The sequence below is a fragment of the Cebidichthys violaceus genome, unplaced genomic scaffold, assembly GCF_023349555.1.
Source record: "Cebidichthys violaceus isolate CVI_PGR_0920_01 unplaced genomic scaffold, fCebVio1.0.p SCAF_38, whole genome shotgun sequence".
Lineage (NCBI taxonomy): Eukaryota > Metazoa > Chordata > Actinopteri > Perciformes > Stichaeidae > Cebidichthys > Cebidichthys violaceus.
Window position 1 is genome coordinate 1,785,889 of NW_027176572.1, and position 60,948 is coordinate 1,846,836.

The window sequence follows — 60,948 nt, forward strand, 5'->3', positions numbered from 1 at the left end:
TTATTCCTCCCACCATATGTCTGAAGCAGAGAATTACAGATTACTTGGCGCTGACTGGGCCTATCACGTATTCATTAAAGGTTTATTTCACGGGCCTGAAGGATTTCCTCAGAAGTTTAAAGAAAACAATCAGGTAATTTGGCACCAATTAGAGACAATTAGAGCAGCGGGGGACATGTGCAGAATGTGTCCGAGCTAAACATGCAAGTACACATGAACGTTCTCAACAGATAAAATATATGGAACTGACCAACTTTTCCTTCAAGGAAATTCCTGCTTTGCCTAAAAATTAAAATGAGGAATAAAAGAATAAAACAGATTCCAAAAGGAAACTGACTTCTCCTCAATCTCAGAGGTACATATTGTACTTTGTACTGTACTACATCTCAGAGGTACATATTGTACTTTATACTGTAGTACACCTCAGAGGTACATATTGTATTTTGTACTGTACTACATCTCAGAAGTAAATATTGTACTTTATACTGTACTACATCTCAGAGGTACATATTGTACTTTATACTGTGGTACATCTCAGAGGTACATATTGTACTTTGTACTGTACTACATCTCAGAGGTACATATTGTATTTTATACTGTTGTACATCTCAGAGGTACATATTGTACTTTGTACTGTACTACAAAGGTGAATATTGTACTAAAACAGTATATCTTTGTGTTGTGTCTTTTGTACAGTATTTGTGTTTTGTATTTGTATGTATTTGGGACTAAAGGTCATGTATGTTGGATTATTAATGGGTTTGGTTTTTTGCAGCTTTAATGGATTAAAAAAACTACAGCCGTAAAATGCAACACACACACATTAATGCAGCAGTAATATTAATCCAGAAACATTTTGGCTGGTCAATCAATACTTTTACATGACCTACTGTCAAGTACATTCTGCTGAAACAAACTTTTACTGAAGTAAAGTTTTAAATGCAGGACTTTCACTTGCAGTGGAGTGATTTCACATTGTGGTATAAGTATCTGAATACTTCTTCCAGCATATTAAAATATGGAAACTTTTTACTCTGCCTCGCAGTCTCTGTCTTACGTCATGATTATCTCTAAAACACAAGGTTGGCATTTTCACATTCATTCTCTCTGCGGACGTTTTGTCTGAGAGAGACACTGTGAATGTTCTGGCTTCAACAACTGACCCAAAACACCTCCAGACCTCCAGACCGCCTGGTTCCTCTCAGCCTGGGTCGGTGGGCTGCCTGCTGTAGTGGATGGGGGGGGGGGGGGGGTCACAGGGCCTCATTGCCTAAGAGAGGGATGGCAAATCGGCGATACTAATTAAATTAAGCTCCACGATAGTCATCTCTAATTGGCTTCCTGCGTTTGTTGTAGATTGGAGGACTCTGGTCTGTCGTCTGAGATGATGTAAGAGCTGAAACACAGACTCTCTGAAGTATGAAACCAGAGTTTGTTCCTGTGAGGTGAAGTAAAGTCAGTTTAAACATTCATTAGAGCAGAAACCTCCACCTGAGGGGGACACGGGCTGGATCTGGGTTATACTTCTGATCCAGATCGTAGCGTGCAGACTCTAATGTTCTCCACCATCTGTAGCAGGAGCTCCTCTACCGGGGAGCCCCCCCCCCTCTGCTGCTGATAACAGGAGGGGGGGGGGGTGTAATCCAATCCGGCAGGCCGGAGAGAGGAGCGGGGGAGGGGGTCCGGTTAACCCTTTACTAATCACAACCCATTTAATCTGCGTCCTCAGAGATCCCTCTGAAGTTCTCCTGAGAACACTTGATACAGGACACAGAGGTCATGTTCAGTGTCTCTGCCTCTGATGGGTCACAGCACCATGTCGTCTATTTAGGGACCAAGTGGTCCTTAGTGGTCCTCATGTGTCCATCATGGTCCTCATGTGTCCTCATGTGTCCTCATGGTCCATCATGGTCCTCATGTGTCCATCATGGTCAAAAAATGGCAAAAAATGGCAAAAAATACCACAAAGAGACACAAAACAACTACAAAGACGCAAAACTACAACGACACACAAACGACAAAGACACATGAAACAACAACAAACAGACAGGCTGAGCTTTAGAGGAGTCTTCATGCTAAGCTAGGCTAACCATATCCATTCCCATCAACAATTTAAAAAGGGAATAAAATCATTCAGCACATAAATATCAACCTGCTCCTGATTGGTTAACAGATTTATCTGCTTGTTGAAATCCGACATAATAATCGAGTTATTTTTTATTATTTTAATAAATTATTGTTGTTTTGAGTCAAATTTATTAACAGTTGTAATGTCTTCACTTGTAGAAAGAAGGGACATGATTGTAAAGTACTTTATGATCTTTTTGAGGGTTGTCTTTTCAATCAATGAAGCCAGTTATATTCATGTAGGGTAATATCATAAATCCATAATTAGGGTAATAGAGAGTCAAACTGATGTGTGTGTTGCTAAAGAATGTAAAAGATGACTTAGTTTAATTGATTCATTGACTTTATTGCTCCCAGTGGGAGTTTGCAGCCACGTTAAATAGATTTTCTTAAAACACATTGGCTGCTTTAATATTTCCTTTAATCCTTGAATGTGTTCTGGTGGTGAAGCGTAACACGGTCGGGGTTGAGGGTTTGAGTCCCCGTGTCGTCCTCTTCCATTGAGCTACGATAGACTCCAGAGTCCTCTCCTCTATAATTAATGACTGCAATAACGTTGTACTAGGCGGAGCCTTTAGACTCTGTTTAAAGAGCATGAACTGAAGAAAAGGACGGTGCAAGTTCATGAAACATAAATTACATAAATGGCACGTTATTAATCAGCTTTAGTGGCAGTTCAAAGAGTCATTTTAACTGAAGCGTCACATAGAAATCAATGTTCACTGTAACAAAGATGGAATGGGAAGTGATGGAGTCCAGTTTAATCTCAGCTGGAGTTACTGGTTTGTAGAGTATTATTTTGCATTTAACTTTTATTATTATTTCTTATTATTTAGTCTTTTGTACAATGTCTCATGTGTTTTTATGCACGTTTTTAGTATGTATATACTAATACTAGTACTATAATTCACTTAATAAAAATATATTAAGTGATTTTCATCATTAATTATCCTGCCAATATTTTTCTGAATGAATTGAAAAAATCCAGAAAATTGTGCTTCACAAATTTCTGAAACTCGAGACAACTTCAAGTTATTAATTTAATTTAATACAAAACTACTAATGAAACAGGCAGGAAAAAGACGTAAATCAAGACATGACACAAGAGGAGAGTGACTTTCAAAATAAAACTACAAACAAACCCAAGTTTCATTTTTTTAAATCGTTTTTTTCTCTATCTTCACTTTTGTTCTTTTCTCTATTTTCCTTTCTTTTAAAATGACGTAAAAGCATGAAAATAAAAATACGTCTCTGGTAGAGACCTGTCAATCAGCGTGTAGCCCCGCCCCTAAAGCATCCCCTGCTTTCTGGTCTGTTTGACTCTAAATGGAGCATAATGTACTAAATGAACATCATACTGTATTGAAGAAGACTGTAAACTAGGGATTGAGACCAAAGTCATGTTTACAATGTTTACTGAGGGAATAAATCAAGAGAGAAGTAGAGTCATTTTAGACTAGACTTCTATACAACCAGAGGAGTCGCCCCCTGGTGGACACTAGAGAGAATGCAGCTTCAACACGTGAAGCTCTGAAGAACTTTTAAAGAACCATACAACACAAAAACAGGGTGAGTAAACAGTTAAAATGTTACGGTGGATACCTCTTTTTTTTTTTTTTAATATCTGGTAGTTATTTAGTCTCAAGTTCAGTACCGACTAATTTAAAACGATGCCTAAAGGCGAAGAACAAACGAGCAGACATACTATATTCTCTTAGTCAAAGAACAGAGGAGAGCATTGAAGGAGGGATTCAGATATATTGATCACCGAACCAAGAGACGTTGCTCCATCGTGGTTAAAAAAAATACATTTCCTCAATTAAAAACAGTAAAACTAAGAGAGTTATAGGTCACCACACCATGGAGACAGATTTTAAATGAAAGTGATTTGCATCCCTCTTATCTCATCGATTTTAAACACAGATAATCTCAATCAAAAGGAGTCACGCCTCCTCCTCCAGACAAACAGTCCATCACAAAGGATCTCCTGTAACAATAATGAAATGTAATCAAGAAGAGGCACAGAGGGGGTTGATAAGCTCACCTTTGATTTCACCATGATCTACTGCATGATGGTGCGGGTTGAACTGCTCTTTTAATGCATTACAGTTGGCTTTAATGAGGAATCCATGTTGTCTCACAGCTGCAGTTAACAAACTCATTCATTTTCTTTGAAGTCACTACGAGGAACTCTCTCGTGTTGTTTTTGGCGGTCCCTGTGGACGAAAGTGGTAGTGCTTCACATTATCAAACGTCTTCATTTACAAAAACGTTTATACATCGTTTTTCTTCAATCTGGGATTAATATTAAGGAATCATTCTGTGAACAGGAAGGTCTCTTCTAACACACCACACCGTTTCCCATCATGCTTTGCTCTCCACCTCTCTGGGTGTTCACTACTCGCCGCTTCATTGATCACCGTTTATTGATCTCTCCATCGGGCAGTCGGTCGTATCATGAAGTGGACCGGAGAAGGTTTGATCCTTCAGGACAGAAGGATTTACTCCTCACACCACCCAAACCTCCCCTCCTCCTCACACCACCCAAACCTCCACCCCTCCTCCTCCTTCCAGCTCTCCCTGAATCTTCCTCCTGGTGACAATTGATCCACTGAGCTATTGATCAGAGGCGGAGCTTAGCGAAGCAGCTCGTATTGATCTGACCCACCAACATGTTGCCTGGAGTCAATTCAGCGTTGACCTATAAGGAACGTAATCATGGATCACAGAAATAGATGTTGTCTGGTAATAACGTGGTTGGAGAGCTTCATCAGAGGCCCAGAACACATGATGAACAGAACCGAGTCTCCTCTCATTGGCCTTCTGATGAATAAAGATTAAATGAGTTCAAATGTTAACACGTTTCCTGAAACATTTAGAAACAGAAGACAGAGACAGGCCTGATGATCACACTTGATGGAAGAACATTTCACCGCCTGCTTCTGAATCACTGAGTAGAATAATTGTTTGACTCGTTTACATATTGAGTGAGTTTCATAAGAGCAGGACAGAGCAAACAAATAACAGAAACAACATGCGTGGGCGAACAATTTCAGCTAAAAGCTGTGATGATAATGAGTGTGAACGACTGGAGGAAACTGAATATATCTGAATAATCAACATCAGGACAGGTTTAAGGTACAAAACCAACAGTCAGGTTTAAGGTACAAAACCAACAGTTAGGTTTAGACAACTAAACCAACAGTTAGGTTTAGACGACTAAACCAACAGTTAGGTTTAAACAACTAAACCAACAGTTAGGTTTAAACAACTAAACCAACAGTTAGGTTTAGACAACTAAACCAACAGTTAGGTTTAAACAACTAAACCAACAGTTAGGTTTAAACAACTAAACCAACAGTTAGGTTTAAACAACTAAACCAACAGTTAGGTTTAAACAACTAAACCAACAGTTAGGTTTAGACAACTAAACCAACAGTTAGGTTTAAACAACTAAACCAACAGTTAGGTTTAAACAACTAAACCAACAGTTAGGTTTAAACAACTAAACCAACAGTTAGGTTTAAACAACTAAACCAACAGTTAGGTTTAGACAACAACAAACTAAATGAGACGTTTAAAATCAGCAGAAATACAGTGTAAGAACTTGTAAAACAGTAAGAACTCGGGAGGTTAGATAGAAGTGCTGATTATCTCGAGAGCTGAGAGACTGACATCGTTGAAACAAATAACAGAAGGAGGATTTCTTCTGAATCTACTTAAGGCCATATAAGCTATTTATTTTCACTGCCCCCCCAAACAGGAGATCCAATCAGACTCAGAGTCTTATTCTGCTTTCATTATTGGATTTGTCTTTTTTTTTCCTTTTGTTTGTTTATGAACATGTGAAAAATGTGAAGCTTCGACTGTTTCCACGAGCTCTTAGTCATAAAGTTAGCGATCATTAATTCAACGGAAAATCCAAAGACGAGATGACTTCACCGTTTAATTGACAGGTGACACTTTTCAAGCTTTGGTTTCTAAATTTGGTGTTTTGGTGAAGTGTATTCCTGCAGAAAGACATAAAACGTAATTCTTAAATATTTAATTTGTGACTAAATAAATACAATTAGGACTTGTAAATCTTCAAATTCTTATATAGCCCACTCAAGTAAAGTACAAGTACCTCCAAATTATTTATATATATATATATATATATATATATATATATATATAGATCAAAGGGGAAGTTGATGAAACCCTCTGACAGACTAAAACATTTCTCTGTGAGGTGATAACCGCCAACGCAATCGTCTCTATTTTAACAGGAAGTGGGTCGTTTGACATTTTCCGCAGAAAATAAGTGTTGTTGAAGAAATGTCATTTTCTTTATTTATTATCTTTAGTCAAGACAGTGAAACATGAAAGCTGATTTCTGTATTATGTTTCTTATTTAGACTTAAAAAGCAGCGTGAGGCTCCTTGTTGTGCATTTAAATAACGGGTCATATTGTCCAATACTTTACAAAATATCAAGATTAAAGAAAAGTCCCATAAAAATAATACATTTATATATAAACATATATTTTTTGAGCAGTTGAGGGACATTGTTGCATGAGTATTAATAATGATGTAATAATATTATCAGCAGAAGAAGCAGCGTTTCTTTCTTTGTTCAGTTTGTTGTAAAAGGTCGCCCTCTTGTGGAGACTTAAAGTACTACTCCAGTTAATACCACAGTGTTAAATACTCTGTACTAGTACAGTACAGTACTAGTACTACCATAGATGGATGACTGAATGGGCCAACAGGGCTTAGGACCAGGAGCCCCCCTGACCCTAACCTACAACATGTCACTGAAAGAGACGCCAACCAGAAAAAGACACAAAGAGACACAAAGAGACACAAAGTGTTCTCAAAGAGACACAAAGTGTTCATTTACTATGACAACAAAGACATACAAAATGTACACAAAGACACACACAAAGACATCAAAGAGACAAAAAATGATTACAAAGACACACAAAGATCAGATAGAAACACAAAGTGTCCAAACAGAGACGCTGAATGTCCACACAGAGAAGGTGTAGAATACACCGTGTTTCTTTGTTCAGGGCCTCGGGCCGAGGTGTGTTTGTTTGTTTGCATCATGACACACGACTCACACGACACTTCTGATTGGTTGGAAGCATCACTGTTTACCCTGCTGCTGTCTGCAAAGAGATGCAGATCACCAGTGTCTTTCCTCTGGTTGTGAGACTCCTAAAATCCTCCTCCGGTGAAGCTGCGTGATGTTCAGAACAAAAAGAGAAACACACCCACCAGAACCAATGTTGTCCTTGAGGGCCGGGTCCCAGGAGCTCCCAGCTTCTTCTGATCACGTGAGGATCAGATGAAGACCTGCATGTTGACCCCAGTCAGTCCTGATCCAGGGAGGAGCTCCGGGAGGAAAAGACAAACAACGAGACAGGTTGAACTAAGTTGTTAAAAGTCCTTTAAGTTCACATCATCGATTCAAAGTTGTGTGTTTAAAGGATGAGATGTTGATCTTACTGTGAAAACGGACTCAAAGCAACAGTGAATGTTTCTACCAGTGTTCCTTCATCACCATCATCATCATCACACTGTACTTCATTCACATAATGCAGAAAACTCGGCTCGGTTTAACCTTGTTTGTGTTGGATCGTAAAGCGTCATCTTACATCTAAATAAGTCCCCAAACCCGGGTTTAACACCGACTAACCCTGGTAAATATTAACCTTAAGTCTGGTGGAAGAACCGGAGATAACGTATCACCGTATAAACACATTCGATCGGATGTGTTCAGCTTTGATCGGACGTGTTCAGCTTTGATCGGACGTGTTCAGGTTCGATCGGACGTGTTCAGGTTCGATCGGACGTGTTCAGGTTCGATCGGACGTGTTCAGCTTCGATCGGACGTGTTCAGGTTCGATCGGACGTGTTCAGCTTCGATCGGACGTGTTCAGGTGGTTGTTATGTGTGTTTTTTGTGTCCGTGGCTTCGACCAGCTGCTCCAGTAGTTACGGTATATTCACTGTCATCTCACAGAGTTTTAGTCATTTAGTTCACGGGAACATTTACTGTCCAGAATGTGTGCAGAAGCTCTTTAAGTGGATGTTTGAGGAGAGGAAGTGGTGGAAGAAAAGTACTCTTTACTGCGGTAAAAGTACCACACTGAAAATACCTCAGTAAAAGTATGTAAGTATATGTAATCAGGGAAATATGATCAAAAGATCTGGTGTCATATAAATGTAGTGCAGTCAAAAGTACCATATCTCCCTCTGAGATGTAGTAGAAGTACAACGCTGTAAGTACAAGTACTTCTATGAAACCAAACTAGCGGTGGGAGTTCCCACAGCTCTGCTCACTAATCCTCGTCTCCTTGTCTCCTCTTCTCCTCTTCTTCCTCAGGGACTGGACCCTGGCAGTGCTGTCACATGATCCCAAAGCTCAGTCACATGCTTCACGTGTCCTCCTCAGCATCTCCTCACATGGTGCCTTCAAGTGCTCCTCGGAGAAACGTGAGCTCTCAGCAGCGTGGTGTCATATAGAGGATCAGGACTACACTGAGACTGGTTCATGTAGAGGATCAGGACTAAACTGAGACCGGTTCATATAGAGGATCAGGACTACAGTGAGTCTGGTTCATATAGAGGACCAGGACTACACTGAGACCGGTTCATATAGAGGATCAGGACTACAGTGAGTCTAGTTCATATAGAGGATCAGGACTACAGTGAGTCTGGTTCATATAGAGGATCAGGACTACAGTGAGTCTGGTTCATATAGAGGATCAGGACTACACTGAGACCGATTCATATAGAGGACCAGGACTACACTGAGACCGGTTCATATAGAGGACCAGGACTACACTGAGACCGGTTCATATAGAGGATCAGGACTACAGTGAGTCTAGTTCATATAGAGGATCAGGACTACAGTGAGTCTGGTTCATATAGAGGATCAGGACTACAGTGAGTCTGGTTCATATAGAGGATCAGGACTACACTGAGACCGATTCATATAGAGGACCAGGACTACACTGAGACCGGTTCATATAGAGGACCAGGACTACACTGAGACCGGTTCATATAGAGGATCAGGACTACACTGAGACTGGTTTATATAGAGGACCAGGACTACACTGAGACCGGTTCATATAGAGGACCAGGACTACACTGAGACCGGTTCATATAGAGGATCAGGACTACAGTGAGTCTGGTTCAGGACCAGCTATATGTGGTGTGGTCTCCCTCTTTGTGCAGCTCACTGAGCCTGATGCTGTGATAAATATGTAGACCTCCTATGAAATCCTCCTAAATTAAGGACAGGAAGTAGTGAATCCTGCACACGTGTTCAGTGTTCATGCTGATGAGCTTCATACGACTGCAGAGACAACAGAAGACAAGCCTCTTAAAGGAACCTGTCTCCGTCTGTCTTTCACTTTCTTTACACTCAGCTTGTTGATGGGTCTTTCTTTCCGCTGCACACAACATGCCAGAAATGAAACCCTCAAAAGCTGAAGCGTCTACTTCAGCAACAACAGCAGCTCGACTGAAACGAATGACCCGATCATTCAAACATTGAGAAACATGCTGATTTACTGAAAGTTGTGTACAACAGCGTGAGATGAGATGTGGAGGACATGCTGAAGATCGTAGAGATCACAACAGGACGCTTCATGTATGTCTTCCGCATTTTATTTACACATTTGGAGCCAAAGGCAATGTATGATGTATTTATTTAATGCAGCTTTAATGAGTTAAAATCATCCACAGCAGAAAAACACAAGCTACACATTAATGCAGCAGTAATACTAACCCAGAAACACTGATCAATACTTTAAACACGTTAACTACATTGAGCTGATAATACTTACATACTTATATTTAAGCAATGGTTTAATTCAGTGGAGTATTTTCAGGATCTGAATACTGTTGAAACAGTACCTGAGGAGGTGGGATTATCTCTGCGTGTTCCCCTCCTTTTCTCCCTCTCATTGGTTCGCAACTCATCGTTCCGACAGCCCCTGAAGTAGGCACAAACACACACACACACACACACACACACACACACACACACACACACACACACACACACACTCTCATTCATTCATTAACCGGAGAGCAGCGCGAGACGTTCACACTTCAGCCGAAGAGGATATTGAAACATAAAAGCATCGCTTCACATTTACCGTAAGTAACTTCCGCTCATGTAAAGTCTTCTTCTTCTTCTTCTTCTTCTTCTTCTTGTTTGTCGGAGTGACGTGAGCATGTCCGCTCCTCAGCTTCCGGGTTTGTTTTTTTCCCCGTCTTTTGTGCACACGGCACCGAGCTTGGTGCAGAGCGCACAACACCAACGTGTTACTGTTTACCTCCAGCGAGTGTGATTCTCCCCCTCGGGTCGAACACAGACACGCGTGGCCCGGTTGTACCACCGGGAGAACGGATTGTAATATGGTTACGGCGTGATATTATTATTAAACTTTAGAAAAAATAAAATAAGGCGGCGCGAGGGCAGCAGCACGAGGGCCCCGAAGCCACCTGGCTCGTGCCATCTGTCAGCGTCGAAGCTATAAACCGAGCAGAGGAGGTGAGAACCGTCACGAGTTAATCCTAAACCGCTCGCGGTACCCGCGGTGTTTATTAATAACGATGAGCTGATTGGCGGTAATATTAACGAGCTGTCTGTTTCTAAAATAAACATCCGGGTACCCGTAGCTTGTTCTGTTCTAACCGTGCACCAGAGACCAGACCTCGTTCAGAAACATGTGAGTTTAACACGTAAGCGCGTGAAGAGGGAGCGGGGTCCACTAGAAACAGACCGATGTTTGTAGACCGGGTAGTGAGGAGCTGCTCTTCAGTTCGGCTTCACGTCAGACGATCCAGGCCACAGTGTTCCTGTTTCTATCATCTCAAGATGTAATACGTTACAATGCACTAAGTATTTTAATTACTTCATCAAAATAATGTAAGTCGTTACATTTGAAACAAATGTAACTAATTCTGCACATTTGATATATACTGTTTCATGTCGTTTTTTTAACAATACATCATATTTCATGTGCACATTATAGCTTTAATCTGCAGAAGTAACGACTACCCACAGCTGTCAAAAAGGTGTAAAAAGTACTAATTCATGGCGTGTGGTGGAGTATAGTTGTATAAAGTAGCATCAAATACAAATATAAATATAAAGTACAAGTACCTCAAAGTTGCACTTATAGTATTTTTGAAAATCGATACCGTAACACAAGACATAGTGATCGATACTCAACTGTTTCCATATATTCTTACACCCCAGGGTATCTTGTATCTTGTTTGCGCGAGTCGTTATCTTGTTTGCGCGAGTCGTTATCTTGTTTGCGCGAGTCGTTATCTTGTTTGCGCGAGTCGTTATCTTGTTTGCGCGAGTCGTTATCTTGTTTGCACGAGTCGTTATCTTGGAAGTACGAGTTATCTTCAATATCATCTTTTTTATTTTAAATTGACCAGAGCTGGAAGAAGTACTCCCATCTTTTACTAAAGTAGAAATACTCTGTTACAAGTCAAATATATACACACACACACACACACACACACACACACACACACACACACACATATATAGTTCGTACATTTGCTGGATAAACTTTTATATACAATTTTGAATGCCAGACATTTACTTTTAATGAAGTATGTTTACATTTTAGAACTTTTAATTGAACTTTGAAGTGTCTGAATACTTCACTGAACAGTTAAAATAACATGAAACACTAAAGTGAGTCAAAAGTGTTCCAGTTATACGAAGGCGGTGACGTTCTACGATCTGGTACAAAATATGATTTATTCTCTTTTTATTCTTTAGTGTTCGTTTCACTTCTCAGTTTTCTGTTTAAACCGGAGCTCAGAACGATGAGTTGGTTCATTAATTAGTGACAAAAAAAATCAATGGTAAAACATGACCTCGTTTTGGCTTCATGAATTTTGCTGCTTTTGGGTTTTTAACTGCAAGTCAGTTCTTGATGTATTGTGAATGTTGTGAGTCAGTTCTTGATGTATTGTGAATGTTGTGAGTCAGTTGTCCCTCAATGTGCTGTAGATGAAGTCCACTGTGTCATAAAGCAGTGAATGTTTGGTATTGTTGCTTGAGGAATGATTGGTTCACAGGACGTCTTGTTTTTGTTCTAAAAATGTGATTTTTACACTCGTTGTCATTGTGTTTCAAACACTCACAGACGTTCTGAGATGATGTTGACGTTGATGTTGCTCGTCGTCGTGAGTTTGTCCGGCGGCGGCGGGACGTCCGGCTCTGACCGCGGCCCGTCCGCCACGCAGACGGCCGGCGCGGCGCGTTTACTGTCGGCTGTGGTCGACTCGCAGAGAGCCGAGCAGAGCCAGAGGAGACACCTGGAGGCTCTGTTCAACAGGTGAGCTCGAGTCAACACACATTCAGCTCCGTTTGCTTTGCTTTACGTGATTAAAACCTGAAGGATAAAATCACAACAACTCCCCATTTAGAAGGACTCACTTGAAGCTTCTGGTAGGGTTTAGATATTTTAGTAAATTAAACAGTTTAGTGGTCACTTGTAGCTTTAAATCCAATAAAACGTCACAATATTGTTGAATTCTGCACTCAAACAGGTCTGAGTTATTTGCCTCATTATCATTATTTAATGATAAAATGCCGACTTCCCTCTTATTAGTCCCTTTTGAATAACGGTGCGCTGCATGTCCACTCCAGAACAATGAGTCATTCATCAGTAGATGTGTTTGTTGTTCATCAGTGAAATGTAAATGTTTTGACTTGTTCTTTCTGCAGTTATTTCATAAAGACTGATGATTGTTGTTTGCATGAAACTGAACAGATATGGAGAAAACGGCACCATCTCTCTGGCCGGTTTGAAGCGTCTCTTACAGAACGTGGGGTTGGATCGCATCAGGACTGTTATGGTGCAACATCACGAGCAACCGGGCCACCATCATAACCACCATCACCACCACCATCAACGCCAGGGAGGCCACCACCACCACCATCTCCACGAAGACGACGACGACGACGACGACGACGACGACAACTCGCACCCCCAGAAACATGCCGAACTGTCGCAGAACAGGAAGTTTCCAAAGTCCTCTGAAGTCTCCAAAGATCAGGACAGCCACCACAACCTGCACAACAAGAAGACCACGGCGGCGCAGGAGGTCGGCATCACGGCGGTGTACAGCGCCCAGCTGATGGCGAGATCAGATGAAGTTAATAAGAGACAAGACGGCAGCCTGGGACCACCCGGTCCTACTGGGGGGGAAACCACCAGAGCGTCTGCTGCCAGACTGGTCACTGAGAGCCAGACTCAGGCAGCTGCAGTCAGCAGGGGGGACCAGGGGCACGACCACGACCTTCTCCACAACCGAAGTGTGGACAGCGTGGAGGTACGACAAACTGCTTAACTCACCGGTGTTCAAATAAAGAAATCAGGGTCATTAATAGTGGTTTAACGGACCGTAGTGGATCCCTGATCCGTACTGACCCCCATCACAATGTGTAAAAGTATTGGCAAGCTTAGCATTTTACGAAACTGGGCACTGATATGCAAAAATGGGTTCGGGGTAACAGCTGTTCACTGCTCGCGGCCGGTTCTCGTGTTAAAAATGTCGGCGTTAATTAATGAACGCGTTAACTCGCCCAGCACTACTTTGTATTTAAGCATCGTTGTTGTTGTTGTACCTCCAGTGTCAGAACGCCTTCAGCATCCTCTCGTCACACGGGATGTCTCAGGAGGGGGGGGTGACGCTCGACGACTTCCGCTTCCTCTGCCCCGCCCTCCTCAGCCAGATAGACGGCGGAGCGTGCATCCTGCACAGAGGCCCCGCAGAACACGAGGGGGGAGGTACGAGTCCGTGTATGTAAACTAAAGCGTATGTTCACGCGTAGGAAGAAGTGTTTTTGGTGTCTGATAAACTGGACCTCCTGGTCTCACCTGTACCTGCTTCTGTGTTTGGTACATTTATGTGATGTGATAAAGCTGGATTTGTTTAATCCCTCTCCTCATTTTCTAGACCATGAACACGGTCACGACCACCACGGCGACCACAACAACTCGGACCACGGCCTCGGGGAGCGCTCCGGTGGAGAAAGTGCCAAAAACATCGTGATAGGTAAGACGGCGAAAGACTGAAGTCTGTGATGGGAGAGAAGTTTGTGGAGAAGTTAAGACTTGATTTGTGCGTTGCAGCGTGGGTCGGAGGGTTCCTCTCCATCACGGTCATCAGCCTGCTGTCTCTGCTCGGCGTCGTCCTCATCCCGCTCATGAACAGAGTCTTCTTCAAGTTCCTCCTCAGCTTCTTGGTGGCGCTGGCGGTCGGCACGCTGAGCGGCGACGCCTTCCTTCATCTCATCCCCCATGTGAGTCAGCGCGGCGCCCACAAGAGGAGAGGAGAGGAGAGAGGAGGGGAGAGAGAAAGAGGAGAGGAGGGGAGAGAGGGAGAGGAGAGGAGAGGAGGGGAGAGGGGAGAGAGAAAGAGGAGAGGAGAGGTTGTAAAAATGTCAATAGTTCAATGAATATAGGACGTAAAAATAAGTAAACAAGATAACAAATCTGACCAGACATTCACTGACGTTTAGTTCTTCAAAGATCTCGATGCTCAGATCACCTCGTTGGGGTTTCTTTGTCCACATCCAGATTCCCAATAAGTGCTCACATCACCAGATGTTGAAGGCTTTGACTCAGCTAAAAACACCTGTAGAGAGGGTGGCTCCAAAGTCCAGACAATGATGGGTTCAGTCTGGAATGGCAGTAGTGATGCATTCGGGTTCATCGGTCTCTTTGTGTGTTCATATCTGTGGGGGCTTCAGTCTCAGGGAGGCCACCACCACCAGCACCAGGACTCTGGGATGGACTCGGGGGGACATCACCTCCACGAGGAGCAGGAAGAAAACCTGGACGCTGTGTGGAAAGGTCTGACGGCGCTGAGCGGAGTCTACGTCATGTTTCTGATCGAACACTTCCTGACGCTGGGGAAGATGTACAAGGACAAGAAGCAGAAGGTCAGAGTTTGACCTTTGTTTGGTCATTACAACAGAGGTGAAGTAGTCAAAAGGACATTTTAGGACGTATGCCATGTTTAGAAGTCACAGTTCAGACCCGTCAGGATGCGTTTGTTTTCATTTATTTAGAACGGTAGTTCAAGTGTCAAAGACACTGTCCTCCTCTTTATGTTACTATAAAAATAAGAATAATTTAACACTTAATGTTTTATTACACTGAACAAGCGAGACAACAGGTATGAAACACTTTGGTAAACTATTTTCTAGTCTAGGTTTAATATTGTGTTGTGGTTGTTCATCCCGCGGTAGGAAATAAAAACAAGGTGTTTCTGCCGTCCAAACAGATCCAGAAGAAGTGGGATCAGAACGACAAAGCGGATCCGGAGAAGCAGCCTGCTCTGGAGGAGAACGACCTGAAGCCAACCGAAGGTGAGACGCAACGCCAAACAAACGTCCCAGAAAACCTACAATTCTTCAGCTTTTCAAAGCTATAATAAATACCAAACCCTCTGAACCCCAAAATACGCCGGCAGGATAAAAACAGCAAGTCTTCTTCAAACAATCGCCAAAACTACAGCGTTTACCACAGCCGGAAGCTGGACACACCTTACTCTACAACTCTTCAATCTCATCAGTAACCAAATTCCATATTTTTAGCGGTAAGAATAACTTCCATACTTCCTCCAGATGTGGAGACGAATGGTGCCGGCATGTTTGGCGACCACTCCGGCAGCGTGTTGGAGGAGGAGCAGGTGATGCTGGCGCCGCAGATGTCAGTCGTCTCGCCGCAGGGTTACGGCGGAGCGGCGGCGGACGCCGCCTACACCGCCGAGGACTGCGAGAACAAATGCCACTCCCACTTCCACGACACGGTGGGCCAGGCCGACAGCATGAACCACCACCACCACGAATACCACCACATCCTGCACCACCACCACTCCCAGAACCACCACCCACACAGCCACTCCCACTCCTACTCGGAGGAGCACTTCCAGCAGGCCGGCGTGGCCACGCTCGCCTGGATGGTCATCATGGGAGACGGACTGCACAACTTCAGCGACGGCCTGGCTATCGGTGAGTGTTGCCGTCTGCTGCACCACAACCTCAAAGAGCTGTTGGATAGGCGAGGTACTGGTGTGGTGATTCTTGAAGTCGCCTTCATGGTTTTTGTTCATCGCCTTCTTGGTTTTTGGTCGTCGCCTTCTTGGTTTTTGGTCGTCGCCTTCTTGGTTTTTGTTCGTCGCCTTCGTGGTTTTTGTTCGTCGCCTTCGTGGTTTTTGTTCGTCGCCTTCTTGGTTTTTGTTCGTCGCCTTCTTGGTTTTTGTTCGTCGCCTTGGTTTTTGTTCGTCGCCTTCTTGGTTTTTGTTCGTCGCCTTCGTGGTTTTTGTTCGTCGCCTTCTTGGTTTTTGTTCGTCGCCTTCGTGGTTTTTGTTCGTCGCCTTCGTGGTTTTAGTTCGTCGCCTTCGTGGTTTTTGTTCGTCGCCTTCGTGGTTTTTGTTCGTCGCCATCGTGGTTTTTGTTCGTCGCCTTCGTGGTTTTTGTTCGTCGCCTTCGTGGTTTTTGTTCGTCGCCTTCGTGGTTTTTGTTCGTCGCCTTCTTGTTTTTTGTTCGTCGCCTTCGTGGTTTTTGTTCGTCGCCTTCGTGGTTTTTGTTCGTCGCCTTCTTGGTTTTTGTTCGTCGCCTTCGTGGTTTTTGTTCGTCGCCTTCGTGGTTTTTGTTCGTCGCCTTCGTGGTTTTTGTTCGTCGCCTTCGTGGTTTTTGTTCGTCGCCATCCTGGTTTTTGTTCGTCGCCTTCTTGGTTTTTGTTCGTCGCCTTTGTGGTTTTTGTTCGTCGCCTTCGTGGTTTTTGTTCGTCGCCATCTTGGTTTTTGTTCGTCGCCTTCTTGGTTTTTGTTCGTCGCCTTCTTGGTTTTTGTTCGTCGCCTTCGTGGTTTTTGTTCGTCGCCTTCTTGGTTTTTGTTCGTCGCCTTCGTGGTTTTTGTTCGACGCCTTCGTGGTTTTTGTTCGTCGCCTTCGTGGTTTTTGTTCGTCGCCATCTTGGTTTTTGTTCGTCGCCTTCGCGGTTTTTGTTCGTCGCCTTCGCGGTTTTTGTTCGTCGCCTTCGCGGTTTTTGTTCGTCGCCTTCGCGGTTTTTGTTCGTCGCCTTCGCGGTTTTTGTTCGTCGCCATCGCGGTTTTTGTTCGTCGCCTTCGTGGTTTTTGTTCGTCGCCTTCTTGGTTTTTGTTCGTCGCCTTCGTGGTTTTTGTTCGTCGCCTTCTTGGTTTTTGTTCGTCGCCTTCGTGGTTTTTGTTCGTCGCCTTCGTGGTTTTTGTTCGTCGCCTTCGTGGTTTTTGTTCGTCGCCTTCGTGGTTTTTGTTCGTCGCCATCTTGGTTTTTGTTCGTCGCCTTCTTGGTTTTTGTTCGTCGCCTTTGTGGTTTTTGTTCGTCGCCTTTGTGGTTTTTGTTCGTCGCCTTCGTGGTTTTTGTTCGTCGCCATCTTGGTTTTTGTTCGTCGCCTTCTTGGTTTTTGTTCGTCGCCTTCTTGGTTTTTGTTCGTCGCCTTCGTGGTTTTTGTTCGTCGCCTTCTTGGTTTTTGTTCGTCGCCTTCGTGGTTTTTGTTCGACGCCTTCTTGGTTTTTGTTCGTCGCCTTCGTGGTTTTTGTTCGTCGCCATCTTGGTTTTTGTTCGTCGCCTTCGCGGTTTTTGTTCGTCGCCTTCGCGGTTTTTGTTCGTCGCCTTCTTGGTTTTTCTTCGTTGCCTTCTTGGTTTTTGTTCGTCGCCTTCGTGGTTTTTGTTCGTCGCCTTCTTGGTTTTTGTTCGTCGCCTTCGTGGTTTTTGTTCGTCGCCATCTTGGTTTTTGTTCGTCGCCTTCTTGGTTTTTGTTCGTCGCCTTCTTGGTTTTTGTTCGTCGCCTTCTTGGTTTTTGTTCGTCGCCTTCGTGGTTTTTGTTCGTCGCCTTCTTGGTTTTTGTTCGTCGCCTTCTTGGTTTTTGTTCGTCGCCTTCTTGGTTTTTGTTCGTCGCCTTCGTGGTTTTTGTTCGTCGCCTTCTTGGTTTTTGTTCGTCGCCATCTTGGTTTTTGTTCGTCGCCTTCGTGGTTTTTGTTCGTCGCCTTCGTGGTTTTTGTTCGTCGCCTTCTTGGTTTTTGTTCGTCGCCTTCGTGGTTTTTGTTCGTCGCCTTCTTGGTTTTTGTTCGTCGCCTTCTTGGTTTTTGTTCGTCGCCTTCTTGGTTTTTGTTCGTCGCCTTCGTGGTTTTTGTTCGTCGCCTTCTTTGTTTTTGTTCGTCGCCTTCGTGGTTTTTGTTCGTCGCCTTCGTGGTTTTTGTCCGTCGCCTTCTTGGTTTTTGTCCATCTTGGTTTTCGACCGTCACCATGGCCTTAACTGTTTTCATGCATAATCAGGCTTCCAGTCATGCTGTCTCGTAATTTGATTTTGTTATAGTAGGCTATTGCTGAAATTGTCAGACCAATGGACACATACCCTCTATGCCTATTATTTCAATAGTTTGACTTTTACCATCTGGCAATGCTGAACGTAACTGCATCAAGTTATGAGCTGCCCCACTGCTAGTTTCACACTGCAGGATTTCTAGTACATATAGTATCATAGTACTGTAGTACTGATGACGTGGGTTTGAATATATTTCCTCGTTGCTCTGCAGGAGCTGCCTTCACTGAGGGTCTGTCCAGCGGTCTCAGTACATCTGTGGCTGTTTTCTGTCACGAGCTTCCTCACGAGTTGGGTAAGACCTTCCATTTCCATCTTTAATGTACAAGCAAAAAGCCTTTTTTAAACATTAAAATCCTTTTATTATCGTAGTATTATCTTGATATTTGTTTGTTTAAATGTATTCAGGATTAACCATTTTAATAGAGCAAGAAACATAATCTTAAATACTTCATCAGATGTCATGAAGTTGCTTTTTGTCATTACATGATTCTCTGGAAAGACTGTTGACTCTGTTTCCCAGGTGACTTTGCGGTGCTCCTGAAGGCCGGTATGACAGTGCGTCAGGCCATCCTCTACAACGTGCTGTCGGCCATGATGGCCTACCTGGGCGTGGTGATCGGTATTCTGATCGGACACTACGCAGAGAACATCTCCATGTGGATATTCGCCCTCACAGCCGGACTCTTCATGTACGTGGCTCTGGTGGACATGGTGAGTCGACGTTACCGCTCTCGCACCGGAACACTTTAACACACTTAAACTGGGACTGGCTCTGGGTTAAACCGGGACTGGCTCTGGGTTAAACCGGGACTGGCTCCAGGTTAAACCGGGACTGGCTCCGGGTTAACAGGAACCTGCACTACGAACTGAGACGTGTTTAAGGAAGAGAGGAGAGGAGTTTAGCGGAGTGAACCTCTTTATTTAGGCACTAATAGTTTCTCTGTGCATTAGAAAGGCAGCAAAGGACCGTACCACTGTGGAAACATCCACACATCCAAAAATAACCCTTCAGACTGTACGAGAATGAAGAACCAGTTTCATCTGGATTTCTAAAGATAAGGTGGGACTTCTACATGTGTATAAAAATGTAGAACAATAACACATGTAGTCGGTGCAAAGAAGGAATAAAGACGCAGGGTTTCATTTACAGGGGGAAAAACAACAAATACAAAATGATTTCAATAATTTCAGATGATGTAAACTCGGTCTGTGCGTGCTGACAGAATAGATCCACTATTTAAGAAGTGGTCAAGTACAGAAGTTATTCATTACCGACTACGTGGTCAGACTGCTCAGCTGTTTCCTCGCTGAGTCAGGAGAAGTGAAACTCCTCCTGACCTCATCCAGTCAGCAGCATCTGTTCTGACTCAACAGGTCTGGACTCTCAGCCGGTCAGAGAGCAGCAGCCTTCAGCACCAGATGGCCTCTTCACACACGCACACGCACACACACACACACACACACACACACACACACTCACTCACTCACTCACTCACTCACTCACTCACTCTTAACTCTCTGTAAAACTTGCTCACATGACAGGTTTATAAAACCAAACACAAGAGAGGGGAGTTGTCACAAACCGCTGCGGTCTGTGAAAACACAGTAAAGCTTGTTTTGTCTGACGCTGACCTCTTGTGGCCGCTGCCCTGCAGGACAGGACAGCTTGTGAAATCATCACATGAATGATAATGGATAGTTACCAGTCCAGCCTGTAGTTAGTTGACAGGCGAGTCAGGACCAGAGACTGTTTAAGAAGTGGACGTAGTCGTCACCCATTGGTTTGTGGACTGATGTTTTTGAAGCCTTGAGTTCAGGGATTTGGCTGTCGCCATCTTTGTTTTTTTGCAACCAGTGAACAGAAGTGCACAAAAGCATACCCTGCTTTATGGGCGGAGCTACCTTGTGATTGACAGGTCTCTACTAGACGTACACGGTGTCTTTACGCCACTCTTCCTCAGTCCAAATATGGTCACTTCCTGTTCACTGGTTGCAAGAAAAACAAGATGGCGACGGCCAAAACGCCGAACTCGAGGCTTCAAATACGTCCACAAACGGATGGGTGACGTCACGACGACTGCGTCCATTTCTTATAAACATTCTGTGTATAAGACTAACTACTACTACAACAAAGAATACTATGAAGTATTTAAAAGACTGTTGTATACGTAGTAATGAAGCCAATCACAGACCAGGTGATGACGGTCATGTGTGTCGTTTCTCTTTCCCAGGTGCCCGAGATGTTGCATAACGACGCCGGGGACCACGGCTTCAGCCACTGCGGCTTCTTCCTGCTCCAGAACGCCGGCATCCTGCTGGGCTTCTGCATAATGCTGCTAATCGCCATTTTTGAACACAAAATCCAACTGGACCTGGGGTACTGAAGTAGAGAGGCCTTTCATCCTCGGCTCCGTGTGCATCTCCGTCAGAAGTGTAGTCTGTTCTTTATTTGTTGTTCTAGACAGGCCGGTCAGCTTGATTTTAGTTTGTATTTTCACACGGTGTGGGAAGAAGCACCGGTTCAAACGGAGACGTACTTTAGGAAGTTGCCGTGTTGACCCGGCTCTCTGAAAGCTACGCATTGATGAGCTGCCGAGGCTCCGACGTCTGCTGCTCGGTGAGGCGTTAAAATAACTAACAAAGTTCTTCTTTATTTTCCTGGGACTGCGGTGAAAAATCTAAATGCTCATTTGATCAATTGTCACTAGTCAGCAGTTGATATTTACGATAAATCCAATAAGACCTGAAAGCAGCGCGAGAAAACTGTTACATAGCACTCTTGACCTTTTTATTTTTTTCAGCATTTTGTCATAATTATCTTTATTTATGTGTCGGAGGTGTTTCTGCTGCTGAGTCGAACCAGATCAGTATTGAAGTAGATAGACAACGTGCCATAACAGCCCCACTGTCTGCACCTCGTACTGGGAAACGACTCCGTTAAAAGTTCCTTCTACATCTACGTAGAAGGAACGTGTCCAAAATTCTTACTTCAAACTTTGACCAAATTCATCTCTGCACGCATTATTATCACGATGAGACTGAAGATCATTTTACATTATGGATTAATCCAACATTTTACAGTTGACCACATAACATTCACATTTTAGAAACAAGAGCCAGTCAAATGTTGACAGTTTTACTTAGAAAAGTGAATAATAGTGTTTTCTGTTGATGGATTAATGGTTTCTAATTGTAATCTAATTCAGAGAATCCATCCTGGGCACAGTTTGTATTGGAACGGCTCCCTCTTGTGTTCGTTGTGGCTTAATGCGACAATGATGGTTATAAGAAATACTTTTAACAATTGTTACAGTTATAAAAATGTACTTCAACATTACTTAAAATGCTTATAGGGGGGATTGAGGTTGATATTGAAAGATAAAAAAAGACTTTACTGGTGTCATATAAACAGGAAGTTCTCTACTGAGCCCATCAGCAGATTAAAGGTCACCTGATCAGAAATCTAACATCTTACGTTCAGCAGGAAACCCGTCCGTTCAGATCAGTTTTCGACTGTACAGACATTTGTACAGTCGAAAACTGTTTATTTGGAAAGCGACGATGCAAAATCGTGTTAATCTGGAGCCTCAGATTTTCTCTCTTGGGAAGCTTTTTGAACTGGGACCAGATCTTCATGGTGTTTGGATTCAGACGCCATTAAAACTAAACCTAGATGAGCTCTAATTAGCCTTTCAGGGAACACTGAACCCCGTCTGTTATGGACCTGCATGTGGAACTCAACATCTACATTCCTATTTACTCATTCTCCCACTTTAGCTTTTTCTAATTTAAAAACGTATTGAAGGGCATTTTGCAGCATACCAGAGTGTTTTCGTATCCGGCGCTCTACTGTTAGCATCCTGTTAGCGCTGAGCTTTAGATCTCCGCTCCAAACAGCAGAGCCAACACCGGCAGACGTCTCGTTTCTGTTAGTATAAAGAGGTGCTGAGGATCATTTCTCATTACAAACTATTAACGTCTTCCCGGAGAGACTGTCTGGTGATAACGACATTTTAAAATGGTACTGCGGTTCACGCTGCTCTACGACTTCAAACAGCAAAACAGACGAGTTCTTCTCTAGCATCGCTGACTGGTTTGTCTGGACGAGAAAAGCCAAAGACGACGCCTGACATCTGTCCAATGAAGTGCTAAGAAAAGAAGCGCAACTTATGACAACAAAAAGGGGAAACTCAGCAGATAGACTGTTTGCTTTAGTGTTTCTTTTTTTTATATATATTTTTGTTATTAACTTATGTTTTATTTTACTGTTACGGTTGGAGAGTTAAAGTGGCAGCTCAACACCAATCGTGTTCAGAGTAACTAATAAAAAGTCTCTGTTAGTGTTTGTTACAATATTACTCCCGGACTTTAAAACCAGTAATTATCACTCAGAAACACACAGAAGTGCATCATGAAGCTCACTTTAAAATGGTTCCATGTATTTCTTTCTCACTATGTTTTGTTCTTTTCTTTAAAAGGAGACTGCTCGGATGTTTAGGTCAAAAAAACAAGTTTCCCTCAGTGTCGTTATTTTCTGGCCTTTTAAAAAAAGTTGATAAACTCAAAAAAAATATTAAAAGCAAGTTGAGACGCCAACCTCACCGTGTATATTACGTGTACATTATATGTATATATTAATGTACAATACTGTACAAGTATGTGTTTGATTTGTGGACTTTGTAGTCACTCACTGTGCCGTCTTTGTGAGTCTGTTACATCGTGTTCAGAGCAAACCAAAAGATTCTAATTCAAGTTACAATTTGGACAAATGTGTAGGAATCCCCCCCAAAAAAGGAGGAAGTTGTTCTTTTATGTTTTTGTCTAAAAGAAAATGTAAAATGTGTGAAATTAATGTGTTCATGAAGGGTGGATTCAACCATAAAGACGTCTCACAATGCAACAACAGAACAATTCGTGGTCTTTTTATTGATTTTCATTTTATCTTTTTGTTGAGTTGCCGATTTGACTCGGCGGTCATTTTGGAGGTTTAAAATGTGTAAAACTTCTGTGAAAAAGAATCGTCAACTTAAATGTGCTGAGACAATATGAAGTCTTTATAAACCAGGAGATCTAACTTTTTTTCCTCCTTTTTTCATAAAGTTTCTACTCAACAGGTGGAAAATATTCACAACATAATAAAGAAAAGGTAGAAACCCAGAAACATTTGATGAATAAAGAAAAGCATGTTAGAAACATCTGTAGTGTCTAAGATTGTCGAGTACCGGTTTTTACTTTTGACCAAAGTTTAGTCCAGTGGGGCCCAACATAGGGTTCAGGCCCCTCCAGAGGGTCACAGATAAATCTGAGGGGTCCTAATGTGATTAAAGGAGAGAAGAAGAAGAAGAAGAAGGAACTAAGTTTAGAGACACTGCTTTTTGTAAGATTTAACAATGTTTTTATATTCAACAATTTCAAAGTTGATTATATTTATTTGTTTATGTAAACTAACCAGTAACTTTAGCTGTCACATAAATGTAGCAGTGTAAAAAGTACAATATTTGCATCTGAGGAGCCATGGAGAAGAAGTATAAGTATAAAGAACTGCTGATTTGTTTTTTTAAGAATTACTTGAAAACAAATGTCTCTAAAAGGACACTGACATGTCGACTCTGCTGAATCAATCAGGAGTTAAACTGAACAAAGTTTACAGGCAAGAACCTAAATAGAATGAGAAGTATTTCAATAACATGACAATAACATTAAATATGGTTTAAAAACTAAAATTCACATTGTTTACTCAATGAAGCTTAAAGTTTAACTTTTGCTAAAGTTTAACCTAAACTGACAGGTTACCTTTACCTGACCTGGAGATATTAACATTACCTGAAATAAACTGTGAGCCAATGAAAACGGATGGTTTAGTGTTGAGAGGAGCTAAACAGATACAAATACAAATGAGACAAAGAGAAAAATATATCCAACTTAATCAATTTATTATCCCGTCTCAATCACATAACATTGAAATAATTAAGCACTGTTTCCAGTATAACCAAGCACATCTACTACCACATCTGGTATTGACATCTTCATACCCAAATTTAAATGTGATTATTAATGTCTTTTATAGTATTTAAAGGTACAATTGGGCCACAAAAAGCATTAAAGAAAACAAGTTCACTTATGTGTGATAAATGTGTTTTTTCTGAGGGGGATTGGTTTTCGGTTGGTCTCAGACAAATCCTTGAACTCCGTCCCTCTCCAACTGTATTCACCACTGAAGCACAACAACGCTCACCAACAACTTCTAAGACCAACATCTAAACAGGCTGAACATCACAATTGGCAGCTTTAACCAACGAAAGCTCATCAAATGTACAATTTAATTATGTAAAAATAAAAACACAATGTTTCTGTCTTTGATGTCGACATCTTCTGAAGTCTTCAATCATAAATCTTCAGCGTGAAATTAGAATGATTCTAAAAATCAAATGTTTATTCAAAATACTAAACAGATCATGAATAAAAGAAAGATAAGAAGCAATTCTCCATATTTAAACAACATTCTCGTTGTGTAGACATGACATTAAGGTGAGTATGGTTCTTAGCCAAATAAAAAACATTTTGCCATAAATTTGATTTGTTTAATCTAGCGCCATCAGCTGGTCAAGTGTCAACCTCAAGTGTGGGTGATAACAAGTCATGCTAACTATTGCATGATGACTTGCTAAATGTTAGCCATCATAACAATAAAATAAATGTACACATTACAGTTGTAATCATGTCGACGTACAAATGGCTCATCTTTACTTTTGAGTTATATTTCGAGTCAAATTTTGTTCTGGTTTTTGTTGTTATAACAACCTCACAGTGCTGCTAACATGTCTGCAGACCATGTCATGTCTTCCCTAAAGTCCAAAGAAACTTGTAAATTTCTTGAGCAAACCCTTCTTTTCTTTCCTCTCCTGTTTTTCTTCAGACAATTCCTCCTCCGTTTTTGTAAGTTTATCTCGTTTGGCTACTTTGGAGATGATTTTTGCTTTGTCCTTCATTGCCATCAAAGACTGAATTCGAGCCTGGTAACCCTCTTTGGCTTCTGACTTTTCTCCTTCAATCAGCATGTCGATGTACTCCGGAGTGGTCAGCGGGTTAGGCCTCAGGGCGATCTCCTGCAGACGAGTTATAGAGTGAGCTGACTGATCCATGAGGGAGACTATCATGTCTTGAAGCTGAGCGATCTCTTCCTCCTGCCTCTCAATCAATTCCTGAACAGTCATCTTTTCTTCTGTTGCTTTTTTATACTTTTCTTTTAGCTCTTGCAGTGTTTGCTTCTCTTTTACTTGAACATACTCCCACTTGTATGTCTGGTTGAAATGCAAATTCCAAATACATTTTCCAGGGCAGACAGTGCACATCCCAAACTGATCCATTGATGCACATTGACGTTTTTCACTATCATCAGCGATCCCGCATGGGTAGTGGCATGTTACTGAACATTTCTGGCAGTTGGTAATGTACTCCCCTTTCTTTGTGAGTATTTTTTTGATTGGCTTAACAACCTCCACCTCAATCTCAAAGTTTTCATTTGAAGTCATGACCGTTTCATGGTCTTTAATCTTTTCTTTAGTTGACTTGATTTCTTCAAGTTTTGCTAATCCAGCTTTAACTTGCGGTTGCAAACCTTCAACGGCTGTTTCAAGGTGCTTCCGTTCTTTGAGAACCTCTTGGGTCATTAGCAGGCTTTTGGTTGTCATTTTATGCAAAGCAGTGAAGAACCTCTCCATGCTTTTGGCACCCATGTTCCAAAACATTTCATCAAAGTTGTCATCATCATCAGATTCCTCATCACAGTCCCCGTCGCTGCTGCTTCTCTTGCCTGCAAACACTGCAGAGTTGTTGAACTTGAAGTGAACTGGAAGCCCTATGTCGTTTTTTGGACATGGAACTCGAGCAATGTTAATTGCCTCAAGAACCGGTGGCTGCTTGCCATCTGCAAAAGTCACCAGCATCTCAATGTTCTCTGCCACATCTTTGCCAAATATGGAGAGCACCGAATCAAACACATACCGTTGTGTTGCGGTTAGTCGTGCAAGAGAGGCCTGAGTCACAAAACACACTGCGTCAATCTCACTAACTCCATTAGCGGAGGTAAAAAGCCTCCTGATTTGCTCTGTGATCTCCCGGTCTCTCCCTATTCCTCTTGTATCCCCAAACCCTGGTGTGTCCACAACAGTCAGAGAGAAAGGGATTTTAAATCCCTCCTGGTGGTTGATTTTGTACACAGTGACTTCAGAGGTCTGGCTTTCAGCTTGTGATCTAGACTGATCCTCATCAACTAATTGAAATCTGAAAGAGTCCTTCCACTCCACACCAACAATGTAGTTGATCATTCCATTGATCAGAGTAGACTTTCCTGATCCGGTCGCTCCAAGAAGCATTATTGTGCGATTTTGCCTCATGCTTTCTTTGCCAAAGTTATATTTCCGGCATCCATCTATGTCCATATCTTCTTGTGTCAGAGGCAGTTTGTAAACTGAGGGAGATTTAGAATTTAAACTCTTGCTAATATGTTTCAGGTATTCTGCAAGACGTGCAAATTCACGCTTTGTTGTGCAGACACCAACAGTGATGCTTTCTTTGCTTCTGTCGGCTACACCACAATCACATCTGACCCTGACAACATATTCTGTCTCTGACTGAAGTCCTGAAATGATCGCCTTTTCAGCCGTTGACATCATTTGGTTCCATTGGAGATCTTCCTCTTTCCCCCCGTTGTCTGTTTTGGCGTACTCCACGAGGTAGCTCAAAATATGGACATCTTGTCCAAGTTCAGCAGGTTTATCCCAGCGGACTGATATCTCACTTGAGTTTGGTTCAACCCGAGGTTTTCCAGGAGGGCTGCAAGGTAAGGTTTTAATGGAACCACTGACTTCATTGGCTGGCCCAACACCTGCTGAGGTCACTGCTCTGCATCTGAACACATACTCTGTGTTAGGACTCAGATCGCTCACTGTGACTTCTTCATCTTTGGATGCTGTCTTCTGTTTCCATCCATCCTCTCCACTGACACAGTACTCAACAGAGTAGGAGGTGATGTTCTCTGCTCCAAATTTGGGTGGAGAAATCTTCAGCGTCACACTGTCGTGGTTTATGTTTCTTACTGTTCCTGTTTCAGGCTTTGAAGGTGGCTCAAAGTTCTCACTGACAGAAAAGCCGTCTTTATAAAGGTAGATGCTTGAACCTTTCTGTGCCTCATTTGTTAATCCCAAGGTCAAGAACTTAATGTTCTTGTTCTCCTTGTTTGCCTCTGCAAAATCACTGAAGAGCTTTGCTTTATGCCTCAATGTATCTGCTACTTTGTTGGAAAGGAACCATTGGTCCTTCTCTACATCTTGAGTGTGAGCATCTTGAGAGTTGCCTGGTGTTTGTCTTAAGTAGTTTGATAAGGTTGAGAGGTACGATTCAGCACTTCCCAGTGAGGTGAAGACAAAACACACTACATGTTCTGCACTGAGATCAAGATCATTTTGAGATGAAACAATCTTTGTGTTTTTCATCATGTTGGTGAAAGACTTTAACGTGTTGATTTCTCTCTCTTTACAGTCCATCCACTCATTCAGTTTGTTGCTGTTGAAGGGAGAAGAATGTCTTTTCTTCAGAATCTCTGCGAGCACAGCCTCCTCTTCTCCTCCTCCTCGGATTGATGGAAGTTTCTTTGCCAAGGTTCGTTGGAGTTCCAGTCTGAACTCAGAGCACATCTCTTTAAAAGTTTTAATCTTTTTGCTAATCTGTGGGAACTGATGTGCAGTGGTGGTTCTCAATGCGTCATTGCACCTCATTTCCAGCTCACTGAAGTCCTCGAGGACACTCTGGGATTCTTGAACTAATCTTATACTTATCTGACGTACAAGTTTAGCAGCAGAAGAATCTAAACTTGTCAGTGGCAACAGCCACACCTTCATTGGTACGGCGTTTTCTCCGTTGGCTCCCAACAGTCCTGGCAGACTTTGGTAGACTTCTACTGCATCCTGAAAGGACACTGGATTCTTTTCAAGATAAAAGTCTCCATGGAATTTGCAGGAGAATTTCTTAACATTTTCTCTGTCCTTGTCTTCCATCTTCAGGGAACCTTCACCTTCAATCGAAATGCAGGGAATCTTCTTGATCATCACCTTCAAGTTACCCTGGATGTCTTGATGATCTTCCTTTTCAGATACCTCACGGTCAAAGACAAAGAAGGCTTGTGCCCCATAAAGAATACCAGTGACTACATGTGTTGCTATTCCTTTATCAAACACATACGGATGCTTCACATTGCCTCTTCCAAGATGATTCATGGACAGTTCCTGGAACTTTGTGGTAGTTTTGTAGTTCAGTGTTACTCTGGCCTGATTTTTGGATGTCTTGTGATCATTCAGGTATTTGGCCGATCCTTCAACTTCCACCAGTCCACCCAAGAAACTTGCTTTCAGAGAGGCTTCAATCTTTAGCGCTGTAGATTTATCGTCAATTGAATCAGATGCAACTATCTCAAAGTCACTGCTAGGTTTTGGTCTCTCTCTTGTATCTTTTTCCAAGTCATTGCAGTCCCATAGTGTCATGCCTGCCAAAAAAGAAGAGGAATTAATATTAAAGATATTAACGTAATTTTGGCTAGTCTTATTTACATTGCGACTAGTCATAATTTCTATTCAAGATATCTATAACGTTGTTCTGACTAGTTAAAACTGAATTATAGATATCAGCAGTAATGTCAATGAAAACTCAGCTCAACTCGTCACGCATCCTAAATGACAAATCCAGACATCTGCAATTCAGTTATAATTGAACGGGCCCTCGCATCCTCCCGCATGTCGGGGATGACGAAAAAATATTTTTGTAGAGTTTTTAAAGTGTTTTTGTTTGGAATATGTATAATAAGCATATCATTTAGTTATCGCTACTGAGAATTTAACAAAGATAAAAAAGAAAAAAACATGACGTAGATAAGTTTGCAGTTTTCAAGGTGTATATTTCAAATTGCATCTATTACACACATGAAGATAAAGTTGTGAACACCGGCTGAATATCTATTATCAGAATCATTATGACTGTATTTTAACTGCTACTGTGTAAAGAATACTGCTGTTAAAAAGAACCTTATTTGTTTAAAGTGTTTGCAAACCAAATGTTATTGCACTTTTGTTCATATATCAGTACTTTTAAAATAAAAGTGCGCAATACACTACTTTTGAATTCATTATTGCATTTTGCGCATAACAATGAGATTAATGGCAAAAATTGTAATCGTTGCCCAGCACTAATATATATATACACACACACATACCTATATATATACACATACATACACACATATATATACACATACATACAGTATATATACACAGACGCATATATATATATATATATATATATATATATATATATATATATATATATATACACACACATATATACTAGGGGTGTAACAATACACGTATTTGTTTTGAACCGTTCGGTACGAGGCTTACAGTTCGGTATGCATTACGAACCGAACAATACATTTGAATAATACTATTGCATTTGGAAAATGCAGAAGCTTAAATTGTGGGAAATATAATGCGCTCAACAAGGTAACCCACCCGATAGCTCCCACCACGGAAGAACAACATTCTACTCTGGTGAGCCACGTTTGTTCTGGGAGAGGCACGCTATGCTAAACTAGCGTAGCATGAAAACCAACAGCAGTACACACGCTACAAACTCTTCCCGCAGCGTTTAGGTAGCTATTCCCTACTGATTGGACCAGGGGTAAAGCAATCGCCACGGCGATTGTTATATTTATGCCCGTGGATATGAGACCCTACTCTGGAGTGGAAAACGCCGGCTGTACGAACATGCTTAATGCTATTGAGCCCTGTGACACTACTGCTTCACAAGCCCATTTCCCCAGACCATAATTCATGTTTTGTAAAAGAAAACAAAAGCCCAAACTCAAAGAATCAAATGTCCGAAGCACCCTCTGTTGCTCTGACAACAGATGGCCAAACGTCACCGACTACACTACACAAAGCTACTTGACTGTAACAATACATTACCTCACTACTGAATGGAGATGAAGAGCCATGTTCTTCAGACACAAAGCTAGCTGACTGTAACAACACATTTGGCATTTCTGCTTTTTTGCTGTATTGAAAACGTACCGAACCGTGGCACCACTGTATCGTATTGAACCGAACCGGGAATTTTGTGAACCTTTACACCCCTAATATATACACATACATACATAGTATATACTAGGGGTGCAACGGATCACAAACCTCACGGTTTGGTTCAGATCACGGTTCTTGAGTCACGGTTCGGATATTTTTTCGGATCAGCAAAGAAAAGGGGAGGAGTCAAATATAACTTTGCTTTCTATTTATTAATTCAAGAACTTCAAGAATACTTAAAGCAAATAACTTTGGGCTGTAGTCTGACATGAAAACCACACTATTAAAAATATTTATTTTCATAAAGATGAGAATATATCTACATTGTGTGGGGAAAGGGTAGCGCCAGATGTGCGTCAGAATCAGAACCAGTTGCTCACTGGCAACGGTTGACGGAGTCTTCATCAGACTACGTTGATGCAGCGTGTGGGAGAACTATAGATAAACAAAAGCAAGACAAGCTAACAAATGCCACAGAGAAGTGGATAGCTACAAACTGCAGGACGATTAGTATCGTGGAAGATGTCGGTCTGAATGACGTCACGTATGAGCCTCCCTCCAGACGCACCATCACAAGAAGAACACACGAGTCGTACGAAAAGGAGAGGACTACAAAAGAGACGGAGTCACAACGCGCACCGGCTGTCGCTCTCACCGGAGACTACCGGACATCGCCGGGTAACCGTCGTCACCTCAGAGTTACGGTGCATTATATTGATGAACAGTGGGAGCTGCGTTCACACGCTCTGACTGTCATGAAAACAGAAGTCACACATTTTGATGAAACATGTGGAACATTGTATTCATGTTGCACAGCAGTGGAATGTTTCAAATACAGTCAGCACACTGAGCACAGATAGTGAAGAAATATGATCGCTGCTCCGAGACATCTGCCTTTTGAACACGACCCTACATCACGCAGTCTCCAGCGTTCTGTCACAGTGTGTAAAGAGAATACTGCTGTTAAAAAGCACCTTATTGGTTTAAAGTGTTTGCAAACCAAGTGTTATTGCACTTTTGTTCATATATCAGTACTTTTAAAATAAAACTGCGCAATACACTACTTTTTAATTCATTATTGAATTTTGCGCATAACAGTGTGATTAATCGCAGAAAATCATGCGATTAATCGTGATTAAAAATTGTAATCGTTGCCCAGCACTAATATATATATATATATGAACATAAAGTGTCTGTGTGACTCTCACAGAGGGGGCGTGTCTGCAGCACTGGACTTTGATTCTCCACTCTGCCGTGATGAGCGGTCAGTCTTTTCCTCTTCATAGAGGAATGATCTTCATACTGAAGTAGGTGTGTGAGGGGATTTCGTAGCGTGGCTCAAGCACTTTAACCAGATTTTGAAATCCTTTTGTTTTCCACAACGGAGTGTCCCCCGTCACTGACAGACCAGGATGGTGTCTCTTCATATGTGTGGACATGCCCGATGTTTTGCCATTGTCGTATGTCTTTCTCTTTAAACAACGCCTACATACCGTAACGCTTTTGTCCACCACCCTTATCCCATCATTATAATTTACAGGGAAGACAGAATGCTCCCAAATTTGTGACTTAAATGACACCGGTGGCTTCCTCCGCTCGCCGGACTTTCACCGTTAAATGCTCTTAACACACTCCGTTCACGTGAATGCTACTGCTTTATATCTGTTCACTGACACTCTGCATTGATATTCTGAGACTTGTTACTTGAAAAGGAACAGCAGCAGTAGAACTTTAATATACACTATGATGATTAAACTGTAAAAAAAAAATAATACTCAATTGATCCGAACCGATCACGGATCGATCCGTGATCTGTTAAACCACTAGTATATATACACACACACACACACACACACACACACACATATACACACACACACACACACACACACACACACACACACATACAGATATTAAAAAAATGAATTCAAGTTTAGATAAACTTGGCTGTTTTAAGGAAGGTTCCCATACCTGAATGTTTAATATTAAAAAACAAGATTAAACTTTTTAATTGTTTGATTGCATTAAACATGTGGATCCTTACCAGGGACCAGTGAATCTTGGCGGCAGTCGTACAACATCCCGAGGCTGAATGGCCGGCCGAGCGCCACCACCTCTATCGTTCTGCTGGCTTCAGGGTCCATCTCCCAGTCTACACATGAGAAAACAGAATTCATGTTAGTTCACTCATGTGACTCTCCTGCTATCCAAACTGTTAGTCATCTGTCACCTTGTGTAGTTGTTGTAACAAAGACAAGATCCCGCTGATGTCGAGAGTAAAATAAAACATGTTGCTTTTGGGTAAAAACCTTAAAATGACAGTTGAAGTGGTTTGTATGTTTTCAAGTTTAAATACTATTTGATCTTTTGTGGGTTAATAAACTTCTCAAACCTTTGACAAATTAACTCCAATGGCAAACTAAAAAAACAATTGTCTTTCTCATTTTTTATGAAAAGTTACTTTTAAGAACCGGTTTTTCTTTTCTGTTCATTATTATCATTATTTACTTTACTACTGCAACAATGGTTTGAGTAGAACTGAGCTGGTTGATTCATGTGGTTGTGAATTAATTTTCCTGCAAGCACAATTGTGGCCATCATGCAATGAGAAAAAGAAATGTGCATGACTAAGTTGTATAGTCTGAAAATTGTCTTGTGTACTTTCTAAAGTATTAGAATGAATTCTCTTAGATCAGCTTCAAGAATACATAATAACTACTGACAATCAATTTGGTTTTAAAAATTAACATAGCAGAGACTTATTTATATGCACTGAAGGAAGTTGTTGGTAATTATAGAAGACATAACACTACAATATTTGTGTTTCCTGGATGCATCTAAAGCTTTTAACCAATGTCAATGTTTTCTTTCATACATTATTCTACTAAGTCTATCATTTGTGTACTTATTGGTATAGCTGCTAAAAGGATTTATAGGATGTTCAGTTATACACAGCATTTATAAAAGCATTGCTGTTAATGCCATTTAAACACACAGCTACAGTCATTGGTAAAACAACTGCACAACTCTGATTACACAGTAAAGACACAGAAGAACTGTTGCATGAAACGATACATTAACAAAAAGAGCATTAGTGTACTCACAGTAGAAATGCGTGTGATCCTCTGAGGCAGCGCTGTGGTTTCAGACATTATATTGTCTCGGAAAAGAGAAACACCCCCACATCTTTATTCATTAGTGGGAGGCGGCACAGAGGAGAACCGGGCTGATTTCCCAGAAATGACTCGGCTTGCAGAATGTACAAGGGGTAAGCTGTGCAGCAATTTTTTTTTCACTTTCAGGTATGCACGGAGGATTTCTGGGAAACTGTTTCACTTGTTGTCAAACGGTTAACCAAGTTTGTGTGTACGTGAAAACTGTACAAAGGAGATACATAGTAAACTGAAGCAGGACTCGCACTTCCTGTTTTCAAAGGCACTTGTTTTTTTTAAAGGAGGTCCTTTCTGTCAGCTGCCGCCTCGCTTAACAGCCAGTGCTCTCTGTTTCAGGTTACAAGGAGGTCAGGAGGTGAAGCCACAATATACAAACACTTTCACTATTAGATTGGTACAGTTTTCATCCTCTTTGAATTAAATGATCCATAACTTCACTATACCTTTACAGCATATGTTGCATTTTCATTGGAATGTTTATAGAAATATATATTCATACATTTGAGTATTGTATAGTTTTTTGCACTTTATTTTCTTTATCTGTTATAACGGTACAATTTCCCCCTCTGTCTATCAACACTGGTTTAAACACAGAGCAGCATTCTGAAATCTCAACTACTGTGGTGAGAAAAAGCCAACAGGTCTGTGGTAGTTCATCTCCAGCAGCTTTTCATAAATGTAATACTTGAGCATTTTTCCTTGACTGGTGAGCTGCTGCAGTCAGGAACAAACCCTGCAGCATAGGTGCTGAACTGATCCGAAGTCAAAGCTGGATCTCTAACTTCACCTAGACGTTCACTGCAGTAGTTACGTTAGTTATCAGTTTGAGTATGACACTATGCAAAACCCTTAAACCACATCATCAAAATGCTGTGATGTTAAGGTAGATGAACAACATGTCGGCTTTTATTGGAGGGCTAATGTGTCCTGGTGTCAAAACCAGTTTTAGAAGTCTTTGATCAAGAGAGACAAGTTTCTATTTTGTAACAATGGTGAAGAAACAGGTTTGTATTGATGTAGAACAGCTCTTTTGCAGGGAGTTATAAATCTGTTATCAATCTGTTATATATCAACCTGTATCAATATATATATATCTGTTTTATAGAGAGCAAACATGCAGATTTACAGATTTACTTTTACTTTCATCTTCGCTGGGTGGGATTTCTTGTAAAAAGGTCTCATTTATTGGAAATGCCTGTGTGTGTGTGTGTGTGTGTGTGTGTGTGTGTGTGTGTGTGTCTGTTTGTATAAAAGGAGCTACAGAGTGAACTGAAGCAGATCTCTTCCTTCACTCCCGATCAGAGACAAACTGAGAGGTAAGTTGCTGAACACTCTGATCTTTTAGTCCACAGTTTCTATGATTCAGTGTTTATGTGATAGTGAAGATATTGGGTTTATGAACATAATTGCATGATTTAATTTTAGAATTATTTGCTTGTGTTTATTGTTTTTGTAGTACATCTCTGAGAATATAGAAAATACACTTTGGTCAATTTGGCTCCAAGTTTGAGTTTTGTCTAAATCTATTCTTTACATGTCGTCCCACATGGTGGATTCCTAATGTAAGAAAAGGAATCACTCGTTTATTGTTACACATCTTTGAAAATCTCACAGATCTCCAAATCAATTCATCATTCTAGAGATTGGAAAGGGAACACTAACTTCAGGCTTTTTGTCCATTGTAAAATAATTCACTCATGTTTCAATTAAATTGCAATGTGAAACATAACTGGACTTTAAACTATCCGGTCTTGTTTGATTGCAAGGGCTTAATTTCCACTGGGGGGAACATGCCCCTCTCACATATTTTAAGTTAATTTCAAAATTGCACCGATCTAAGTTGCCTTCAGTTACAACACTGCCCTCAAAGAAATACGCTTAACAAGCAGCAGCACCTATTCTGTCGGTGTGTATTGCTGTTTTCCATTGTCTTTACATGTTACCAGTGAGGACATAAAGTCTTTAATGTCCAGCTGAAATTAAACTAGATAAAGTAGTAACATATGCATTAATTAATTAATTAACAGAGTACAGTCCTACTGACAAAAACCAACAGCTACAGACTTTGAACAAACACACGTGCTTTATCATCTAACTTACAAACATGAGCACATGCTTTGTTCTGTACGTTCAGTCAACATCAGTTTGCAGGCTAAATTGCTGGTTTTCATTTTTTTTATTTTATACATCATGTACATGACTGTATTTCCCTTGTTAATAATTGTACATATGCTGCTAAGTGAAGCGTTTGAACCCCAAGACCCGGCAGCGGGATGGAAAAGCATATTTTCTTTAAACAATAGGCACAACTACACTGTTTATCACAGCCAGAAGCTGTAAAAAACATAATTATCGGCAGATTTCCATCTTTCCGACGGTCCTTGAACACTTTGTGTTGGACGAACGTTTCCTTCGGAAACCAAACGCCACCGAAACTAAGCTTAAAATTGTGATATTTCATCATTAACATACTATTCTACATGTCTACATACATATACTGTATACATATTAATTCACACATGCATATATATATATGCATATTAATACACATACAGCATGTACAGTAATAATCCTCCCTTATTAAAGCTATTGTCTGATACATTTTGTTCATTGCTAGGTATTGTATAATTTTTTTAACTTTATTTTTTGTGGCAGCTGTTAGGATTAATGAAGTACTCTTTTTATCTATTAATAATGGTTCAAACCTAGAGCAGCATTTTGAAATATATATTGCTGAGTATTGTAGAGTTTTTTGCACTTTATTTTTTTTGGTAAGCTGTTATAACGGTACAATTTCCCCCTCTGTCTATCAATACTGGTTTAAACACAGAGCAGCATTCTGAAATCTCAACTACTGTGGTGAGAAAAAGCCAACAGGTCTGTGGTAGTTCATCTCCAGCAGCTTTTCATAAATGTAATACTTGAGCATTTTTCCTTGACTGGTGAGCTGCTGCAGTCAGGACCAAACCCTGCAGCATAGGTGCTGAACTGATCCGAAGTCAAAGCTGGATCTCTAACTTCACCTAGACGTTCACTGCAGTAGTTACGTTAGTTATCAGTTTGAGTATGACACTATGCAAAACCCTTAAATCACATCATCAAAATGCTGTGATGTTAAGGTAGATGAACAACATGTCGGCTTTTATTGGAGGGCTAATGTGTCCTGGTGTCAAAACCAGTTTTAGAAGTCTTTGATCAAGAGAGACAAGTTTCTATTTTGTAACAATGGTGAAGAAACAGGTTTGTATTGATGTAGAACAGCTCTTTTGCAGGGAGTTATAAATCTGTTATATATCAACCTGTATCAATATATATATATATATATATATATATATATATATATATATATATATATATATATATATACATATATACATATATATATATATATATATATATATATATATATATATGTGTTTTATAGAGAGCAAACATGCAACAGATTTACTTTTACTTTCATCTTCGCTGGGTGGGATTTCTTGTAAAAAGGTCTCATTTATTGGAAATGCCTGTGTGTGTGTGTGTGTGTGTGTGTGTGTGTGTGTGTCTGTTTGTATAAAAGGAGCTACAGAGTGAACTGAAGCAGATCTCTTCCTTCACCCCCGATCAGAGACAAACTGAGAGGTAAGTTGCTGAACACTCTGATCTTTTAGTCCACAGTTTCTATGATTCAGTGTTTATGTGATAGTGAAGATATTGGGTTTATGAACATAATTGCATGATTTAATTTTAGAATTATTTGCTTGTGTTTATTGTTTTTGTAGTACATCTCTGAGAATATAGAAAATACACTTTGGTCAATTTGGCTCCAAGTTTGAGTTTTGTCTAAATCTATTTTTTACATGTCGTCCCACATGGTGGATTCCTAATGTAAGAAAAGGAATCACTCGTTTATTGTTACACATCTTTGAAAATCTCACAGATCTCCAAATCAATTCATCATTCTAGAGATTGGAAAGGGAACACTAACTTCAGGCTTCTTTGTCCATTGTAAAATAATTCACTTATGTTTCAATTAAATTGCAATGTGAAACATAACTGGACTTTAAACTATCCGGTCTTGTTTAATTGCAAGGGCTTAATTTCCACTGGGGGGGGGGGGGGGGGGGGGTGTGCCCCCTCACATTTACTATTTAAGTTAATTTTAAAATTGCACTGATTTCGCTTCAGTTACAACACCGCCCTCAAAGAAATAAGGTCTTTCTTATCTTGTTGTAAATGTGCATGTGTGTGTGAACTGTTTGTATAAAAGGAGCTACAGAAGCAGAACTGAAGCAGAACTCTTCTTTCCCTCCCGATAGAGAAACAAACATAGGTAAGTTGCTGAACACTCTAATCTGTTCGTCCACACTTTCCATGTTTGAGTCCATGTCATGTTAAGACAATGTCAACATAATTATGCAGTGTAATTAATGTTGTGTTCTCAAACTCATAGTAAAGTAATGAAATAAACGATACATTTGTGAAAAACTTTGGCTTGATTAACAACAGACCAATTCCACGTGATTCCTACTACAGGTCTGGACCACTCGTGAATTGTTTTTGTAAATTGAAAATACCAGAAAATTGGTGAATGCAACAAGTTCTGTAAATCACACTTACAGGCCACTTGAGAACGTATCTGTGCCCTACTTAGTTTCACTATTAGTCATCGTGATCTGAGCCTGTATTAGTTTTAGTGCAGTAGAAATAGCTAACGCAGAATGGTGCTGCAACTGAGGGTTGAATTCTGTGCTTTTATTTTTGTACTTGTCGTCTTTTGCAGATTTGGACCTGAGAGAACTTCTTTCACTTCAAGAGCAGAAGATATACAAGTTCCAAATGCGTAGAACTAACTAACCTTTCAGAGGGATCATCCTGGTATCATCTGATTGTAAATTGAGTTATTTAAAAATCAAAATGAACCAATTCAAGGTTATGATTGGTTATGACAAACCTCCCAAACGGCTTGCTGATGCTGTTAAAGCAAACGGTACACTGCTAACACCCCAGACAACGCCTCTCCCTGTTTATAAAGTCCTCCTGAAGGAAGACAAGACTAATGTAGAAGGGTGCAGACATTTCAGTTTTGGGAAAGAGTCCCCTGGTATGCCTAATCGCACCATAATGGTCCTCGGAGCGACTGGTGCCGGGAAGTCAACTCTCATCAATGGGATGATCAATTACATTCTAGGCGTGAAATGGGAGGATTCATATCGGTTTAAGTTAGTTGATGAGGGTCAGGCGACATCACAAGCTCACAGCCAGACTTCTGAAGTCACTGTGTACAAAATCAACCACAGGAAAGGCTTTGCAATAGATTACTCACTGACCATTGTTGACACTCCAGGTTTTGGAGATACAAGAGGCATAGCAAGAGACAGAGAGATCACAGAACAGCTACGTAATCTCTTCTCTGCTGATCATGGTGTCAGTGACATTGACGCTGTGTGTTTCGTAGCTCAGGCTCCTTTAGCACGACTCACACCAACACAGCAATATGTGTTTGATTCTGTGCTCTCAATCTTTGGCAAAAATGTCGCAGAAAACATCAGAATTCTGGTGACATTCGCAGACGGCAAGCAACCACCAGTTCTAGAGGCGATCAAAGCTTCAGGTGTCCCGTGTCCTCAAACAAAAAAAGGGCTGCCGATTCACTTCAAATTCAACAATTCAGTGTTGTTTGAGGACAACAGATTATCTGCAGCAGACGTGAGTGTTGATGATGAGGATGAAGATGGAAGCTTTGATCAGATGTTTTGGGACATGGGGACAAAAAGCATGAAAAACTTCTTTGTTGCTTTGAATGTCATAGAAACCAAAAGCTTGACAATGACGAAGGAGGTCCTCAGAGAGAGAAAGCAGCTTGAGAATTCAATTGAAAATTTGCAGAAGCAGGTTAAACTTGGGTTAGCTAAGCTTGAGGAGATAAAAGAGACATCTGAAATAATTAAAGAGCATGAGGCAGAGATCAGCAGAAATAAGGACTTTGAGTTTGAAGTCACCGTCAAAAAGCCTTTTCAAGAAAACATTTCTGGAACTGGAATTTTCCTCACCAATTGTCAGCAGTGTAGTTTCACCTGCCATCCTAATTGTATGTATGCAAATGACAAGGATAAAATACATTGTGGTGCAATGGGATCAAATGGATACTGTACTCAGTGCCCAAACAAATGCTACTGGAATGTACATTTTAATCAGAAGTACAGATGGGAGTATAAGGAAATTAAAGAAAAACGAACAGTGAAAGAGCTGGAAGAAAAGTACTTGAAAGCCTCAGAGGCTAAGACACCTGTTCAGGCATTGATTGGACAGCTGAAGGCTGAATATAATCGTGTCCAGGATGATGTGGTGAAATTGATGGAGAGGTCTGCTGAGTGTCTAAACAGACTTAAAGAGATAGCACTGAAGCCAAATCCTCTCTCCACTCCAGAGTACATTGACCTCCTCATTGAGGGAGAGAAATCTGAGGCCAAGTTAGGCTGGAAGCAACGTGTTGAGTACCTGATAGCCATGAGAGAAAACGCAGAGCTCTTGGCTAAAGTAGACAAAGGAGAGAAACTCCTCCATCATCAATAATCTCAAGACCAGGTGCAACCAAGACCATGACAAGGTCTAAACTAATTCCATCAAGACCCAGACGAGACCCACTCTGTATATAGAAATTAGGAATGCACCGAGCTGGCTTTTTCAGATATACTTATTAATACTTATTCTTGGGTATCGGCCGATCAAATACTAGTTTTTAATTAATAAAATGTATCCCTTACTATGTAGAAATGACATGGATCATTCTGTTTTGTGTAAGAAACTATCAGGTCCGACTTAAACATTGCTATATTAACTTTGTAAATCTAAATGTAACAAATAAATACATAGATGTAAATGTACTGGATTTCTTTAAATCAAAATAATGGTAACTGATAGCAGTTGCGCCCATTGTCGTCAATACCCGATCCAGCTGTTTGAGTCAGTATCGGACCAATATCCGACATCAGTATCGGCAGTGTTTCCCATTAATTACCTAGGCCAGTGATTCGCTCTATTTTAGTCCGCCAAAGTTTCATAATCAACCAAAAATATTGTTACACTTCTTAGTGGATGGGCTGGCTAGCTCTTTCCATGCAGATTTCCTATGTACCTAGTAACTAATATTGTCAATAAATATAGTTAAGTTAAAAGTATAATATTTCCCTCAGAGATGTAGTGAAGTTTAATGTTACATAAAACGTGAATACTCAAGTAAAGTAGGCTACAAATACCTGACAGCTACTGATGGAATCATTTTGTTGTATTTCTGTTTTGTTGGGGCTTTTTTATGTGTTAATGAAAAGTGAGTGACAAAGGAGATGAGAAAAATGGCCAGAGTTGATAAAACTGCCAAGACTTAAAGAATTTAAGCCAGATACTCCCTCCGTTCCAGAGTACTGACATGCTTATTGAAAGAGAGAAATCTTAAGCAAAGCTCAGTCCCTGATAACCATGAGTCTAAAAGCAGAGCACAAGTCTCGAAACCGAGAGACTGAGACTTAAATTACTTTGACGAAGAGAAGCTCAAGCATAAATGTGTGTCAGATAAAAATGTTTGGTGCAAATGTATCCCTGCAGGAGTCATTTGCTATTTTTGTTCTATTTACCGAAAAGGAAAACAGATTTACTATGACTAAGTGTGCCAACATTTTGTACTTTAAACGTTAACCTGCTGACTTCATTACCACCAATGTAAAAGTTTAATTCTGCAGCTGTAATAACTCAGCAAACCTAAAATACTGGAAATGTCAATGTATTTTTTGTATTGTGATATGTAAATACATATTATGCAAAAACCTTGGATATAGCTACACTGCACAGGAACATCTGCTTTTTGCTATTTTCTATCTACTCTTGAATTAATGCATCTTGAAATGCATTATATTGTTGTTATGTAGAAATTGAGTTAATGATGGAAAAAATTAAATGACTAACAATAAATCATATTTGATAGAACAAATACTGTTTTAAATGCTTTCTGTTGTCCTCTGATGTGTCCTTGTGCACATAATTGTGTATATTTGTGTGGCAATATGCAGTAACTTTTAGGTCAGCCTTTAAACTGGTGGCATCAACTTCAAATCATGAAAAATGATTGTTATTTTCTTACATAGTTCAAGATCTTTTTGGCTAGACTTTTAGACCAAGCAGTAAATAAGTTGTAACAACTTTAAACGATTCAGAAAATTACTTTAAATATCAAAGATACATATCAAAGTTACTGGGAATTGAGGATAAATGTGACTGTTTTTACTGAAGTACATTTGCGTTACCTCGCACTACATTTTGCATTCCCACTAACCTCCAAAGGAAGGCTGAGCTGTATTATGATCGTGTTTTGTATTGTGTATTAGACCGTCCCTGTTTGTGACCACAGCATATTTGGGGGTTCACACTCAGCTGTATACAAAGATAGACTACAGTTTTCAAGTCTCCAGTTCTGCATTTTGGCCGTCGCCATGTTGTTGTTTTTTTGCAACCAGAACACAAGAGGGTGGAGTTAAGTACAACCAAACGGTGACATTTTTAGGCGACCAAAATGTTATCAAGCGAGGAAAGTTGCAAGTTTCACATGACATAAAGAAACAGCTAACACGTGATAGCGGAGGTCTGCAGCAAGCTTGCAGCTACACATAAATGTTTCACATAATGGTAGGATTACCGCTTCTTAGGATGTATGCTTGCACCCTTATTCTTAAGATTTTCAGAGGGTCCGCAGCAGGCTTGCTGGTGTTATACCAGACTTGGCATTAGGTTCCATTGTTTTTGGGGGTGTCTGTACGGTGCTCCCTGATCCCTAATCCAGAGAGCATTTTAAGAGCGGAGCCACCAGCGCCAAGCATAACTGTTTGTGTTGAAACATATAATGCTCAACATCTACATTACAAAGATAATTTTGGTGTAAAAGCCACACTATGTGACAGAAATAATGATTCTGTGACAACAGGAGAAAATAACCTAGTCTGCATGGACAAGAGTCAGCTAGAGATAGAATTAGATGATTAATGTGAAAGTGCCACGAGTGATGATGAACAGTTAAGAAGTTGGTGTAAAACTTTGATGGGTTAATTTTATGCTATAGTAACTGTTGCTATGACTGTATTTTGGAGACTGCGTATGCCACAGTGGCCATCAATTTTATGTATTTAGTTTTTTTGTTTCTGAATTGCGCCAAAGTTTATACCAAAGAAAACACAATTTCAACAAACAGTTTACATTTCATTACAAGCCGTCTTTTAGACAGAGCTATCAGTGTTTTCCTTTTTGATTGAGCTCTTAAGTGTTTTTTTCTGACATAAAAGCTTTTGAGTTGAATTACATCTTACTGTCCTGCAGTTTAATCTATGGTTGCAACGAGAAATTACTAATTAATAAAGTTTAATTTATTAATCTTAATTCCTGCCTTTAGTTTTTTCTCTTGTACTGATGTGTCGGTACGCATCTTCATCCTACAGACAGAATACTTTCACAAAACAATCATGTGCAGGGACATTAACTCTGTTCTCTAATAACTATTGCCCAGCTCTAGTTGCTAACGATGTCTTTATCTTCACTTACATCCTGATTTTGGCAATTTCAATTTCAGATGACCACGTCCTTTTGAATGAGCATCTAATGCTTGTACATGTATCCCACTAAAAGCTTCTATGTTGCTGCATCATTTTAGAAAACATTCAAAGTTAGGTTTTATATGGACGCTTTACTTAACTTGATTAATAAATATTCACTTCTTACTCATTGACTTTGGACTGTATTCTAGTGTAGAAAAATACTCACAAACTATACAACAACATAGCAGACAGTTCACTTCTTTTCCATCCTTTTTTGACATTACTTCACACTGTAAAACAACACAATGTAAAATGTTGTCAGACCAAAAGGGTTTCATTCTACTTTTTTTCTGAAAGCTACGCTTGTCAAAAAAATATAACAAATCGTGTTGTAAAGAAAAACATCTTTTAGTTTTTCCATACAACAATGATAATTAGTAATGCACTGTTCTGTGGAACTGCCTGAACTGCAATAACCTTGAGACATTGTTGACTATCTTATATATATTTTATACTTATCACCTACAGTGTCCAGCACACTTATTAAAGTGTCAGACCTGGACATTTATAGTCACATAGTTGTAGTGTTCCAATATGTGATTAAAAATCGAATTCATATCCACCACATTGATTCTTGACTCTGACTGACTCTTCACAGTTCAAACTTTGTCCACTAGGTGGTAGCACAACATTGGCTGTAATAAAATCAGCGTCCATCAAGAATGAGACAACCATCAAATCATCTTGTTGATTTTAGTAAAAGTAATGCTTATGGGGGTAGTTGTACTACCTTCTCTTTCACACAATCTTAAGCAGCTTCTGTATCTTTTGCATCCTATTTCTGTCCGGTCCTCTACCCGGCGGTCACGTAGACATTGGGCAGCTTTCAGGAGCCGTGACCCCACTAACCTCATCTATCCTACTCTCTCAGCTCGGGGCGAGCAAATGGTGGCGGGGGGGCTCTGGAACTGCCAGTCGGCAGTGCCGAAAGCGGAGTTCATCTCAGGTTACGCTTCCTTGCTCTCCCTTAACTTTCTTGCTCTAACCGAGACCTGGATCACACCAGAAAACACCACCACACCCGCAGCTCTGTCAGATGTGTACTCTTTCTCTCACACTCCCAGAGCTGGGAGGCGGGGTGGTGGTACTGGCCTGCTAATTTCCCCAAAATGGAAATACTCTCTTGTCACTGTTCCTCAGTTCTCCCCGTCCTCTTTCGAATTTCATGCTGTTACTGTCACTTATCCAGTCAAGCTCACCATTGCAGTTGTGTATCGCCCACCAGGGCCTCTTGGTGAGTTCCTGGAGGAGCTCGACACATTAGTCTCGCACTTCCATGACGACGGCTCCGCGCTCATCCTGCTCGGTGACTTCAACATCCAGACCGATAAGCTTGAACCTCTTCTTTCATTCCTCTCCTCCTTTGACCTTTACCACTCTTCTTCTCCTCCTACCCACAAGGCCGGCAACCAGCTGGAACTTATCTTCACGAGGCACTGTTCTACTGCTAACCTCTCTGTCACTCCCCTCCAGCTCTCTGACCACTATTTCATGTCCTACTCCCTCTCCCTATCCTCTGCTCCATCACTTCCTCCACCTACCCACATGGTTTCTACCCGGAGTCATCTCCGCTCGCTCTCCCCTGCTGATCTTTCCTCTTCTGTCACCTCTGCTCTCCCTGACCCTGAATCCTTCTCTCTCCTATCCCCTGATACTGCTACTAATCTTCTCCTCTCCACCCTTACTTCTTCTTTGGACAAACTCTGTCCCTTCACCTCCAGGCCTGCACGTTCAACTCCACCTGCCCCGTGGCTGTCGGACTCAGTGCATACTGATAGACGGAGCTAAGAGAGGCTGAGCGTAAATGGAGAAAAGGCAAACTCCCGGAGGACCTTCTTAACTTCCAAGCTCTTCTTTCCACTTTTTCCTCCTCTCTATCTACTGCTAAAGCTGCGTTCTTCCGCTCTAAAATCCTAACCTCTGCTTCCAATCCTAAAAAACTCTTTGAAACTTTCACTTCACTCCTCCAACCCCCACCCCCTCCTCCTACTTCCTCCCTTCTCCCTGATGATTTCGCCAATTTCTTTGACAAGAAGGTAAACGATATCAGATCCTCCTTCTCTCAGCCCCTCTCTCCCTGTCCAATCCTGCCCCCACAGCTCTCCCTCCCATCTCCACGCCCCATCTTACCCTTTCTGGCTCCTCTCTCCCCTAACGAGGTCCTCAACCTTGTTAGGTCTAACCGCCCCACCACGTGCTCCCTCGACCCGATCCCTTCCCCTCTTCTTCAGTCTATTGCGACTGAACTCCTTCCTTTCCTCACCCACCTCATCAACACATCTCTTGTTTCAGGATGCTTTCCCACGGCCTTCAAGACCGCCAGTCACCCCCCTTCTGAAGAAACCATCACTCAACCCCTCTGATGTCAAGAACTTCAGACCGGTTTCTCTTCTACCCTTTCTATCCAAAACACTTGAACGTGCTGTCTTTAACCAACTGTCTTCCTATCTCCACCAAAACAGCCTTTTGGACCCCCACCAGTCCAGGTTCAAAGTGGGTCACTCGACAGAGACGGCCCTCCTTGCGTTGACAGAGTCGCTTCACGCCGCGAGAGCTAACTCTCTCTCCTCTGTCCTGATTCTCCTGGACTTGTCTGCGGCGTTTGACACTGTGAACCATCAGATCCTCCTCTCATCCCTCGAGGGGATGGGCGTCTCAGGCTCTGCACTCTCCCTGTTTGCATCCTACCTGACGGGTCGATCCTACCAGGTGACCTGGAGGGGGGCCGTGTCGGAACCACGCATGCTGACTATGGGGGTTCCGCAAGGGTCAGTCCTGGGCCCCCTTCTCTTCTCGCTCTACACAACATCTCTGGGTTTTGTTATTCGCTCGCATGACTTCTCCTACCATTGTTATGCCAATGATACCCAGCTGGTCTTGTCATTTTCCCCCGGTGACACCCAAGTGGAGACGTGCATCGCTGCGTGTTTGGCTGACATCTCAAAGTGGATGACGACACACCACCTCAAACTCAACCTAGACAAAACTGAGCTATTGTTCCTCCCGGGGAAGGGTTGCCCGCACCGGGACCTGTCCATCACCATTGATGATACCGTGGTGACGCCGACTCGGACTGAGAGGAACCTGGGTGTGACCCTGGATGACCAACTGTCATTCTCAGCAGACATTTCATCCGTTACACGCTCCTGCAGATTCCTGCTCTACAACATCAGGAGGATTCGTCCCTTCCTGACTGATGAGACGGTTCAGGTTCTCATCCAGGCTCTCGTCATCTCCCGCCTGGACTACTGCAACTCTCTACTCGCCGGAGCCCCGGCGTCGGCCATCAGACCTCTGGAGCTTGTCCAGAAAGCCGCAGCTCGCCTGGTGTTCAATCGCCCCAAGTTCTCCCACACAACTTCCTTTCTCCGTTCTCTACACTGGCTACCTGTAAGAGCTCGCATCCAGTTTAAGACTCTGGTGCTAGAATACAGGGCAGTGAAAGGAACAGCTCCTTCATATCGCCAGGCCATGGTCAAGCCTTACACCCCCGCCCGACCACTTCGCTCTGCTGCCTCGCTCAGAGGTCCTGGTGGCCGATCGACCCGGTCACGGCTGTTTTCTGTCCTGGCCCCACAGTAGTGGAATGAACTTCCCACTGACGTCAGGACAGCAGAGTCGCTGCCCATCTTTCATCAGGCTGAAAACCCACCTCTTCAGGAAGTGCTACCCTGAGCCTTCCACTTAGCACTATTGTATTCATACTAGCTTGTTGCACTTATTGTATTCGTATTACTTATAGCACTAACTGTTTTTCTTGTTTCTGCACTGTACTTTGGCTCCGAGTTATGCTCTGCTTCAGGCTCTTAGATGCTTGTTTGGAAAAGGAAATGTACTTATGACTTCTGGTGACTAGTAGTTCTTTTGATTACCAATGTTGATGCACTTATTGTAAGTCGCTTTGGATAAAAGCGTCTGCTAAATGACTGTAATGTAATGTAATGTAATGTCTAAACCTCAGTGTTTTAAAATGAAAAGGTTCACTAAAAGTGCTTGTTGTTGCCGCTGACAGGCTCAGAGTGTAATTTTAAGTGTCTGACAACATAAGAACCCTACAGAGATCTGAGTGTAATTTTAAGTGTCTGACAACATAAGAACCCTACAGAGATCTTCCTGTCTGTTGTTGTTGCTGGAAGACAACTGTGAGAAAGTGAGTCAGAGTTGGAAACAGGAGGTCTGGTGTTGTCAGAGTTTGTTTTGTTTGAGAACAGAAAGCTTAGCTCTAAAAGAGTTTTTGTCAGACACTAATAATACAACAGTCTTATGGCAGTTCGTGAAATAGTCATGAAATTAAATCTATTGGTTTCATGAACGGGGAAACAAATTGACCCACCATGATGATGGGCTGTTTAATAACTGTCTGAGCCTTTCAGTGGCAACAACAAGCACTTTTAGTGGACGTTCAATGGCGGTGAGGTGTTTTCCCGAGTCATTACATCACAGCTCGTTTAGCGGTTGCCGTCTGCAGCGGTCTCCTTCAAAACTGGACCAATTTAAAACACTGTTGTTCCGTCTCTAAGACACAAAAATACCAAAATTTACATTTATATTCAATTATACCAAGATCTCATGTTGTCATTTATTTAGTCATGAGAACCATGAAATCATGAGGCGGAACCATAAATGATCAAGTTGAACTCTCAACCAGTCGTGGTTGGCTGCCACTTCCTAACAACCCTTTCTCTTATTGATTAATAAAAGATTATAATCAAATTAGATTATTTAACAGAGACATACTCACCATGCCGACACATTGGGAAATATCCCCCTCATCATGGGGTGGTCTCATCTTCATAACGTACTTTTCAATCTGCTGGTGTCAAAGTTGAACTTGAGAAGACACTTTGATACCAGATTCCTGGTTTTGATCATAGGAGAACATTGCTATTTAGGAAGGTTTGCTGTCCAATATCCTCTCTGTATGAATGTGCCTTCTATTCAAAGCAAAAGATACATAAATGAGCTGAATGTCCACTTTTCTTCAAGGTTTGCTGACATTGGTCGTCATATGCCGTCATTTACATCTACAAATATTGTTACCAGCCAACATTTGTTAGCTAATGCTACAGGTTATCAATAATGGGTCTTAATCAGACCACATTAAAAGAATGAATGTGTCTACTACATGTGACTGATCTAACTAATATTTATAGCATATTTTGAGACGATATCACCACAAAAGAACCACAGCTGATTAAGATGCATTACACACTCTGGGTCAACATGATACAGTCTTCATATAACAGTGTGATTGTGTTGTGTATATGGTTGTGGTAAAGTACTTCCTGATTGGGTACCTACCATTAAACGTGTAGATTCAAGAGAAGAGGAGAACTTCACAAATTATGTCACCATTCCCAATAAATATAGAGACGTGAACACGATGCAAATGACACGTTATCGGAAAAATGAACGCTCTCTCTGTCAAAAGCGTGAAAAGCTTAAAGTGAACTCACCTGTGTTGATGAAGAACTCAAACCGCGTTAAGATTACGAACAGAGAAATGGCGGTAAACTGACGTGCGTGTCAGTTTATCGGTGCAATGCGTTACTCTACGCACTGAAAAAAGGCACACCGGTGTTACGGCTTATCAAGAGACCCTGTTAACTGGCGACTTTCAGCCGAATGCAAGAAGAGAATCCGCAGCTGTCCTTGTGAAGGCCTCGATGGTTAGTTTTGCATTACATTGTTGAAACACGTCCGATTCGTGTTTGGATTTGCTTGATAAACCGAAAACACCAGTTAAGCTAACGTTAGCGTTCGTTAGCTTGAATCATGTCTCTGTAACTGTGCTGTCTCAAGCTACTCACACTAACTATATACAGTGATGTCTTAACTTGTCTTTCCGATAATTTTCTATGACATTTTTAAATAACCTCACGTACATTACTGAAAACAGCAGCACAAACGTTAGCTAGCTAAATGCACAGCTAGCTAAAGCCGCTAACATTACTCACATTCACATAATGAATTAATTACGTAAGTTAGCTAACAGCGTTTAATTGGTAATTTAAGGGGAGACAATAGTGTAAAGTTTTAACTAATATATACAAACATGAAACTTCTCCAGATGATTACTAACAGAAGACAATTATTTTTAATATTACAAGTTTTCTAAAAATGTTATATGCAAATGAGGCATCATCTTCTTAAAGATGTGCTAATTTGCATAAACGTCCACGACAGCATTCTGAACACTGGATAGAGCCAGGTTCAAAATAAGTGTTTTCTGAAATGTTACGTTTAAATATGCAAATGAGGCATTATTTAATGCTAACTTGTATTTAAACTAAATGAGAAATCTACAGAAGCATACAGACAAAGTAGTAAAATTAACATAACTGTGTATTTCAGATGGGTTTTTTCCACCAGTCTGAGAGAAAACATGTTATAGAAGAAAAATAGATTTTAAAAAAAGTAATAAAAAATCTCTAAATTCACCAGCGAATAAAAAAACTGAGTGATGTTAATTGTGATGCTAATACCATTCATACTAACGTAGCTCAATAAAATAACGTAAATGAAGACTAGTAAGACTTACCGGATCTCTGTTTGGCTCCATCTTTGAAGAACTTGGTCAAACTCCGATGAACCAAATCATTCATTCATCATTTTCTATCTCCCGGTTCTTCCGTTAGCTCTTGTTTAGCTAACTACGACAATACACTAATATAATAAATTAATATTATAATATATATTAACTACTACTATAAACTAACATATTAATATGCTAGCTAAACAAACCACAGTAGCCTACCTTTACAGTTCCTCATCTTCCACGGGACTCACCTTTACGTCAATCTTCGACAGTGTGAACGCACGTGTTCAGCGTTAACGGTCGCCACCATCCGTTGTTTGCGACGTCACAGGGAAGAGAACCCAACCGAAGAGCTCTCGTTTTGCCATCAGTGAGAATCCGGGTGTTGTGTCGAAGTCTGTCCCCCAGTTTATTAGTGTACCACCCATAGACTGTATTTAAGACGGTAACAGCGTGTCAAGCCAGCCGCCGTCTAAACGTTTGGTGCACGTCTATTCACGTGTTTACGGTACAGGTGCTGAGAGCGGACAAAAAAGACGACGAGAAAGACCCGGATGTCAGCAGTAAGTTCTCACATTTATATTAATACCAGGTTCAAATGACGTTATTTACACAAAATATAAATGTATTTTTATTCCACTTTTCTTTCTACAGACACATATGGTCAAATTAACACATAAACACGTTGACGCCTTGACAAAGACAACATAATAATAACAATAATAATAATAATAAAATAATAACTAATTAAAATTATATAAAGTGAAATTTAAAATTAAAAAAATAAAATAAAACAAAACAAATAATATGGGGGAGAAATTTACAACTACAGAGAATACATACAGAGCAAATCAAGCACAGGAACCAATCCAATTCTAATGAATATATGCAATTGTTTTACTGTTTTTTTGCTCTTTATTATTTTTTTAAATGGGAGTTAAAATACTTAGTAAGACGTTGTTCATCATGTCATAAAAACCTTTCCTTAAAGGAACAGTGCGTAGCATTTTGGCGGATCTATTGGCAGGAATTGAATATAATATTATTTTTAGTGTATAACCACTCGAAAGTAAGACTTGTTGTGTAATCGTTACTTTTACTGTAACTTTCTTTCAAAGATTAAAACAACGCAGAGAAGTCTGAAGTATTAAACATGTTATGTGGGCCGTATTAAACAATAGCAAAACTATATGAAAACATCTGTTTACAAACTCTCACATAAATTGTGCAGTATGATCTAAATATCAGGTATTAGTCGTATCGTTGAAGGTAATTTCCCCTTTGATTTTCTTTAACGCTGTCCTGTCATAGTCAGGGTCATTCTGAACTAAATGTTAAGTAACCCATTAAGGATTTATTTTCAAATAACGGTTCTAAAGTAGTCTTTAGAGTCTAAAATTAGTTTTTTTTCTTACAAATTGAGACTAAAAGTGCAAAAAACTTCTCTGCGGTATTGTTCAAATATTATTAAATGTTTAAATCATCTTTGGAAATACGATACAATGTTAACATATTTTGTAAAAGTTTATTTGATTCAATGTTAAACTTTTTAAGAGTCCAAGAAGATCAGATTTCAGTATTTTCAATAAAAACAAAACAGAACTTTTGGTTTTTAAATATATTTCATTTAATGACTAAATATTCAAATAAAGTATCACCTTCATTGACTTCACTTCATCAGGATTCATGTAAAAAAAGAAAAATACAATATTAATATAATAAAACACCGTTAACACGATGAAAACACGTAACACTACAACATGACAGCAGCATCAACATAAAGTTACAGGAAAATGTGTTTTCAAATGTCACAGAAAATAAATACGCTTTTATTGTTTGTAAACCCTTAAATTTAAAGATATTCATTCTAAAAACACTCCAAGTTACTGTTACAATGTATTCAAATGTAACATTATGTTGTATACGTTCTTTAACTTTTAATGTTTGTGCTTCCATTTATTTTGTGCGACAAGTTAACAATATTCACAGTTCATAACAAATCAATTCATTTTTCTTCATCTAATATCAGAGGAGCAATGCAATGAATTAAGAGGCAGTTTATTAAAACGGTACATTCAGGACGGTGCACTCCGAGATATGGAGCTTGGAGTTTGCCGCCAGAATTTAATAAATAAAAATGATATATTATAAAATGAACAAACTCATAAAAGTATAAACACCACATGATCTTACTGCTCAGTTGGTAGAACTTCATTTCATTTACAGGCAGACTGCTTACACATCTTTAAAATAATGTAAATATTGAAGCAAGAGACAGACTTCACATATGAGTTCAGGAATTAACCAAAAGTCTAATTTTCCAATTAACTTTTTGCAATTTCATTTTAAAAATCTAAATCCTGATTCATCATTTAAAGACGAAGTAAAGGAATCAAATTATTAACAGAGACATTTAATGGTCTTTTAATTATGATTTTGTAACTTTAACTTTTAGGTTCTGAAAAGTGAAGCTGATGCTTCACGTCTTAAAGCTGCATTCCCTCTAGTGTCCATCAGGGGGCGACTCCTCTGGTGGTATAGAAGTCTAGTCTAAAATGACTCTACTTCTCTCTTGATTTATTCCCTCAGTAAACATTGTAAACATGAGTTTATGGTCTCAATCTCTAGTTTACAGTCTTCTTCAATACAGCATGATGTTCATTTAGTACATTATGCTCCATTTAGAGTCAAACAGACCATAAAGCAGGGGATGATTTAGGGGCGGGGCTACACGCTGATTGACAGGCCTCTACGTCTCCTCAGTCCAGATATGGTCACTTCCTGTTCACTGGACGCAAAAAAACAACAAGACCTAAAGTCCAAGATGGCAACAGCAATAATCCAAATGGTGACATCCAAAATCCAACATGGCGACGCCCAAAATCCAACATGGCGACGCCCAAAATCCAACATGGCGACGTCCGAAATCCAACATGGCGACGCCCAAAATCCAAAATGGCGGCACCCAAAATCCATGGTCCGTCAGGCCACAAACCTGGTCTGTAGGACAGGTGAAGCATTTCCTGCGTCCTGGTTTACAAACGCAGATCAGCTGGTGAATTTGAGGCTGAATACTGTCGTTATCGCTGCTTATTCCAGTTTTTCCCACAACATTTGAATGCACCACAAACCCCCAGAACTCCCAGGAGAGCTGAGCTCAACAGAGTCTTCCAAGAAATCATTTCCACGAAATCCACGACGACTTTTTTACGTTCAGTACTTTGGTCCGTGACTCTTAAGGGTTTTGGGATCCTCAGCTAGTCAGTGTGAGGGGGCGGAGCTCACGTGGATCGGATCACAAAGCTCCGCCTCCTCAGGGCTCATCGGGATTTGAATGTCCCAATCGGGTTCCTGCAACAGGCAAAGTATATTTATTCAGATTAAAAATGTTAAGTTTGATCACAGATTAATCTTTTCTGATTCTGGTAGTTAATGTATTGATTGATGTATATGTATTGATGTGTATGTATTGTGGGTGTGACTGACCAGTGAGCGGGGCAGTGGCTCTTTATGTAAATATGTTTGACAGCCGTGTGGACGGCAGTGAACGGCGGACCAGAACACGGCGAACAGGAGACCGGCCATGACGACCACGGTCACGGTCACAGTGGTCGGTCTCTTCCAGGCAGCGTCCGGACCTGCAGGTCAATCAACAGGAAACTTTTATCTTTATAATCATCTTTTACTAACTGGATCATTTGGATTGTACAGCAATTAATAAATAAAAGTTCACGTCTAATTTATTCTGAAAGAACAGAAACCAGACTTTGTTCTGGAAATAAACTCCTTAGGGGCAAATATTTTGGATCACATTTGTGATATAAACAAATGTGAGAGGACACTTTTGTAAAAAAATTAAATAATAGTAATGAAGTCAGGTTATTTTAGAAAGTATCAACATTTTCAAAGGTGTAAAAATCTCACTTTCCAAAAAGGTTGTCAAAGTGAGAACGTTTCTTAAAATTTTAGATATTTTGACATCGTAAAGTAAAATCATGGACGTATGGATAAGAAATGCAATTTTGGATCATTAAAGTGAAGAAGGTGGAACATTTTTTCAACATGAGGACATTTGGAATATTTTGCAAAGAATATGGAACAAGCAGACATTTTAAAGTGAGGACATTTAAGCAAAGTAAGAATAAAGATCTTGAGGGTGTTTTTAAGTAAAAACATGTATTGTGACAGTGTTTTTATGAAGTGTGGACACTTTTGTAAAGTGAGGAAATTTTTATATAAATCTATAATAAGGAACAAGAGGATGTATTTTGAAAAATTTGAATATTTGGAAAAAATTAAGAGCGAAGTGACGTGCTTTGAGGGTTAAGATATTTTATGAAAGTAAGAAAATGGAACATGAGGACATTTTCTAAAAGTAATAAACTTTTTTTAAGGTGGGGACACTTTCATAAGGTGACTTTTTTTTTAAAGACAGTACATTTGTTGAAATATTGACATTTTAGAAAAGTAAAAAAGAAATTGTGAGAATATTTTAATGAAGTGAGGACATTTTTGTAATGTGAAAAAAATTTATAAGTGAGGTTATTTTTGGAAAATAAGAACATTTTGTAAAGTGAAGATATAGTACAAGTATAAGTAAAACAAAATTCTGAAAGTTTTTAGGAAAGTAAAAACATGGATTGTGAGAATATTTGTAGGTGAGGTTATTTTGTAAAAGTAAGGACATTTGTTGAAAGTGGGAATATTCTGGAAAGAATATTGAGCAAGATGACATTTTAGAAATATAAGAACATAGACAGTGAGGATGTTTTGGAGGTGAGGACACCTGTTATATAACAAAGGTTATCACAAGTAAAAGAAGAGGACACCCGTACGTCCTGTGATGGAGACACACTCGGTGTCGGTGCTGCTGCTGTGGATATGAGTGTCCAAGATGGTCCGAGCTCGGACGCAGTACTCTGCTCCCTCCTGCAGGGCGGCGACGTGCAGCACCGTCTGCTCCGCTGGCATTGCGTACACAGCAGCCTGAACGATAGGAAGAGAGAGAGAGAGAGAGAGAGAGAGAGAGGGAGAGAGAGAGAGAGAGAGAGAGAGAGAGGGAGAAAAATAAAACAGGAAATAAGTAGAAGGAAGTAAGAAGGAAAGGAAACAAACAGGAACAAAGGAAAGAGGAGACGTGAAGTGAATAATAATAATAATAATAATGCATTTTATTTGTAACGCACTTTTCATTCATGGAATCGCAGAGTGCCACAGAGCCAGTACATAGTAAAAACATATTTAAAACGTAGTGAACTGACCTGCAGCTCGTCGCCTCTCTTCCACACCGTCACACTGACGACAGCAGTGAGAGGAAGCTTGGCGAACGTCACCTGAAGGGTGTCGCCCACCGCTGTCACCGTCATCTCTGGCGCCATCAGGACCGCTGCACGAGAGTCACATTCAGTCCATCAGTCATGATTTAAAAAAAAAAAAAAAAATATATATATATATATATATATATATATATATATATATATATATATATACACACATGTTGTGAATGACAGAGACGTGGCTTCATTTTTAGTTTTTATCAACAGATGTTCTTTAGTTTAGTAGAGAAAGAATTTCAATGACTCTGATATACTTTGTATACGTCTCTGGTAGAGACCTGTCAATCACTGTGTAGCCCCGCCCCTAAAGCATCCCCTGCTTTATGGTCTGTTTGACTCTAAATGGAGCATAATGTACTAAATGAACATCATGCTGTATTGAAGAAGACTGTAAACTAGAGATTGAGACCATAAACTCATGTTTACAATGTTTACTGAGGGAATAAATCAAGAGAGAAGTAGAGTCATTATAGACTAGACTTCTATACAACCAGAGGAGTCGCCCCCTGGTGGACACTAGAGAGAATGCAGCTTTAACACATGAAGCTTTGGCTTCACTTTTCAGAACCGGAGGTTGCCGACCGAAATCAACAGGCAACGTGTTGCTTATTCTATGTCCTTTCTTACTGTCTCTGCGGTTGAACGGTGGGCTGAGTTGGGTCCAGGGTGACCGCTGGGAGCCGCACTGCGCTCTGACGTGGAGGTTGTAGTCGGAGTCGGAGCCCAGGTCAAAGGTCAGGTCGCAGTGAGTGTGAGGAATCAGCTGGCACTCGGGAGCGTCCACCCAGCTGCCGTTCAGGACCATCAGCTCAAACTCCCTGACGGACAAAGAGACACACAGAGAGATTCAAACCCCAACATATTCTGCTTTTATATTTCTTTATTATGAGTGTTTCTTGTCACCTTGTAACAAATGAGGGCAGAACTGGTTGTGTGAGATGAGACGAATGCATTTGCACACATCACTGAACATGAAATGTGGGTTTGACATATTCACCCAGCTGAGCTGAAATTCTGCCTCTGGCCACAATAATAACTCAAACTGAGGCACCTCACCTTGCATACTTCCACCACACTCTGCTGCTGTACATGCCACCGATTCCTTATTGATGTCTCCGTGTTTTTCTTGTTTTGCATCAGGATTTATTAAAAACCGCAGTGCATTGAAAATGAAATCAAATGTACAAATGAGTCAGCAGTTCAGGTGGAGCCTCCCTGAGACGTATCACACCACTCCTGAAGACAGATCCTCCATCTTGAGACGTATGTCATCAAACTTTCACTGCAATCATCTTCAAACCAAAGTATCTTTAGATTCTTTAGTCCCAAAGTTAGCAAATATGTCAAGCTGAATTCTGGGGAAGCATGTATTCAATAATGCACAATCATATTTACATTTTTAAGCATCAAAACTCGCCAATGAAGAGTTACAACAAGATGAAGAAGCAGTGCATTGAGCTAAAAGCTAATATCAGGAAGCTAACATGCTCAGAGTGACCATGCTATAATGTTCACCATCTCACTAAACACTAAAGAGGCTGATGTCATTAGTTCTGCAGGTATTTGGTCATATACCAAAATATTGGACACATTGAAATGTTGACCTGATGATTCTGCTTAAGAAGAAATCATCGCCAAAGTTATTACATCTCATCCCGAGGGCAACAAGCACAGACAGACTTCATCCAAACTCAGCAACAAGCGGCGACGTATGCAGCCAATGGGCTTTGAAGCCGCCGTATTAGACACATCACACAATATTGACAAAAACAGAATTCACTAAGCTGTCTGCTTTGATTGCTTTGCGGCTGAGTGGCGGTGATGCACTCAGCAGTGTGTGTGTGTGTGTGTGTGTGTGTGTGTGGTAGTTCTGTTAGCGGTTAGCTGTTAGCCAAACATACTGTGCAAAGTAGTGACAGTGAACCGCAGCGTAGCGGCCGGGAGGTACTCAGCAGCCGACAGCCACAACACTGACCTCTGACCTCTGCTCACCTCGTCAACACAGGAGTGTTTTGATCAGAACAGCCTCAGGAATGTTTACTGAGAGTTAATTAAACTTTCGTCACGTAGGAATTTGCTCCTGTGTGCAAACAAAGGTGATGCATCACCGAGCGGACACACCTGCTGATTGTGATTGTCAGCGCAGGCGTGTCGTTGACTCCTGTTAATAGTTTAAATTACTCGACAGACGTCAGACAGAAACACCTGCTGGATTTGTTTTGTTCTTGACCTGCAAGGTCTCATCTGCATGTTTCACATATTTCATCATTGTCAGTGTGGTATATTGTTTGGCTGAGTTTACTGCAGGGCAGATATTATTACAAATACATTACAAGTTATTGAAAACTATTACTTCACGGGAAATTAAACGGCAAGAATTTTGAGAATCTATTAATCGTTTGTCAAAAGCTCATGTGAATATTTCTCTTATGATACTAAACTGAATATCTTTGGACTATCAAATAAAATATAACTAGACATTTTATTTCCTCAACTTGGACTCTATTTTCATAAATTTCATCGAGCAAATTATTGTTTTTAAATTTAACATTAAACATTTTTTTAGATTATTATTTTTTATCAGCGGTGCATTCAATGTCACTGACAATTACAGTTTGATGTTATTCTATATGTTTCTTTTGTGTAAGAACCAACAACATGTTGGTCCGTCTCTCAATACGGTCTGACTTCCTGTCTGTGTCTCTCAGCTTCCATCTGTTCCTACTGAAGACTTGAATCTTTTACAAACACAACTATACAGTTTCATCATTAATCTCCTAAATCTTGACGTCATCAATCACACAGGAGGAAATAGAGCATTTGTTGGGGTCTATGTTCAGCGGCGGATTGATCCACATCTTCATTGTCAGTAAAGTGGTTTTGTGAATGACTTACCCCTGGAACTGAACAGAGTAAAGGACCGCAGTGCTGCAGGGAGCCTGTAGGGGGCTCCACTTCAGTTCGTGCTTCATGTCCACAGACTCCATGAAGACGCTGCTGGGAGCCGGCAGCGTCCAAACATCTGCTGACAGAAAATGAGTTCACGTTTTAAATCTTATCTCGGATTATTGTGAGGATTTAATTCATTTATTTAATTTTAATTAAGTTAATGAATTAAAACTAAAGGTTTTTTGTACCGATTAACACAAACAAGATCCTCATACAATGGTTCCTATAATCCTATATATTACGTTAAGTTACTCCTCATTTTTCATGTGTTTTAGTCCAACAACACAAGTCTATTTCACAGTCTTTTCAAAATAAAATTCCGTCTTCACAGGAAACAACTTAGTTCAATCTGAACATCTGACTCTCAGACAGGAAGCATTTCCCCAAAATGTCAAACATTTTCTTTACAACTTTGTTCTTCTGCAGGGAGACGTGTTAATGTCTCTGCAGATGTATGCAGAACAGGATGTCAGCTGATTGATCCAACGTGAAACCTATCAAAGTATTTACTTTATTTAATATTTAATATTTTTATTTTACAGTCTTCGATTCATTTTATGATGTGTGATTTAGTTTTGTATTCTTTACTTCACCAGCCTTACAAATAATTATTAATTATTTAAAAATGAAAAAAAAATCAGTCATAATAATTACAATAATAATGTTTTTTTTCAAAGGAATATTATTCTTTTTAAGATGAACGTTTGATGTAGATAATTATTCTATTTAGATTATTATTTTATCTGGTGGGATTTCTTCTTGGTGGTGCATTCAATGTCACTGAGAATTAAAGGCTAAATTAGATATTATTCTAAATTTCTTTCTTTTTGCCTGCATGAAAACAGCCTGATGTGTTCACAAAGTACACATGTATTTATTCATTCATTCATTTTACATCTCTCTCTCCTCCTGATCTGAGAGTTAAACTCTAGTGTATCTGTGTCAGCTGAGCGTTAAAGTGAACTCACAGTTTGTAAAGTCCAGCAGGACCATCATCATCATCACCATCATCATCATCATCATCATCATCATCATCACCACCAGCAGCAGCAGCACCAGCAGCAGCAAGGTAAAGAAACAGAAGATCTGCTCACGTCAGGTCCACCATGTTGCATGAAAAACTGATCCACAACATATAATCCAGATTACTCGCCAAAAGAAACCTTTGCTTTTTCTTCCTTCATGCGGTGCAAGTTTCTGGATCCAAAGGGTGAAAAAACAATAAATAATATCCAGTTAATCTTTCAGTTTGAGATCCACACGATCCAGAGTCTCCGTCAAGAGTTTAATCCACTAAAGCAGAAGCACATGTGAGCGTGGCTGAGGAGAGGAAGCAGGTGTGTCTGGATGCTGAGAGGCTTCGTTCTGGAGCTGCTCAGCCGGTCCGACTCGTTGCCGGCCGCCTCCGGGCGTCAGCTGTCACCTGTGAGGCTAATTTACAGGTGAAACACCTGCTGAGCCACAGGGCCTGTAGAGCTGCAGGCCTCCAGAGTGCATGAAACATGGACGCCACTAGCTGACATGAAAGGAATATATATAATACCTTGACAACAAACACCAGGCTCTGTAGAAAATCATAATCCTCTGAGTAATTCATATTTAACACTAGATCGCTGGCTCAGTCTCATGTTTGTGCAAATCAAAACAATACAGAAGGATTGAACAGGATGTAAACACTTCTGTGACTTCTGCTTTATGTTCACCATTTAAAATATTTAAAATATGTTCCAGCAGTGTGAGAGCAGAGCTGCTGTTTAACAAGGAGACAACCTGTGTGAAGTCAAAGCTTCATGTGTTAAATCTGCATTCTCTCTAGTGTCCACCAGGGGGCGACTCCTCTGGTTGTATAGAAGTCTAGTCTAAAATGACTCTACTTCTCTCTTGATTTATTCCCTCAGTAAACATTGTAAACATGAGTTTATGGTCTCAATCTCTAGTTTACAGTCTTCTTCAATACAGCATGATGTTCATTTAGTACATTATGCTCCATTTAGAGTCAAACACACCATAAAGCAGGGGATGATTTAGGGGCGGGGCTACACGCTGATTGACAGGTCTCTACGTCACTCCTCCTCAGTCCAGATGTGGTCACTTCCTGTTCACTGGTTGTACAAAAACAAGATGGCGACGGCCAAAAACATCAGTCCACAAGCTATCGGGTCTCCATGAACACCCTAACCCTCCACTGAACTTCATCGACTGATATTCACTCTGCAGTTTGGTCAAAGTATTTTCTCCTTTACCTGGAAACACGTGTGTATCTGTGTTTATCAGTGTGTATCAGTGTGTATGTGTGTGTATCAGTGTGTATGTGTGTGTATCAGTGTGTATCTGTGTGTATCTGTGTGTATGTGTGTATCAGTGTGTATGTGTGTGTATCAGTGTGTATCAGTGTATATGTGTGTGTATGTGTGTGTATCTGTGTGTATGTGTGTGTATGTGTGTGTATCAGTGTGTATCTGTGTGTATCTGTGTGTATGTGTGTGTATCTGTGTGTATCAGTGTGTATGTGTGTGTATCAGTGTGTATGTGTGTGTATTTGTGTGTATGTGTGTGTATCAGTGTGTATGTGTGTGTATCTGTGTGTATGTGTGTGTATCAGTGTGTATGTGTGTGTGTATGTGTGGGTATCTGTGTGTATCTGTGTGTATGTGTGTGTATCAGTGT

The 60,948-nt window shown here is 40.7% G+C and overlaps 3 protein-coding genes and 1 long non-coding RNA gene across 7 annotated transcripts; 2 read left to right on the top strand and 2 right to left on the bottom strand.

Annotated features, from left to right (window-relative positions):
• Positions 1–10,193: 10,193 nt before the first annotated feature.
• On the top strand, positions 10,194–23,706 carry slc39a6 (solute carrier family 39 member 6). 3 transcript variants are annotated; one of them, XM_068726209.1, is made up of 12 exons: positions 10,194–10,282; positions 12,304–12,495; positions 12,934–13,495; positions 13,797–13,965; positions 14,123–14,221; positions 14,299–14,468; positions 14,919–15,110; positions 15,455–15,539; positions 15,798–16,184; positions 18,749–18,829; positions 19,058–19,248; positions 20,769–23,706. In XM_068726209.1, the coding sequence occupies exons 2-12, from the start codon at positions 12,314–12,316 to the stop codon at positions 20,919–20,921; spliced, it is 2,271 nt and encodes a 756-aa protein (XP_068582310.1). In that variant the 5' UTR covers positions 10,194–10,282; positions 12,304–12,313; the 3' UTR covers positions 20,922–23,706. The 3 variants fall into 3 exon arrangements, with proteins under 3 accessions (XP_068582310.1, XP_068582309.1, XP_068582311.1); XM_068726208.1 differs by lacking the exon at positions 10,194–10,282 and adding an exon at positions 10,590–10,679; XM_068726210.1 differs by lacking the exon at positions 10,194–10,282 and adding an exon at positions 10,590–10,679 and having other exon boundaries at positions 13,797–13,953.
• Positions 23,707–24,453: 747 nt separating this feature from the next.
• LOC137884414 (uncharacterized) lies at positions 24,454–33,805 on the bottom strand. Of its 2 annotated transcripts, none has more exons than XM_068726206.1 (3): positions 33,770–33,805; positions 32,710–32,817; positions 24,454–29,077 (listed from the first exon to the last, which is right to left on the bottom strand). In XM_068726206.1, the coding sequence occupies exons 2-3, from the start codon at positions 32,807–32,809 to the stop codon at positions 25,383–25,385; spliced, it is 3,795 nt and encodes a 1,264-aa protein (XP_068582307.1). In that variant the 5' UTR covers positions 32,810–32,817; positions 33,770–33,805; the 3' UTR covers positions 24,454–25,382. The 2 variants fall into 2 exon arrangements, with proteins under 2 accessions (XP_068582307.1, XP_068582308.1); XM_068726207.1 differs by lacking the exon at positions 33,770–33,805 and adding an exon at positions 32,896–32,984.
• A 1,268-nt stretch (positions 33,806–35,073) lies between these two features.
• LOC137884380 (uncharacterized) lies at positions 35,074–41,807 on the top strand. The gene is made up of 4 exons (XR_011104732.1): positions 35,074–35,154; positions 37,401–37,462; positions 38,091–38,153; positions 38,604–41,807. It is a non-coding gene; the product is annotated as an uncharacterized lncRNA (long non-coding RNA).
• An 11,450-nt stretch (positions 41,808–53,257) lies between these two features.
• On the bottom strand, positions 53,258–59,301 carry crfb16 (cytokine receptor family member B16). Its single transcript, XM_068726129.1, has 7 exons — positions 59,250–59,301; positions 58,228–58,357; positions 55,960–56,150; positions 55,258–55,382; positions 54,832–54,982; positions 53,483–53,634; positions 53,258–53,347 (listed from the first exon to the last, which is right to left on the bottom strand). The coding sequence occupies exons 1-7, from the start codon at positions 59,299–59,301 to the stop codon at positions 53,258–53,260; spliced, it is 891 nt and encodes a 296-aa protein (XP_068582230.1).
• Between the last annotated feature and the right edge of the window lie 1,647 nt (positions 59,302–60,948).

Excerpts from the sequence above, each read along its gene's own strand:
- slc39a6 (XM_068726209.1), top strand. The coding sequence starts at position 12,314 with ATGATGTTGACGTTGATGTTGCTCGTCGTCGTGAGTTTGTCCGGCGGC. Across the intron at positions 14,222-14,298 it reads TGCCAAAAACATCGTGATAG|CGTGGGTCGGAGGGTTCCTC; the intron begins GTAAGACGGCGA and ends TGTGCGTTGCAG. Across the intron at positions 19,249-20,768 it reads ACGTGGCTCTGGTGGACATG|GTGCCCGAGATGTTGCATAA; the intron begins GTGAGTCGACGT and ends TCTCTTTCCCAG.
- LOC137884414 (XM_068726206.1), bottom strand. The coding sequence starts at position 32,809 with ATGGACCCTGAAGCCAGCAGAACGATAGAGGTGGTGGCGCTCGGCCGG. Across the intron at positions 29,078-32,709 it reads CCAAGATTCACTGGTCCCTG|GCATGACACTATGGGACTGC; the intron begins GTAAGGATCCAC and ends CTTTTTTGGCAG.
- crfb16 (XM_068726129.1), bottom strand. The coding sequence starts at position 59,301 with ATGATGATGATGATGGTGATGATGATGATGGTCCTGCTGGACTTTACA. Across the intron at positions 55,383-55,959 it reads ACCGTTCAACCGCAGAGACA|CGGTCCTGATGGCGCCAGAG; the intron begins GTAAGAAAGGAC and ends ACTCTCGTGCAG. Across the intron at positions 53,348-53,482 it reads AGCCACTGCCCCGCTCACTG|GAACCCGATTGGGACATTCA; the intron begins GTCAGTCACACC and ends TGCCTGTTGCAG.